The sequence below is a fragment of the Miscanthus floridulus genome, chromosome 16, assembly GCF_019320115.1.
Source record: "Miscanthus floridulus cultivar M001 chromosome 16, ASM1932011v1, whole genome shotgun sequence".
NCBI classification, from domain to species: domain Eukaryota; kingdom Viridiplantae; phylum Streptophyta; class Magnoliopsida; order Poales; family Poaceae; genus Miscanthus; species Miscanthus floridulus.
In genome coordinates this window covers 25,781,017-25,853,105 of record NC_089595.1, presented here as the reverse complement: position 1 = coordinate 25,853,105, position 72,089 = coordinate 25,781,017, and the positions used below count along the sequence as shown (strand labels likewise).

The 72,089-nt window shown below is 44.9% G+C and overlaps 1 protein-coding gene and 6 pseudogenes across 1 annotated transcript; 6 read left to right on the top strand and 1 right to left on the bottom strand.

Moving 5' to 3' along the window:
• The first annotated feature begins 15,988 nt into the window (after positions 1–15,988).
• LOC136510443 (uncharacterized) lies at positions 15,989–17,499 on the top strand (annotated as a pseudogene).
• Positions 17,500–31,746: 14,247 nt separating this feature from the next.
• Positions 31,747–32,181, top strand: LOC136510442 (uncharacterized mitochondrial protein AtMg00810-like). Its single transcript, XM_066504884.1, has one exon. It carries the CDS (start codon positions 31,747–31,749, stop codon positions 32,179–32,181), a length of 435 nt encoding a protein of 144 aa, XP_066360981.1.
• A 6,433-nt stretch (positions 32,182–38,614) lies between these two features.
• On the top strand, positions 38,615–39,835 carry LOC136510441 (transcription factor DIVARICATA-like; annotated as a pseudogene).
• Positions 39,836–46,866: 7,031 nt separating this feature from the next.
• On the top strand, positions 46,867–48,136 carry LOC136514349 (uncharacterized; annotated as a pseudogene).
• Positions 47,915–52,642, top strand: LOC136514351 (uncharacterized; annotated as a pseudogene).
• A 3,436-nt stretch (positions 52,643–56,078) lies between these two features.
• Positions 56,079–57,159, top strand: LOC136511908 (transcription factor SRM1-like; annotated as a pseudogene).
• Positions 57,160–63,048: 5,889 nt separating this feature from the next.
• On the bottom strand, positions 63,049–68,639 carry LOC136510115 (mitogen-activated protein kinase 14-like; annotated as a pseudogene).
• Between the last annotated feature and the right edge of the window lie 3,450 nt (positions 68,640–72,089).

The following is a 72,089-nucleotide window of genomic DNA, read 5'->3' as shown; positions in this document are numbered from 1 at the left end:
GAATTAAATATAGTCACATAATTTAAGGCTTATGGCATGAATTTATCTAGATCTATTAGCTCTATGATATCAACAGTGAGGTATGTTAGCTGGACTACCACTAGAAAAGATTAGGTTAGGGGCACTTAATCAATGTCTCGCTAGCGTCAGGTTAGCTGGCAATAACCGTTGGCGACGTATTTGATAGCTAGATGGGATTAATAGAAGAGCGAGTGGGGCAGGGAGTCTTACCGAAATTAACCAGAGTGTATAGAAGCTGGCTTATGATATGGATTTACCTAGATTTGATAGCTTTAAGATATCAATATGGAGGCATGTTAACTGGATTGCCACAAGGAAATGTCAGGTTGGGACGCTTAATAATTGATTTCCAGCCAGCGTCAGGTAGGCTGACAATGACCGTTGGGACGAGTGGGGCATGGAGTATTACTAAAATTAACAAGATTGTATAGAAGCGGGCTTATAGCGTGGATTTACATAGACCTGCTAGCTTTAGGATATCAACAAGCAGGCATGTTCGCTTGACTATCACTAGGAACGATCGGGTTGGGACAATAATCAATGTCCCACCAGCGTCAACAGGTATATTACAGAGTTGTATGTATCTCATGTTTCTGGGTAGCATATTATAAAAAACAATTTGATTGATATGCTTGTAATTGCAAAAAATTCTTTAGAAATGCAAAGAAGATAGGTGTGTACGTGTCCATATTGCAACTACAGATCCTTTATATCTGAATATACAAACTTCAACATGTATATTACAGAGTTGTACCCGTAATTTTATCCTATGGCTTATCTTAATCTATGGAAAAAAAATATATTCCATGCTCTACTACTCACATACATAAAGCGTGCATTGCAGCAGCAATGCCTAGAGAATATCCTGTGTCTCCACAGTTAACAAAAGGCATTTGGTACAAAGTGAAGATTGACATACCGCGCGCCACCGAATGAAAAGGACCGAGAAACGGCGCTTATCACGGTGGCACTCATGCAAACAATGTGCTTGATTTATCGAACACACAGAGAGAGTTTCCATCGTGTCCACCGGCCCTGCCCATCTTCCAGCCCACTCTGCTACTCGGCCCGCCAGCGGCAACCATCGCCCGCGTCGGCCGAACGAACAATGGGCATAGTGCATCGGGAAATCGAGGTGGGCTCTCTGGCCCATTGACTCCGGCGGCCGTGCCGGGGAAGGGAGCAGTGTGGGCTCTCCTGGACGCCGATGGTGTTGCTGACCTCGCGCGCCAGGCGTGCTCCCGTCCTGCAGCTCGGCCTCCACGTGCCCCACGCGTTGTGGGCTGTGGCAGCAGCTTCCGCAACGGTGCTGCTGTTTAGGCCCGAATTGCCCAATGGACATTTGTTCCAACGTGTTCTTCTAAAAAAAAAACCTGTTCCAATGACGTGTGAAGTGTGATCGGCAAGGGCAAGGCGACAAGCACGTAGCACGCCAGCCATGCGCCCCGCAGCCTCATCCGCGCTGCTTGACTGTGTCCCTGCGCCGGTCGGTCGCTCTAGCTGCTCGACGGAGCCGCTCTCCGACGGCCGACGGCCGACGCCGGTACTCGCTATGGGCGGACGGGAACGAGGGAGGACACAGGACGAGTTCAACAAACTCTCTATGCCTGGCAGCAACATCAAGCACGCGCCTCACCAACGAGCTAGAAACTGTTAGGTCCCTTTCCTCTACGCCACTGCCTACTGAAGATGTGCCGGACGAGCTACAGGGAGTCGAGGAACCCACAAGGTCGAAGAGAGCCCAAGTCAGGAGCCGTCAGGTGTTTGGGCCTGAATGGGTTAACGAGTGAGCCCAGTTGGCAAGTGTTGTGTAAGCCCAGCTGGCGAGTGTGTGCGTGTGTCTTTACTGTATAGGCTGGCACCTTCTTGGATGAGGGGTCAGACCGTCTCCAACAACTCATGCAAAGAGCCACGCATATCTAAATTCGGTCATGCACAGTATTTTAGCCGGCTCCAACAGAAGACACAGTCAGAGCATGAATTTTGGGGACGAGGTCGACCGGGAGGCATATTTGCGTCGTCCTTCTCCAAGACGCAAAGTCTTCCGCGGCAGCCACCGCCTTCGTCCTCTCCCCGCAGCTCCTCGCCCTCGCCAAGCTCAACTCCGGAGCCGGCATGGGGGCCGCCACCGCCTTCGTCACAGACAGTGGTGGATCCTGCGCCGCCGCCGTAGTGGTGGAGACCACGCCACAACCGTGGGAGCCCTGCGCAGCGCAGGAGATCCGCACCGCCCGCCCGGCCGCGGCGGCCCCCGCGCTGGATCCACGGCGGAGGCATGCGCCACTGATACCTGGAGCCGCGTGGGAGATGGCCGCCGCCGCCAGGCGCGCGTGGGCCCTCGCCGCCGGGCACGTGGCCAACAACTGGGCGGGCACATCTCCAGCAGGGGCCGCGCGGGCGCATCTCTGTCGAGCCCTCGCCGCCACCGGGCCCTGCGCCGGCGGGCGCATCTCCACCGGGAGAGGTGGACGGAGCACGAGAGAGAGAGTGGAGGAAGAGAGAGAGTGGAGGGAGATGGGAGCCGCCGCCGCCTTCTTCTGAGAGAAAAGGGAGGTGGGCTGTTAGAGAAGGAAGGATTTCGGTAGGTGATCTATTTACTCTGCAGAACTTAAATTCGGGTATAGGTCGCTGATTTAGGTATCGATGGTTGGAGATAGTCTTACGAGAATGATTGTATCCTGGTAACGAAGAAGAACTCCTCTGTTCCTGCCTCTGATTTGCTCTTCGTCCCCAATTCCGACTCCTCTGTTCCTCTCCCTCCCTGCTGCTAACAGAAACTCTCCATGTCCGCGCCCGCCTCGCCTTCGCGGACCACGGCGCGCTCCTCCGCGCCCGCCTCGCCTTCGCGGACCACGGCGTGCTCCTCCGCGCCCGCCTCGCCTTCGCGGACCACGGCGTGCTCCTCCGCGCGCCCGCCTCAGGTTCGCCTGCGTCGTTCCGTTCGGCCACTACCTGGCCGCAGGGCTCGCTGCCTCCGGCCGCTGGTCCACCGTCGTCCTCCTCGCAGAAGCACTCGACCCAGGGTGCTCGACGATGGATTGCAGCCAAGACATGCTCGTCGTCACGCGGGTGCCGCGGAGGGTCGTCACCAGCGAACGCGACCGCACCACCGTGGACCGGCTCGAGCGCGCCTATGCGGTCGGCCCCAGCACCGGCAAGCTCTGCCTCTTCTCCGACCTCCTCGGCGCACCGCTCTGCCGCGTCCGCCACTCCCTCGGCCCCACCTACCGGCCGCTCTCAAGGCTCGTGCCGCCGCCGACTCGCCCTACGGGGTCTACTCTGAGCACCGTACATGCACAGCATATCCATTTGTTACACCAGTTTGGGTTGCTGCTGGTGCTAAGTGGGAAGAACCTGATACAATGGCAAAATGCACTGTTGATGACCCTCTCATCACTGCAGCGACTTATGATTCTCATCCTGAATTCATCAGCCTAATTGTCAACGCATTTGGAGACTCAGTGGCAGGCTCAGACAATAAAACGTTGTTCCTATGTGGGGAGCACACCTGGGTTTCTACCGATGAGCATGAATTGGAGGTCCGGATTTTTCAGTTGCAGCAACCATGGCCTCCGCCTGCTGTTCTTCCACTCTGGCCACTTACTTGGCCTTCCTTCTCTAGTTACACAGCCTCTGTGCACACCTCCTTATCAGTGGTTCTGTGCTATCACCCGCCTCTATCAGTCTCTTTTGGTCGTACTGATTGTTTTAATGGTGCTCATCTAGCTGCTGTGGTGGTTCTGCTGGTTACAGCAAGGATTGTAAGGGGTTAGGTTTTGCTCAGTTTGACCTTCATGTGCTCCGCTGTATCAGTCTTGGTCGCACATATGGTTTAGTTCCACTAGTCAGGCTGTTCCACTTGCTGTTCCAAGGGCCTCTTAATTTTCTATTGCTCCGGCAACTTCGGAGTGTGGAAGATGCTCCCTTATTGTCTGTTGGCAATATGCTTGATGCTGAGTTTGGTGACATCTGGCCGAAACTCCCGTGGCCACCACCCCTTAGCAAATGGGTATGGTTTCAACTCTCTGCAAATTGTGTGCTTAGCTGTTCAGTGATCAAATTGAGGTTGATCATCATTGTGTGAGCTGTTGGGAATGTTGGAAGCACTGGCTCAAGTTACTTCAAAGTGCAGTGCAAGTTGCTGAACTCAATGTTAGGGATGCAGTTCAGTGGTTCCAGTCCTATCATGATTTTATCGTAATTGCCTATGCAGATTTCAAGTTGGCCTGCACATGGTTAAGGTTACACATATTTCAGTTGTTCCATGGGCGCTTCAGGGTATAATTGTATTTCTTGTGCATCTCATCATTGATAGAAGAACTGGGTAGCTACTTGGTGTGGGAAAATTCTCAGATGCAGAGGGACAACATCAGCAGTTGCTGTGTAATTCTGGTTCAAGCCCTATACTGTCTCTCAAAGGTGGCCGTGTGAATGATTCCAATGGCAGCTCTGTGGTCACAATCAACACATCTCAGTTCAAAGTAAACCCAGATTTGCCTGTTGCTGAAGAGCTGCAGCAGTGGGACATAACTGAAGGACAAAATACCGCTTTCATTTCTTTGTCTCCAGAACTATCAAACATGAGCAGGAATTATGTGCTGGAAACAATTGCACAGATCAAGGATGAGAAAGTGGGGCGATCAGATAAGCCTGACTTCATCACTGTCAGGGTTGTACTCTCTCATGTGAGGGCTGATATATTCTGCTATCTAGCTTGTTCCTTGGAGCTTACTGGGAAACGATGCTACATTGAGGTGACTAGAAATGGTGATGGGACATGGTACTGTGATAGCTGCAATCAGCGCACTAAAAATTGGGAGTCCAGGTGCCTGCTTTTGTTTCAGATCAAGGATCACACTGGTTCTACTTCCTTTACTGCTGGTGCTTCCACAGACAATATCTACATTCTAAGAGCTCTATGCACTGATCATGGCCTGTATTCCGACAAACAGCCGCAACAGTTTCCTTGGGATACCGGAGGTTCCATCCTTCTCCATCGGCTTGGGGGCAAGCCGAAGCTTAAGAAGGAGGGAATGTTAGGGATCAGCTATGGTTGGGCCTTCACATGGGCCATGGGTCTGCGCCAGTCCAGTCACGCTTGGATGGGAGACTACAAATCCCAAAGGCCAGGAGTGGGACAAGCCATCGAACAATTATCAGACAAACCAACAGGTTATTCCCTCCTCTAGAATTCCTCTTCTCCTTCTACTGTTCATCTTCTTCCTCTTGAACCCTAGCTTCCACTGCTGATTCTCGACCTCTCTCTATCAATCCAGATACCAGGTTGCTAACAGACGAGTTCAACAAACTCTCTATGCTTGGCAACAACATCAAGCACGCGCCTCACCAACGAGCTAGAAACTCTCCATGGCTGGCACACGCTAGGATTTTTCATTGTAGAACGATCCGACGACGGCTGGGAATTTGAAGAGACGTGGCCCAATAATGACACGCCAGGGTTTTTTCGCCCCCGCGTCGCTCCCACGTGAGCGGCTCGGGCGGCTCCTCCTCCCAAACCCTAGCAGCCCCTCCCCTCCCCTCCCCCCGCCGCGCGGTCGCCGGAGCTGGCCGCCGGCATGGCCGCCCGGCAGGCAGGGATGGCGGCGGCGGGGCCTTTCTCCTTTCTCTTGGCGGCGCGTGCGGCAGCAGGCCGACGGCCCCTCCCCTCGCGTGAGCTGCGTGGAGCTCAGCGGGGAGGGCCGTCACGGCTATGGTGGCGCCGGCTGGTGCCCGAGCTAGCGCAGGGCACGGCGGCGGGCTCTCCTTCTCCGCGCGTTCCCCTCCTCCTCTCTTGACAGCGAGGTCAGATCCGGTGCCCGGGAGGCCGGATTTGGACTCTAGGTGGCCAGTTCGGCTTCGGGGCCGGCGACGGGCGGTGCCTGCGGTTGTGGTCAAGACGGTGGCGGCGGCGGCATGGGGCGCCGGGTTCGGGGCCTGGTGTCCGGATCCGGCGGTCCCAGGGCAGGGGGTGGTGCCCGAGATGGTGGGGCACACGCCCTGTAGCGGCTGGCGGCGAGGTCGGCTACGACATCGACAGGTGCCTGGGCCGACGAAGATGGTCAGTGGCGGCCTCGTCATGCGGCACTGGGACGCGAGCGGCGGAGCCAGGTCCGGCTATGCGTGGCCCGGACGGAGGGGGTGATGGCCGACGCAGCTGTGCGGCTACTGCGTGCAGCCGGTGCGTCGATGCCCCTCTGAAGGGGCTTCCGTGGGGCGGCGGGACAACAACGATGGCGGTGATAGCTGGCAGGGGGTCCGGCTTCACGACCCGGCGTTCGTGCTAGAGGGTTCTTGGGCGAAAGCCTTGGCGACGGCGACGCCATTGGGCGCCGCTTCCCTGTTGGGGGCGTCGTGTTTCCCCTCTAGCATGTCAAAGGTGAAAACCTGGTTCACTTTGGACGTGTGACGGTGGCGGCATCGGCGTCGCTCCCTTCCTGAAGGCGTCGCATCTGGATTATCGCCGCGGCCTCGATTCGAGGAATAGGTTTGCGACCGGAAGTCGGAGTTGCTCTTTGATGGTTGAGCTTGGCAACGATGACCGGTGGCAGTCGTTCCTTTGGACCCATCGGGAGGTGACCAGTGGGTGGCCTGCTAAGAGAAGTCCAAGCTGCTGGCAGCTTTGCTTCCATGCTCGGCAACGATGATCCATGGCAGTGTGTCGTGTTTGTGCTCAAGCGCGTCGCGTGGGGTGGTTAGCCCCTTGGGTGCCATTTTGGTTACTCGGTTGGCTAACCTTCTTGTACATTATTATATTCTTTCGTCTTAATTGAACGGCATAGCTCCTGGCTTTTGTTTCAAAAAAAAAAAAAATGACACGCCAGAGATTGAACTGCAAATTCGTGTTACAGAGATCAGTAGATTCTCTAGCGCAGATTAACTAGCGCACGAGAAACCCAGATGCTCGGCGGCGTGTAGATTATTTGCAGCCGGAAGCTATAAGCCGAGCACGGCTGAGTTCGCCGGCTTCGCACATGAGAACACGTGACGACCAGCGGACGGCCGTGGCCACCTCCCTCCGGCCTCCTCAGCTCACAAATGACGAGACAAGCTGGGTGTTCGGCCACGGTGCTGGACATGACATGGAGTTCTCTGACGTCAACGACAACCATCTTGGCGTCAACGTTTCCAGCTTCATGTCAGTTGCGTCGAAGCTGGCGGAGTACGTCGATGTCACCCTAGCCAGCGGGAAGCTCATGCAGGAGGGTGTTCGATGAAATGAACACAGATTACTGCAAGCATAGCCTATGCTACATGACCTACATAACTCTTGATGCAATGTAAATCTTGTACAAGTAACCAATCAACCCTTATTGCTGAGTCAACATAGGGAGCCAGGGCATTGTTGTACCAGTATATAACGGGGCTGCTCAGCGCCTCCTCCGTACCTCCGGCATTTCCTTGCTGCTATGTAGTTTGTTGGGGCGTGTTTGGTGCCTTGCATCTAGGCTAGGCTTCCCTGGCCTGGCCGGTGGTGTGCTGAACCTGCTGTTTGGTTCCCTGAATGGCCACCAGAGCCATTGGCCGTCTGGATGCAAAATGCCTCGCCGAGCCTAGCTCCTGAAAAACGTGAGTCACTTCTGTTTCTCACAGGTTTGGCTTTGGCGGACACACACCATGGCTTGTGCAAGAGAGAGAAGGTGCAGCAGCAATTAGGGAGGAAAACGAACGGAAACGGCAAGAAAACCCCTCTTCTGTTTTTGTTTTTATATTTTTTTTGCGGAAATAGGACTACATTTAAAAAAAACTGGATTCAGAAACAGAGTTGGATATGCGGGCATAAAAAACAAACCAATACAGACGGAACGGTTAAGACAGAATACCACACAGTTACTCAGTGCTTGTATACTCGGTCTGTTCGCTGGTTGGTTTCTGGGCTGATAAGTCCGGCTGACGCTGGTTCGTTGTGAGAGAAAAACATTATTGGCTGGCTGATAAGCCCTGACCGAAACATGGAATACCACACTGTTACTCAGCGCTTGTACACTAGCTGTTGGTCTGTTGCACCTCCGGCTGCACTTCCACGCAGGCGCAGCACGCCTACAGTGGCTGCAGGCTTGTAGCACAGCACCAGCAACACAGGAAGAGGAAGGACTAGCCGGACATGCCATGGCCATATGCCTGCCGCCTAAAAGCACATGCACAAGAGCAATATACACAAGAATTTTTGACTCCAAGTTTAGAAACAACAGAATATCATATAAGTCTGAATATTTTCACAATTCCTACACTCTGATTTTTTAGTCCGCTTCAGGCGATGTAGCTCTGCCGCTTGCTCCTTCGGCGAGCGGGCACGTGTCCTGCGGTGGTGCAGGCGTGCGCATGGAGCCTCACCTCGCTGGATTTGACTGCCCCGTCGGTGGTCAATGGCCGTGCATCCATGTCTATAACATATCAAATGCACATGTTAATTAGTTAAAAAAATACACGGAAGAGTATGGGATTTATCTGTGATTTGTTAATTGTTTTTGTGTCATAACATATCAAACTTTTGTCTTTATATAATTGTAAATTTTTAATTGTCTTTGTACCAACACAAATCATATTTTGTCCGATTTTTAGTTTCATCTAACGGGGTTTTTTATTCTTGAATTCAAAAAAATTGCGGATTATGCCAATAGAAATTGCAACAAACTAACTGTCGTCTGAAAACAAATTAGCAAATCCCTAATATTTTAAATGAGAAAAGAACAACATTTTGCAGAACTCCTTTATTCTTTAGTTTTGACTCAATTAGACAATCACCGCACACAAATAAACATTTTTTCATGACACCCTCGTATCATTCACAGCTCACTTGAGCTTGAGATTACTAGACTACTAGTAGACGATAGTCACTTGGCAGAGAAACCTTCACTACCTATGAAGATGAGAATCAAGTCTGCTAGTCACTAGTAATTTTGAAACTCTGAATCCACAATACAAAAATGTGTAATCGGGCACCGCTACTGGCAGAGTAACGCCAAACTTCTGTCTGGCAGAGCACCGCACAGGGCCGCAGGGGCTGGATCACGGCAGTGGGCAAGCACACAGCAGCCGCCAGCGGTGGATCTCGCTTTCTTGAGCTCTAGGCCGACGGCGAGCAGATGCTAGGGGCCTTGAGCGACGGGCGACGGCGATGACAGGGGTTACAGCAGGTGCGGAGCGAGCGATAGAATGCGGCGCCTGGCGTCAGGGGGGCAGTGCTTATAGGTTAGGGCGGGCGACAGTGCTGGGCTAGTTGGGCTGCCTGTTGGGCCTTGGATGATGGGGTACATTGTTTGTTGGGCTAACCCAGAAATAAGAAAAAAGGTAACATATAGGACATTTTCACATAATGTAAATCGGAGATTTTTGCAATTACGCCATTATGGAAAATTGGATTCGCTAGATTGCCATTCCTCAACTTGGATTCGCTACTTTGCAATTGTGAAGGATGTAAGCCGTCGGAATGCATTTTGTAGAGTTTGGAAGTCATTTAATTCCTGGGGAAAAAAAGCTAACCCCGCTTTCCACTTGTGCCTGCCTCTTTTTTCTTCCATCTGCAGGTTTGACCACAGGAACAGAACGCTTTAAAACCGATCGGCCTGGGGTCTCCTTCCTCCTCTCGTCATTAATTCCCTCCTCCCTCCCAACGCATCCGACAGCAGCCTTGCCCCTTCCCCGCGCTTGCCCATGGCACCGCCCCCACGCCTCGCCCTCTTCCATGCCAGCGCGACACCACGCCTCACCCAGGCATCACGGGTACACGCCGCCGCCACCTAAGCACCTGCCCCCGGCCACCGAGGTGCCCGCCGCACCATCGCACACCGTTGTGGAGGTCTGCTCCTTGTGCAAGCCGTCAATGGAGGGAGGCAACAGTTCGATGGTGGCCATCTAGAGGACCGGTATGGTAAGTCCTTCTCCCTCTTGTTCTTTGTGACAAATGCAAATGCCGGCTTGGGCTACGACGGGGTGGGGCTATGGGGCGGCGCCGGCCTAGGCATCGACAGAGTTCCTGAGTAGTCGGGCACCTAGCCAACGCACAATCTTCGCTTCTGATGTGGCGGTGAGAACTAGGTCGAGTTTGGCCCCCATCAGTGGGATCTCTTCTTGTTCCTCCTCCATATCAGAGTGGATAGCATAAGTCTTGAGACCACAGTCTGGTAGACAGAGGCGGTGTTCCTGAGCCCAAGAGGGAGTTGAGCTAGGCTTGGACCATGGTTGTCCGATGGCTTAGAAGACGGCTCAAAAAACCTGGTCGTGTCCAAGTAGGACTCAAACTGCTTGAGGTGTTTCCACGCCCGAGTAGGACTAGAAATCGAAAATTTGCCAAATTTCTCAGTAAGATCCTCTAGCACGTCTTGTTGAGGAGCCAGAGGAGCTTGATCCGCGGATGTCTCCATGAGGCGACCTTGGAGTATGCTGGAGTCGTCTACCGTGAAGGTCTAGGTACCGAAGGTGAACATTGATCCTGCCAAGAACGTGTTGTTGATCTAGAGGTCTATCGAGCTTTCGATCATCTTTTTGTCGAGAGCCCCTACCTAGCGCGCCAACTGTCGATGTCTGATGACCAGCCACTACTACATTTAGACCTATCACAAGCAATTCGTAAAGCCCATCACAAATGTTTTTTGGTCTCGGTAGTAAGCTATCGATAGTGATGACATTCTCATCATAGGCGGTTTGCAACTGGCGGTGATACTTGCTTATCACAGTCGGTTCGTATTACCAGCTGGCGGTGATTTGAATTTTCAAAAATCCCAAAAATGGATAAAAAAAATAGCAAAATTTTTTGTTTCAATCCTGTAAGCCTCCCCACTAGCTCTAGCTTCATGGTACCAGGAAGCTGCCCTAGCTCCAGCTCCACACTATTTTTCATGGTATGCGGTGGTGCTGGGATTCGAACTGAGACCTTTGTCCTTAGCTCCTCTAACCACTCCACCCATAAGTCACTTGTGTCTATATAACATATCAATTCCCCTAGTATTTAGGACCCTAAACGGCTTCAAATGAAAAGTCATAAACTACAAATTTGTTGTTCTTATCGAGATCTACAACTTTGATTTTGGTTGTTTTGCCATCCAAGGTCGTTTGACAAATTTGAATTTCAAAACATCAAAACTTCAGTCAAACTTTTGGGACCTCAAATGATTTCAAATGAAAAACTCATCAACTCAAAGTTGTTGTTCTCATTGAGATCTACAACTTTAGTTTTGGTCAATTTTCCATCCGAGGTTGTTTGAAAATTTTGGGTTTTTAAAATTTTAAAACTTCAGATACAAAATTGAGACTATAAATGATTTATATTGAAATAGTTGTCAACTACAAAGTTGTATATCTCATCAAGATCTACAACTTTGGTTTTGGTCGTTTTTCCATCTAGGGTCGTTTGTACAATTCAAAAAAATTGAATTTCAAAATTTGAGCGCTTCAAACATAATTCTAGGACCGTAAATGGTTTCAAATGAAAAAGTCATCAACTGCAAAGTTGTCGATTGCGTCGAGATCTACAACTTTGATGTAAAGTTTGTTTTCATCTAACATTCTTTGAAAATATTATAAATTTATTTATACTGCAACATGGTTATCACCGCCGTATCATACAACGAGCTGGCGGTGAGAATATCTTCACTACTAGTTCATATGGCGAGGCGGTAGTGATGAGGAGCACATCATCACCGCCAGCTGGTGGGGCAAACTGACTGTGATGATGGACTATCACCGTCGGTTGGTAAGATGAAGTGGCGGTGATAGTTATCGACCCAGACGTTCTTATGAACCGGCGGTGATACTCTCTTCACCAATTGTTCATAATACGAACCATTGGTGATAGCTATCACCATCATTTTTAATGATACTGGCAGTGATAGTGGCGTTGGTGATAGGTCAATCTGTAGTAGTGGGCAACCTTGTTACAGGGTTACGACATAAGCTAAACTTGATTGTGAATGCGAGATAATGATTTATACTGGTTCAGGCTGCTAAATAGCGCAATACCCTACATCTAGTTCGGCATGTTGCCTTGCGTTGGATTGCTATGTATGATGATGTTACAAGGGGGTGTTCGTGCCTCTCTTTACTTAGTCTAGAGGGCAGGTGTATAATCTAGTCCTAGTCGGTTACAACAGAAGAGTTCTAATCCTATTATAGAGATAGACTTTCCTATAATATGGCTAGGTCAGTCATTCATGCCTTGGAAGACACGCCACCTTGTTTCGTGCCTTCCTGGTAGACTGTGGGCCGATCCATCTCCTTGCCTAGTAGTCGACCCTATGGGGAACCATTAGGATCTTGGTCCATCACCGAGGAGGTTTTGTGAAAATGATAGGTCAACAAACCTAGCACCTCCACATACCCACCATCCATTTTTTGTTAGTGCCTTGATCTATGGTCCTAATGAATGTGGGTGAAGTATCGGTCGAATTAGACTTCATTTGGTTCAGTTGGATGGGCCCATGGATCCATGTGATATCCACTTAGCTTCATTCTATCCCTTGATGTGAACCATCATTCAACCGACAAACGAAATGACTCCTGAGTGTATTTCTTCTGCATGTGGATGAAGTAGACTCTAGTTGGGCCCATGGTTGGTTCGCCTGACTATCGCAGGGTCGAAACTGTGGCAAGCATGTTGTTCGAGTCGGTGTCAGAGTACGAGGTCTCTGGTGGCTCGGGTGGACTAAAAAACATAAGAATCACATAGAGAAGACGCAATGATTTATCCTGGTTCGGACCAAGTCAGTCCCTACATCTAGCAGCTAATGATCCTTCTACTCAAGAGCACCCAAAATCTAGGGGGTTACAACAGAGTGTAAAGGAAGAAGAGGTTTGGTAGGGGGTTAGCTCGGTGCTAATCCTATGGATTGCCTCGCTGCTGGTGGAGTCTTCCCCTTATCAGAGAGGAAGGAGATGATGGGATGGCAGAGGAGCTCTCGGTGATCCTCGGTGAGTTGCCTTCCTCTTGGTGCAGAGCAGAGGCAAATGGAAACAAAGTTTGGTGATCAATCTTCGATCCTCTCCCCTCTAGGTCCAACCTTATCTCTTATATAATGAGATAGGTTGGGTACAAGGTGGTTTGAGGGTTCTAGTCTATGGTCTACGTGCGTCGGAGTCTAGGAGGGTCTTGTAGTGGTGCGGCATGGATCGTCGAGGTGTCTTGGAGCTAAAGAAGCCTAGATGCCATCTGGCTGCTCTATTCTAATACTCTGTGTGTCAGGCTTTGTCTGCTTGGACCAGCCTCCCTCGGGTGAGACCTTCTGGAGTCTTCTTAGTGGTGAAGGAGGTCGGCTCCAGGGGCTGACGCGTAGGCCTAGAAGCCCTCGAGCCCCCAGAGGTTGTGGGAAGCTTTGTCTTCTTATGTCATGCCCTAGACATGACCCTATCAGAGGAGCAGTTGGTAGGGCCGCACCTAGGGGGCGACGCCAGGGAGCCCCCAGGTATCGATAGCCTGAGGCCTTGTCTTCTTATGCCTGGGCCTTGGTTGGCATCGGTAGCTAGGTAGGAGCCAAGGGCCAGGCACGGAGATGCCATAGATTAGGAGCCCAAGGCTCGGGGGAGCCCCCGAGCCCTAGACGGAAACTATGGTCGAGTCAGGCTCGGCTGGGTCCCTTTACCAGAGGGTGCGCACGAGCATGCCAGATGGGCATAGCCCCGAGCCCCCAGGCAATCTTGGAGGGATCAGTTAGGTGGTCTTCTTCGATCAGGAACCATTGGACCCAAGGCTTAGCATACCCATATATTAGGATCTCAACACCGACCTTGGGCTAGGTGGCCCAAAGTTCAATTCTAGCTTCTAGGGTCTACACTACTTCCCTTGGGCTTCTTGTTGAGTAGAGAGGCTCTGGACCAAGTTTGAGGGCCATTGGGCTTAGCTCTGGGTCACTCGACCCATAGTTAGGTCGCTTGACCCTCTCAGTGCCCATTTCCAGCCTGACTCATGTTTTGATCTTTCGAACGGCGTAACTTTCTCATCAGGACTCAAAATTGGTGATCCAAAACTTGATTTCATGTATCTCCACAAGCTCTTTTTGACATGGTGTTGTCAAATTGGGAATTTGATCATGTGTTTTACCATGTCCCATGCCCCCCTTGTTTCAACATTCACATAGTCACCAAAACTTGTGGAATTGATTAGAATTAATCCCTATGACTATGGTGGATGTCATTTATATTCCCATTTAGGCATACTTGATGGTATGAAATAAGTAGTTCTCATGACCATCAACAAACATTTAAGTATCACACTCTCTTTAAAATAATTGTATAAAGAATATACTCCAAGAACAGATGAATGTAATTATTTAGTTCAAAAGCATTTTATCTGCTAGGCAAAATAAAAGCAATAATATACAAATATTGAACACACTATTGATTAATTTGGTTTCTTCCTCAAACGTGTCAACCTATAGCCATTTGAATACAAGATGTATGGAACAATGTGGGTGTCTCTCATGATGAGTGTAGGATAAAACATACATTCATGGAAACCTTTTTTTCTAACTTAGTTTTCACATTAACATCATTTATGTGGTACAATGCACTATATGGACTTGTATGCATACATGTAAAATATCATGGAGTTAAATGCACCTAGTTTGTACACTGTGTAATCACCTAGAAGGATAGAATGTCATAGAAATGAGAAAAAAACTCAATCCATGTAGATATAGATATAGATATAGATATAGATATAGATATAGATATAGATATAGATATAGATATAGATATAGATATAGATATAGATATAGATATATAGATGGAGAAAGAGGGAGATGGAGAGAGAAAGAGGCTTGTACCTAAAGTCAAAAGTTGACTTCTAGTCTCAAGCTTCTAGTATATTTGGACATTAGATAGAAACAAAACTAATAAATGTCAATCACAAGGAAAGATATGCATATATGATTTGATCAATTTGCATTCATTTATTTATTAGAAACACATTAATAAGGCATTTGGTTGGACATAAAGTAATGTGATTAAAAACTGTAGACACAACGCTTTATAACCACTAAAGATGGAGTCAACTAATAGTAGCAAATTGGGACATTAGTGTCCTTTCAACCTGTGTGCCCGAGAATAGTGGTATGGCCTATGCACATCCTAGGTGTTGCATTTGTTTTATTAAACATGAGAGAAGAAATGTGTAATGCACAAACATTGTCTGATAGATATAGATATAGATATATAGATGGAGATAGAGCGAGAGGGAGAGAGAAAGAGGCTTGTATCTAAAGTCAAAAGTTGACTTCCAGTCTCAAGCTCCTAGTATATTTGAACATCAAATAGAAGCAAAACTAATAAAATATCAATCACAAGGAAAGATATGCATATATGATTTGATCAATTCACATTCATTTATTAGAAACACATTAATAAGGTATTCGGTTAGACATAAAGTAATGTGATTAAAAATTGCAGACACAATGCTTTATAACCACTAAAGATGGAGTCAACTGATAGTAGCAAATTGAGACATTAGTGTCCTTCCAACCTGTGTGCTCGAGAATAGTGGTATGACCTATGCACATCCTAGGTGTTGCATTTGTTTTATCAAACATGAGAGAAAAATGTGTGATGCGCCAACATTGTCTGCTTATGAACAAGAGTTACTGCCTCGAGATCAATTTGGTTTTTTTAAAAATAAGTAGCTAACCAACCAGCCTAAATTGTGGACCCAATATTGATTTGCGTCGAAAGACCTTTTATTGTCAAATCAGATTTCTTTAGTGAAACTAGTCATTATGTTACTATGAGTTAGTTTTACATGTCATGTGTCCTTGGTCATTGATCTGGGCAATTGAAGTATGTCAACTACAAAATTAGTGTATCACTGAGAAATGATTATAGATGCTAAATATCTTTAGTATTATGATTAAAAAATCTTGTTTGACTATATATAAATTTTTATTGTACAATAAATTGAAACCAATACTAAAAGATTCACCATAAGGCCTATAAATACTTGGCCTTGTGCTTGCCATTTTCTCCATTCAAGCATCGTGTTTCATACATTAACTTGTTGTGTGGTACTCAACCCTCAATACCCATGGATCCCAACTTCAATGGTGTGTGGAGCGCTTCTGAAATTGATATGGTGAAGTCATTCATAGCTAGTCACAACACCAACAACACCTACACAAATGACACAAACAAAATGCACAATGACATTGTTGATGAGCTCCAAGCAAGGTTCCCATGCAAAGAGAGGAATCAGGTAATTCAATTGTATGTTCATCTAGTAGTTGAGATGAATACAATGCAGAGCAACAACCAACAAGTTGTGGTGAGCAATGCTCTTGTGAATGATAACTTTGGAGTGCCAATGGAGGATACAGATATGGACATGTTTCATGGTTATATACTGGATGATGTGGAGGCCATGAAGATGGTAGAGGAACCACTGCACAAGCTAAATACTGTTCCTAAGAAAAAGAGGCAACACCCAGTTGCTTGGACTCATGAAGAGCACAAGTAATTCATTTATGTTGTGTTTTTGAAATGTTAATTACATATTTAATGTTAATTTTTTGTACAAGTAATAAGCTAGTGGTGTATATTATTTCATATACCAGGAGGCATTGAGTTTTTTATTTTAGTAATATTGAGTGTATGACCAAGACATGTTATCATCTGACTTAATTCTAAACCATATATATATATATATCTACAGGAATTTCCTCCATGGACTAGAAGTGTATGGCCGTGGTAACTGGAAGAACATATCTAGGTACTTCGTCCCCACAAGGACGCCAATCTAGATCTGTAGCCATGCGCAGAAGTATTTCCATAGGAAGGAGTGCACCACTAAGAAACAACGCTTCAGCATCAATGATGTCGGCCTCTATGACACAGAGCCATGGGTGCAGAAGAACTCTTCTAGTTCAAAGTCTCTCGCCTTTGGCCGCAGTGCTTACAACACACATTATTATGACATTGAGGGACAACAAGCTATCTTGAACAAACTGGCACATGCTAGCCAAGCGAGCAGTAGACATGCGGCCACCTGGACTAGAGGTCAGCACATAATAGCTAGTTCATCCATAGATCCAACGATGGTGCAGAGTAACTCTCTTGGATGGGAGGCGCTCGCCTTCACTAGAGGTGTTGACGACACAAATTACTATGACTTTGATGGACAACACAATGCCATGAACAACCTCGCATGTGCTAACCTGGTGAGCAACAACCAAGTAGCCACTTGGACTAGAGGTCAACCGACAACAACTAGTTCTTCTGTAGCTGCAACGACAATGCAGAATACTTCTCCGAGCTGGGAGGTGCTTTCCTTCACTGGCAGTGCTTACAACACAAACTACTATGACTTTGATGGACAACAAGTTGCCTTGAACAACATCACAAGGGGGCAACCATGGTGAGCAACAACCAAGTAGTTACCTAGATAAGGCGTCAGCTGGCAACAACCAGTTCTTCTGTAGTTTTAGTGATGGAGAGGTCTGGGAGCCACTAGACAACTTGTATTGGCCATCAATAGGGGAGGCTTCCTTCATAATCAGTGGATGAAAATGGACTATATGTTTACTAGTTATTTATGATTTAGTATCAACAGGTGCAAGTAAAACTAGCTAGTTGAAGACAATATATGGTGTTAAGTGCTAGTACTATTTCTATATGGGCTACAAACAATTTCACTACTAGAACATTGCAATGAAATACTATTATGTGTTCTTGCCATATCTATGTGTTTGTTTGTACGTGCTAACTATATTTTGGATGTCCTCTTGCTCTTTATTCTGAATATCAACTATATCTAAATGGACAGTACAATAATAAGTTTGATTTCTTCATCAGAGATAAGGTTTGTTATATATTTTTTTGTAACAGTTTGATCTCTTCATCAGAGGTAAGGTTTCCAAAGAAATTCACAAAGATAAGTAGTTATCATGATTTCCATTATGGAGGTTATATATATGTAACACCCTAGAAATTTGACCATAGACTTTTGTGTTTTTCTATAAAATATGTGGTTTCATATTTTTAATTTGATTTTTCACGTGTTTTAATGGAATGAATTTGTAGCAAATATGTTTTGCTTTTTGGAAAGCGCAAAGGGTTAAATAACTTGGAGTTCTAATGAGTGGCAAAAATAGTTTCTACTCCATTGCTAGGATGGACGATCGAAAACCATAGATGTGTAGATCTCATTGAGTGCATTACGTTTGACTAATATGTTGTATTCGTAGTTTGGATCATGGTGATTCATAGGATCAAAGAAAGAATGGACGAGATGAATAGATATGGAATTGCAATCAATCGTGACTCTTCTTCTTCCTCCCGTTTACCCCCTTCCCTCATGGTTCAGCCTACGCTGGCCAGCCCTCTTTGCCTTGTAAGCTTCCTCTCTTCCAGACTCTCTCTCCTTCATGGCCCCTCTCAGTTGCTTGAAGAATCAAGAAAGGATGATGCAAAACGAAAGGGGCATGTGGAGAGATGATTAACAAGGGGTGATAGATCCACTTTCCCCCTCTATTTTTCCTAGCTGTTGGTCCAGAGGAAACCCTAGTTGAGTATTCCCACACTTTTCCCCTCTTGGTCCAAGGTTTTTAGAAAGTTTAAATTTGGATAATCGAATATCTAAGTCACCTTTAAACCAGATCAATCATTGCATAAAAATCTGGATTTTCAGACTCAGCAGTACAGATAGGTCATGGATTTTGGCTTTGTTAGAGGCTGAATTGGTGAAACACTTGAATACCAAAGTTATAGATATATCCTTCATCCTTCTGCTAATGAAATTTCATGATTTTAGGCTCTGTAGTTTAGGAGTTATGTTTTTTAGTGTGGCTGTTGCTATTTCAACGATGATCTGAATAGTAGTGGATTGATTAAGTTTTTGACAATGTTACTGGTCAAACTAGTTTTTGGAATGAATACCCAAGTTGTAGACTTTTTTAGTATGTTTCCAACGGTGTATAATGCATTGTTATAACTGAAACACAACTTCAGATATATGCTTTTGAAGTGAGTTGTTAGTTTCGGCTGTCAGATTCTGTGTTCAACATTACTACCTTGATTAGGACATCTATATGACTTTTACTGAAAGTGTCTATGGAACAAAAGTTTCATAATTATTGGATAAGTGTTTTAGTAGGTATCAATATTTTACCCTTGACTATCAGAATTCAAGGCAGATTTCATTGTCTCAATTCAACTGAAGTTTAGGCATCTTAAGTTCAGAATAAAATAGTGTGTCTTCATGAAAGTTGTAGGCCTTGTTTTGTAGTTTCTGAATATGTGTTTGTTTACTATCATTGCTTTTGTATATTTAAAGATACATAAATGTCAAGAAGCTATGCTGTTGTTAGCTGAACATAGTGCTCGTTGTTTGTTTTGCTCCATGGGTTGGAGTGTAGTGATGCTTGTCAGGACGGCGCTTTGCAATCGAAGGATTCACTAAAACACTGATAAGTTTTCTGCGTGGGCCAAAATCGCCGGTGAAGGACTGATCGGGGTAAAGAGCCTTTGAGCTAAGGCCACGGGCGCCTTAGGGGCCAAGCTCATCTGCGTCAAACCTCAGCCTCGAAGGGGAACTGTCAGGATAGCTCCTTGCGATAGAAGGATTTGCTAACACACTAATAAGTTTTCTACGTGTCTTGGCTAGAATCGCGGACAAAGGACTGATCGGGGGTAAAGACCCTTCGAGTGAAGGACCGATAGGGGGTAAAGAGCCTTCGAGCGAAGGCCGTGGGCGTCTCAATGAAACAACCAACATCGTCCTAGCGTGATGGTCGAAGGCCGCAAGCGTCACAATGGAATAGTCAACCTAGTCCCTCGTTCTGTAGGTAGGGCGGCCTGAACGGACATAGCCCCATGGCGCATAGGGCAACAACAAGCGAGGGCATAGTAGCGCCGATGGCTAAGGAACTCGCTAGGCTGGGAGTTGGCTCGACAAAGGCCCATCAGTAATGGTGGCTGAAAATGTAAAAGACGCTAGGGTCCTGGGAGATGGCTTACCAAAGGGCAGAATATGCCTTGGCCGTCGCAGGGGTATTATTATACATGCGATTATTTGTAACTGTACCCTATAAAAAGGGGAGGTCAACTCCCAAAAGGAGAGAGAAATGTACTGTGGTTTGAAACCCTAAGCGTTGTCTTGATAATTGTGCTTTTAGTAACCAAAGGCCTTCGCTCTCGAGGGAGACCTTAGCGATCGGGTGGCTAGCAGGCGCGCGCTCCCCCCATCTAGTCTTGTCAGGACCCCTCTATCCCAACATTGGCTCCCACCGTGGGGCCAAGCACAAACCCACGATGGCAGCAAAGAGAAAGACCTTTGCCCAGAGCCAAGTGGAAGCCCCCTCTTGGGGGAAGGCTAAGGCGCAATACCTACACCAACCCAGAACCTCAAGAAAATGCGGAGGTCGAAGAAGAAGAGGTACCCGCAACAGAACAATCAGTAGGTGATGGAGGGCAACTAGTCCAAAACCCAATGCTAGAACAACTGCTTCAGTAGTTACAAGCCCAGCTCTAGCAGGCTCAGCAGGAAAGAGATAGGCTAGCAGCAGCCTTCACCGAAAATCAAAGAGCAACCCTCATGTCTCAGCAAGCAACAAAAGCAAGGCAGCAGTGTTGGCTGTCCTACAAGCAAAAATCCAAAGCCTACTGCCAAACCTCCACCATCAAACAACTCCAACCATCCCTTACCAGACCTACAAAGCCAACACAACCTCCTACCAAGTCCACAACTTCAGCAAACCTTCAGCACACCAATCAGTCTCATACCATCCCCAAAACCCATAGACAACAAATCCCCATTATCCTAAGGACTGCAAACCTCGTCCTAGCCACCTACCTACAAACCCATATCCCTACCAAAATTCAAAGGGCAGACAAACCCTTGATAGTTCATAATGAGTTTTGAGGCGACCGTGGCCTCAGTAGGAGGAAATGACATAGTGCTTGCCATGTCCTTCATCATTGTAGCAGAGGGGGATGCCCTAGCTAGGTATTCCATGCTTAGACCCAAGTCAGCATACTCCTGGGAAGACCTACAAGACAAGATAATGGTGAACTTCAAAGGATTTTCAAGTGAATCCTTGATAGCCTCTGATCTTTTCCAATGCATACAACAACAGGGCGAGTCCCTCAAAACATACTACCAAAGGTTCTTACACCTTAGAGCAAGGGCACCCAATGTTCCCAAAAAAGTAGCAATCGAGGCTGCCATCAAGGTCCTTCGCATAGGACCCTTCGTAGGCCACCTAGCTAGAGACAAGCCTTCCTCCATAGAGGACATATACAACGAATTTCCACCTAGCTAGGAGCTGAACATGCAATGTTGTGAACTTGATTTCTTAACTTAATATAGGAGCTGTCATGTTGTTATTCCTAGGAGCTTCTTTTGCGTAGTTAGTAGGAGTATGATGTAGACAGACTCCTTTTGTCAAGCTGCCAAAAAACTAGGAGCTGAACATGCAGTGTTGTGAACTTGCATTCTTAACTCAGTATAGGAACTGTCTTGTTGTTATTCCTAGTGTGGGGAACAATGAATCTGTACTGAGTAGTAAGGGCCATTGGATTTGGTTGACATGTGAATTTCATTTGTGTTATTAAATTTAATTTCTAATGTGACTTGTGAGTTGATGTATAAATTGCACACAAATATGGATGATGTTGGTGGTATTATGAGAGAGTCCTGGTACAAATTATGACCTGATGACAGTCTGGTTGTCCTTTTGGTCGGCCTCAAATGTCCGGAATAAGGCCTTGTTTAGTTGGGCGAAATTTGGGAATTTGGCTACTGTATCACTTTCGTTTTTATTTGGCAATTAGTATTCAATCATGGACTAATTAGGCTCAAAACGTTCGTCTCGTGATTTCCAACCAAACTGTACAATTAGTTTTTTTTGTCTACATTTAATGCTCCATGCACGTATCGCAAGATTCGATGTGATGGCCACTGTAGTACTTTTTGGAAAAAAATTTTGGAACTAAACAAGGCCTAACGCAAAGTATCTTGCCCGGGTGGAATTCCTGATGACCGTACTAACATGATCTGATTTTGACTGGTCAACACAAACCGACAGGAATTGCTTCCTGTAGACCGACCATCAGGAGAAGTTGATTTCACCTCGAGAGCTGGTCCTATCGGCCATCCCTGATGGCCAGCTGTTAGGAGTGTAACTTAGGCAAAATGGTGCCCTGGTAGTGTGCTGCCATTACCTTCTATCATGTCCAGTTTATGATTTACAATATTTGATATTGCCGTTTCAGTTTGTAGCTTGATGTTTTGGATCCCCCATTGTTCATAGAAATATCCATTTTTTGATAGAGTGGGACATGCTTTATACCTACTTTGCTAATGGAATTGGACTCAACCATTTGTGCTACCTTAGCCCTTGGGTGAAAACTTGCTGACTGAAATTGAGATATTGTGTTGTTCAGCTGAAACCAGTTTCTGTATTTTTACAATAATAGTTACGTTTAGTCCTTGCCCCCAAGAATAGAAAAACAACTTCAATTCTGTCTTCCTGTCATTTATTGTGCTATACTTTAGCTTACTGCTGATCTGTTCCTCAGATATTAAAATTCTTTACCTCATTGCTATAGATAATTTGTCCATGAATAAACAGCTTGGTGAACATCAGTCTTATCCTGGATACATGCTCATGATTACCAATGTTGTCATTCATTTGTTCTTGGTCACTGTCAAGTAAATTTATCAAGTGATGTAAATCAGTGTATCATTGAAGCCTCACAGTTCTGTATCTATGCACAGGCGAGACTAGAAGTAATGGGGAAGAAAGCAAAAAACACAACTTATATATCTGGAAATGAAGCTGAGTGGATATCTAGAGAAGTTTCTAAAGTGGAAATGCGAAGAACTGTGAAGATCACACTTTGTAACGAGAGAAGTTCACGAAGCCATTGCATGCTTTGTTGCATTCAGCCGCCAGCACTTTGAGCATTAATTTTTTTTAAACCAAGCTTTTTACGAGCTATGCTTGCATCTTTAGATTATCCTGGATCTCCCATATGTGGGAGGAAGGTTAATGCTTGTGGACATGGCTGGATCTAAAAACATAAAAGCAGCAGGACAAACAGGATTTGAAGCCAAAATGCAGGTGTGTTAGGCAACCGATTCTTGTGTGTTTGTAGCATCTATGTGTTCTAAACTTCCAATTGCACTCTGAACAATGGCTTTCAATGAGTTGCTCTGTGTATATGTTTGTAGCATCTATCTGTTCCAAACTTCCAATTGTACTCTGAACAATGGCTTTCAATGAGTTGCTCTGTATATTTAATAGATAGTCAGTTTGGCACTGATCTTGCCACATGTGTTATACCACTGTTTAAAAGCCTATAATATTTTATTACATGTGCGACTATAATGTTCTCAATTTTTCCGGACAGCAAAAATTAACCAAGGGAACACTGCACTTTGAAGCGAGTCGTTGAATCTATTGCTAATGGTGATTCCCATGTTCCATTTAGGAACAACTAAGCTCACAATGCTACTACAGGTACACTACTCCAAAAATCTACATTTATTGATACATCCTCTCCTCCTCTCTACACTGATCTAAATATTTCCTTTATTGTATTTTAGGATTCATTCGAGGATGACAAATCCAAAATCCTGATGATTCATTTTGGAATTGGCCACAATGTAAGTCTTTAAGAAATTGTAATTAGGCCTTTCTTTTGTTTCATTTTGGAATCGGCAGCAACCCTAGTTGATGTAGTTGTGTCCATTGTGATGATCAGATGGCTTCGGGGAACAAGGAAAACCAGCTTCTGGAGATGAAGCAGCAGTGCCCCCAAATGCTATGCTGCATATAGATCTCGAGCTGATCTCTTGGAAGACTATATATGATGCTTATCTTTGTAGATAAAAATGCTACTTTGTGTTAGCACGGGCAATATACTAGCTAGTTCTGTTAAATAAAGACATTTTAACTGCCATATACTGCTAGGGTACTAGACAGGCATGGTTAGAGCTCAGTATTTAATACAAACAACAGCCTGTATAGCAGCTCAAACGCCAATGGAAATAAGATATTACAACATGCATTTTTATCCCATGATAATTTTGAGTCTACTCAGGTTGAATATTGTAACTCTTTTTTTCGCGATCAGGCCATTCACCCACTCCTTGTAGCCTTGTAGGTAACTTGATTGTCCCATGCTGGAATCAAGTTTCTGCTTCTTATGCGTAGTTAGTAGGTGTATGATGTAGAGAGTGAAAAAGACTCCTTTTCTCATATAGCTATGAGCTGAACATGCAGTGTTTTCAAATTGAGTGAGATATTGTGTTGTCCAGCTGAAACCAGTTTCTATATTTTACAATAATAGTTACATTTAGTCTTTGCCCCAGGAATGGAAAAACAACTTCCATTTTGTCTTCCTTTCATTTATTGGTTTAGAAAATGTTATCAGAGATACTCCATCTGTCCGTGAATAAACAGATTCCTAGAGTTGTCTTAAGTCAAGTTTTTTAAACTTTGACCGAACTTCTTGAAAAAATATTAAGACTTATGGTATCAAACTAATATAATTAGATTTACTATAGAATGTATTTTCATAAGGTTCTCATTTTATGATATAAGCCTACCCTAACTTGCTTGGAACTGAAAGGCTATGTTGTTGTCGTCGTCGTCGTTGTCTCATTTTATGACATAGATGTTGTTACTCTTTTTTATAAAGTTAGGAATTGATTTATTTGGAGACGGATGAAGTATATTGATTTAGCTGTAACTCGTGTTTAGTTTTGTAACTAGAAACACTAGTGCGGCGTTGACGTGCCCTTTTGATTGTCCCGTATGATCCTTCCCACGTCTCGTTCAATGGTTTGAAATGTACACGACGTTGAGCATCTTCTGTACGCTCTATGACTCATGTTTCTGGGTAGCATGTTATCAAAAACAATTTGATTAATATGCTTGTAATTGTAAAAATTCTTTAGAAATGCAAAGAAGATAGGTGTGTACGTGTCCATACGTGCCGCACACAATCAGTGCACCATGAGGAAATATACTAGCAACATGCATCACCATATACATTAATTAATATTAGAAGTGAAAAATCTTGCAAAGAATCCCGCACAGTGGTTTTTGTTTTGATTCGGAGATATCGTCCAAGTAGAATAATAATATTTAATATATGAGAGGATACGGTTTTGTGGTGACCATTGAATTATGTCTATATCCAATGGCTTTAACGGATAGATGGAGATGTAAGCTACTACGCGGTTTAACAGATAGATGGAGATGTAGGCCGTGTGGCTTCGAGTGAGGACCCTTGATCAATGTTCTATAGGCGATGGGCAGCTAGATCTAACTTTTAATTCTTGCAAAGCTTTCACGGAAGAATCAAAATTTGATTTGGGAATTAAATATAGTCACAGAATTTAAGGCTTATGGCATGGATTTACTTGGAACCGCTAGCTTTAGGATTCAACAGTGAGGCATGTTAGCTGGACTAGCACCAGGAAAGATCGGGCTGAGGCGCTTAATCAATGTCATGCCACCGTCATGTACGTTGGCAATGGCTACTGGCGATGTATGTGACAGCTAGTTAGGATTAATAGAAGAGCAAATGGGGTAGGGAGTCTTACTGAAATTAACAAGAGTGTATAAAAGCAGGTTTCTGTATTGATTTGGAGATATCGTTCAAGTAGAAAAATAATATATTGGAGGACACGGTCTTGCGATGATGATTGAATTACATCTCGATCCAATGGCTTTAACAGATAGATAAAGATGTAGGTTGGGCGACTTCGTGTGACCCTTGATCGAGTTTCCATAGGCTACGGATAGCGAAACTTAAGTAATTCTTGCAAAGCTTTCACGAGAGAATCAAAATTCGATTTGGGAATTAAATATAGTCACAGAATTTAAGGCTTATGGCATGAATTTATCTAGATCTGCTTGCTCTAGGATATCAACATGGAGCATGTTAACTGGACTGCTACTAGGAAAGATCGGGTTAGGATGCTTAATAATTAATTTCCCGCCAGCGTCAGCTGGCAATGACTGCTAGTGATGTATCTGACAGCTAGTTGGGACTAATAGAACAGATGAGTGGGGCATGATTGCTGAAATTAATAAGATTGTATAGAAGCTGGCTTATGGTGGATTTACCTAGACCTGCTAGCTTTAGGATATCAACAAGGAGACATGTTAGCTTGACTGCCACTAGCAATGATCGGGTTGGGATGCTTAATAATCATTGGCCTGCTAGCGTCAATAGGTATATTACAGAGTTGTGCCTATCTTATGTTTCTGGGTTGCATATTATCAAAAATAATTTGATTAGTATGCTTGTTTTTGCAAAAATTCTTTAGAAATGCAAACAAGGTAGGTTTGTACGTGTCCATATGGCAACTACAGCCTATAAGTTCTTTTGGTGTTTATTTGAGATTTTGCTGGTCACTTAAACCTTTATTACATCTGAATATACAAACTTCAACAGGTATATTACAGAGTTGTACCCGTAATTTTATCCTATGGCTTATCTTAATCTATGGAAAAAAGTTCCATGCTCTACTACTCTCGCATGCATAAAGCGTGTATTGCACTGCAGGACAGTAATAGGTAAATAGATTGTATAGATTGTATGTGCAATCACCAGCACCTGTGCCTTCATTAATCTTCTCAGAAGTCATTCATTTTAGATGTAAGACATCTGCCCTTTATGTTTGACATTTATAAAGATATGAGGTAGGTTTTCGGAGGCAGAGCAAGTTTTTTTTTTTTGGTAGATTAGCATAGATGGTGCAGGGAGCAGCAGCAATGCCTAGAGAATATCCTGTCTCCACTGTTAACAAAAGGCATTTGGTACAAAGTGCAGATTGGCATGCAGAAGAGTATGCCACGAATGAAAAGTACTGAGAAAGAAACGGCGCTTACCACGATGGCACTCTGCAAACAATGTGCATTTTATCCAAATCCATGTGAGCAACGGGCAATGGCGAGTGGCGACGGCGGGCAGATAGCTGTGGCGAGCAACAGTCAGAGAGATGGGAGACACAGAGTTTCCATCGTGTCCACCGGCCCTGCCCATCTTCCAGCAGTCGAGCCCACTCAACTCGGCGTCGAACGGCCCGCCAGGCGTGCTCCCGTCCTGCAGCTAGGCCTCCACGTGCCCCACGCGTTGTGGGCTGTGGCAGCGGCTTCCGCCACGATGCGGTTTGTTTGGATCCGAATTGCTCAATTGACATTGCGTAGCTGTTGGAACGTGTTCCCCTAAAAAGAAAAAACGCTGTTGGCACGTGTGATCGGCGAGGGCAAGGCGACGAGCACGTAACACGCCAGTCGTGCGCCCCGCAGCCTCATCGGCGCTGCTTGAGGTACTTTGTCCTGGTGGCCAAGCGTTTTCTGCTTCTACATTTGGATACAAGAACGAAAGCGAAAGCGGTAAAGCCAGACACAAAAACGAATGTGAACTTACGAAACATGGAGAACTTTGAAAACGAACTAAATCGAGCGGAATTATGTCGAACACGATCGGTATACGAAAAATCAAATACAGAATTCCGACCCATAGGACCAAGTTATAATCCCCTGTATTTTTTCTTATACTAAAATTCACTAAATTTTTTGAAATTTTTAAAATTTTACAACAAATTAAAACTTGGTTAGCTTATTTTCTGTAAATTTTTTAAAATATTTTTCCAAAACCTTGCATTAAAATTCATCATATGCATTTTCCTGTGTTGATGTGCTTTCTGGAATTTATTTGTGGCACCAAAAATATTTACCTTGAATCTCCAACCCAAACACCTCTCTAGAATTCAAATCAAATCACTTAAAATCCCCATTTTCTGGGAATCACAAGAGTCGTCATAGAAATACAAAATCTATTTTGGGCTAATTTCTCCTCCCTCCTCTCCCTACGCTTGGCCCAACAACCCACTTGGCCGATGGCAGGCTTGCAGCGACCAACTCGCACGCCTGGTGTCCTTCTCAATTTTATCCCACCTTGCTTAGACGAGAGTGAGAGAGACGATAGTCCCACCTCCGTTAATATTCTAGGTAAGTTTAGTCCCACCTCCCTCCCCTCCTTGCGTCTCCTACCTCGATTGGGCTGGGCTGGGCCGTGTCTAGAATGGCAGAATCCTAGCATGTGTAATTCTGTCAGAGACGACAGTGAGCGGTTGGCTCACCCGTGCCGGAGATCTTGGGACCAACAAGTGGTATCAGAGCCGTACAAGCGTCATCGCCGGACTAACGCGTGGGTGATGACAGACGGTTTGGAGATGGACGACAGTAGCGGCGCTGCTGTGGCTGCTCAGCCACGATAGGAGGTCGTCGTGCGCAGGGTGTAGGAGGTCAGCGGCACCAGTTGGCCGACGCTGACTCGCACCAACTATGGCAAGTGGGCGGTGACCATGAAGGTCAAGCTTAGAGCCCGACGGCTCTAGAATGCCATTGACAAGGGCACCGACAACGAAGAAGATGATATGCCAGCGTTAGAGGCTATCCTCGTTGATGTGTCAGCGGAGTACTGAGAGCCGTTGGGAGCGAAGAACTCTGCTAAGGAGGCATGGGAGGCCATTGCAACGATGCGCGTCGGCTCCGACCGCGCAAAGAAGGCGACGTCCCAGCTGCTGAAGCAGGAGTACGCCACCCTCAAGTTCAAGGATGGTGAGTCGGTGAAGGACTTCTCCCTCCGTCTGCCGTCGCTCATCAGCAAGCTGAGGAGCCACGGCGTCACCATCGACGAAGAAGAGGCGGTCTCCATGTACCTCCACTCCATGCCGGTGAAGTACATCTAGATCGCTCTCTCCATAGAGACGATGCTAGAGTTGTCCACCCTCACCATTGAGGATATGACAAGCCGTCTACGGACGATGGACGAACGCATGGAGCAGGCCACAGCAACGACGGACAGTGGCAAGCTGCTGCTGACAGAGGAGTGGGCTCCCCGAAAGAAATCCGAGGAAGCCTCCTCTAGCCGTGGTGGCGATGGCAAGCGCCGCGGTAAGGCTTCTTTGGAGAAGAAGAAGAAGAAGAAGGTCGACTCCAACGTCTACCAGCGCTGCAGGAAGATAGGCCATTGGGCAAAGGAGTACCCAAATCACAAGCATGAGAAGAAGATTGAGGCTCATTTAGCGCAAGCTGATGAGGATGATGAGGTCACTCTCTTGATGGCGACATTCTATGCACTGCACGACGTTGAGGCCAAGGAGAAGGGAGAGGTGATGGCAGTGAAAGGGCACGACAAGGCTCTAAAGACTGTCAACCTCAACGAACCACACGCCCAAGTCCACCTCGGATGTGTGGGCGGCGAACAGGAGTAGCGGTGGTACCTAGACTCCGGCGCCAGCAACCACATGATGGGCTCCAAGGAAGCCTTCTCCGAGCTCGACGGTAACATGACCAGCATGGTGAAGTTCAGTGACGGCTCAAGGGTGGCAATCCGAGGGTGCGACACCATCATCTTTAGGTGCTAGAACTGTGAGCACCGCGCGTTGACAGATGTGTACTACATCCCACAGTTGTGTTCAAGCATCGTCAGCATCGGGCAGCTGGATGAACGTGGATGCGAGGTACTGATCAAGAGCAGGATCCTGAAGATTTAGGATTGGGAGCGGCGTCTTCTCGTGAAGGTAAACGCTCACGTAATCAATTATACCTGCTCGACTTGAAGGTAGAGCAGCCGGTGTGCCTGGCAGCATGGCACACTGAGAAGCCGTGGTTGTGGCATGCCTGGTTCGGCCATCTCAGCTTTGACGTGCTCGGTCGGCTGGAGAAGATGGTCCAAGGGCTACCCCACATCAAGCACGGAGGCGTGTTGTGTGATAGCTGCTTGGCCGGGAAGCAGAGGAGGTTGTCGTTCCTAAAGGCGGCTAAGTATCACGTGGTGAACGCTCTCGAGCTCATCCACGGCGATCTCTATGGGCCAATCACGCCAGCCATAAACGGTGGTCGGTGGTACTTCCTCCTGCTCATTGATTATTGTAGTCGCTATATGTGGCTGCAACTCCTAAGGAGCAAGGACGAGGCGGCGGAGGCGATCAACAAGTTCAAGGCGTTCATGGAGGTAGAGAGCGGCAAGAAGCTACGCGTGTTGCGGACTGATCGCGATGGTGAATTCACTTCGGTCGAGTTCGCTGCGTACTGTGTGAATCAGGGTGTGGTGCGACACCACACCGTGCCATACTCGCCACAACAGAATGGTGTGGTGGAGCAGTGGAACCAGACAGTGGTCGGCATGGCTCGATCCATGATGAAGGCTAAGAGCATGCCGGCAAGGTTCTAGGGTGAGGCGGTGACCACGGTGGTGTTCATCCTCTACCGCGAGCCTAACAAGCCCCTGAAGGGCAAGACGCTGTTCGAAGCATGGTATGGGTGCAAGCCGAGCGTGTCCTTCCTCCGGACATTCGGCTGCATCGGCCACGTCATGAAGACGAAGCTGGTCCTCACCAAGCTGGAGGACAGGAGCACACCGATGGTGCTCCTAGGCTACGAGGAAGGTACCAAGGCGTACCGACTCTATGACCCATGTGGAGGCAAGGTGGTTGTCTCGTGCGACATCGTGTTCGACGAGAAGGCGGCCTAGGACTAGGACAGTCCGGGCATGGGGGAAGCTGAAGGCTTCACCAACACCTTCGTCGTCGAGCACTTGGTCATCCACGGTGGTGGAGATGCTAGAGAGGTGGTGCCGACCACTCCAGCAACAGAGCCGAGCACTCCTGGGGCGGTGCCGAGCACTCTAGGAGGGGTGCCGAGCACTCTAGGAGTGGTGCTGAGCGGTCCTACAGTGGTGCCAACCACTCCTAGACAGGTGCTAAACTCTCCCGTAGCAGAGCCAAGAGGTCTTGCAGTGGTGGCGACCACTCCAAGACTAGTGCCGAGCACTCTTGTAGTGGTGCCAACCACTCCAGGAGTGGTGATGAGCGGTCCAGGAGTAGTGCTAAGCACTGCAGCTAGGGTGCCGAGCACTCCAGGTGCTGTGCCGACCACTCCAGTGGAACAGGGGACTCCATCGACGTCGATCAAGTTCGCCTCACCTCCAAGCGACATCACTGAGTTTGTGGATGCCTTCCACGATGGTGAGGAGGTGCGGTTTCGTAGGCTAGACGACATCGTCGATGACACAGGGTCCTCAGGCCTGACGTGTCGGCTGCTTAATGACCTAGAGTTGCGTATTGTCAGTGCAGAGGAACCACCCACGTTTGCGCTGGCCGAGCGCGATGCAAATTTACGACGGGCGATGCTGGAGGAGATCAAGGCGATCGAAGAAAACGAGACTTGGGAGCTCATCGATCCACCTCCAGGATGCCATCCGATCGGCCTGAAGTGGATGCACAAGGTCAAGCGGGATGAGCGAGGCGCCATTGTCAAGCACAAGGCGCGCCTCGTCGCCCAAGGCTTTGTCCAGGGTGAGGGCATCGACTTCGAGGAAGTCTTTGCGCCGGTAGCGCGCATGGAGTCTATCCAACTGCTGCTGGCTTTGGCAGCAGCGAAGGACCGGCGCATCCGTCACCTGAATGTAAAATCGGCCTTCCTCAATGACAAGCTAACAGAGACAGTCTTCAACAGACAACCTCCGGGTTTTGCCATCAATGGAGCAGAGCATAGGGTGCTCCAACTGCTCAAGGCGCTCTACGGGCTGCGACAGGCCACATGAGCGTGGAACGCCAGGCTTGATGCCACGCTGGGCGAGCTTGGATTCACGCGGTGCGCAACCGAGCACGCGCTTTACACGCCGCGACGGGGAAAGGAGGAGCTCATCGTTAACGTGTATGTGGACAACTTGATCATCACTGGCGCACGTGCGGTGGACATCGACAGCTTCAAGCTCGAGATGGCGGCTCGTTTTCGAATGAGTGCTCTCGGCGCGCTCTCCTACTACCTCGGCATCGAGGTGAGACAGGGGAATGAGGTGCTTACTCTCGATCAGAGCGCGTACGCCTCAAAGCTATTGGAGCGGAGCGGCATGGCTGAGTGCAAGCCGTGCGTGACTCCGATGGAGGAGCGACTGAAGCTGATGAAGGTGAATACCACGGTGAAGGTAGATGCAACAATCTACCGGAGCATCGTCAGCGGTCTGTGCTACCTAGTCCACACCAGGCTAGATATTGCGTTCGCCGTGGGCTACATCAGCCGCTTCATGGAGAATCCTCGAGAGGATCACTGGACCGCGGTGAAGCGGCTGCTACGCTACGTCAAGGGGGCGGTGGATCAGGTGATTGTCTTTCCCCAGGACCGGTGGAAGTGGGCTGCAGCTCACTGTGTTTAGCGATACAGACATGGCGGGGGACATCGACGGACGGCGGAGCACCTCTGGCGTGCTTGTCTTCCTCCTATCGGCTGTAATCTCATGGTTGTCGCTGAAACAGAAGGTGGTGACTTTGTCCACGTGCGAGGCAGAGTACGTGGCGGCGGCCACAGCAGCGTGCCAAGCTGTGTGGCTGCGCCGGCTACTAGGCGAGCTGACCGGTATGGAAGCTCACCCACCAGCACTAATGGTGGACAACCAGCCCACCATCGCCCTCGTGAAGAATCCAGTTCTCCACGACCAGAGCAAGCACATCGACGTCAAGTTCCACTTTCTCAGGGACTGTGTCAATGGAGGACAGATCGTCATCGAGTTCGTCGAAACTGGTCGGCAACTCGTGTACGTCCTCACCAAGCCGCTCGGCTGTCTTCGGTTCATGGAGCTGAAGAAGATGATCGGCATGGTAGAGGTTTTAGGGTTAGCAGCAGGATTAAGAGAAGAATTATAAAGTAATCTGCTGCTCCCTCGCCTGTACGTGCGGTAGGGACAGACGTCGAAAGGGCTCCCCTGCTGCTGCACTGTAGCCACGGGCAGGGGCAGGTGTCGAAAGGCTCCCCTGCCGTACTGTAGCAACAGCAGGGACAGACACCATAGTCAGCCATGCTGTCACATCTAGTCACTGTAGCGGCATGACAGCGTAGCATGTCTGTGTACTAGGATTAGATGGGTAGAGTTGTATATATAGCTTCACACTGCAACTCAGTAATATTGAGCGAGTTCAGTTTTGCCGTCTCCTCTGTAGAGCTCCGGCCAACGTTGGTGCTTGTGCTGTGTGCTCGCGCGCTCTATTCTCCTTTCTTTCTTCTACCTCCAGCCGTAGTGTGTAGTCGGCAACGACGATAAACAGTCAGCTCATCCATGCCGGAGATCTCAGGACCAACAAACGTGACGACCAGCCAGCGGGCGGCCGTGCAGTGGCCACCTCTTCCGGCCTCCTGCAGGCTGCAGCAGCTCACAAATGACGAGACCAGCTGGGTGTTCGGCCACGGTGCTAGACATGGAGTTCTCTGACGTCAACGACAGCCATGTTGGCGTCAACGTTTCCAGCTTCATGTCTGTTGCGTCGCAGCTGGCGGAGTACGTTGATGTCGCACCCTAGCCAGTGGGAAGCTCGCAGGGAGGGTGTTCGATGAAACGAACACAGATTACTGCAAGCATAGCCTATGCTACGTAACTCTCAATGCAATGCAAGTCTTGTACAAGTAATTAACCAATCAGACCCTTATTGCTGAGCCAACACAGGGAGCCAGGGCATTGTGTACCAATATACAACGAGGTTGCTCAGCGCCTCCTTTGTACCTCCTGCATTTGCCAGCTACTATGTAGTTTGTTGGGGCGTGTTTGATGCCTTGCATCTAGGTTAGGCTGGCTTGGCCGGTGGTGTGTTGAACCTGCCGTTTGGTTCCTTGAATGGCCGCCAGAGTTTGGCCGTTCGGATGCAAAATAAAGTTTCATTAGAATGGTTCCTTTCATTTTTATAGCTGATGACGTAAGAGTTTTCTAGCCAAGGACCAGGGCTGCAGCATGGGAAGCCCTGCCCCTGGGTCCGCCACTGCCTGCCGCCTAAAAGCACTTGCACAAGAGCAATATACACAAGAAGTCTTGACTCCTAATTGAAGTCCAGAAACAACATAATATCATACAAGTCTTAATATTTTAAATGAAATAAAGACAACATAGTGCATAACTCCTTTATTCTTTAGTTTTGACTCAATCAGACAATCACCGCAGCAAATCAACATTTTTCATGACACCCACGTATCATTCACAGCTCACTTGAGCCTTGAGAGCACTAGTAGCAAGACTACTAGTAGACGATAGTCGCTTGGCAGAGAAACCTTCACTACCTATGAAGATGAAGTCTGTCGGACACTATTAATTTTGAAACTCTGAATCCACAATGCAAAAATGTGTAACTGGGCACCGCTAATGGCAGAGCAACGCCAAACTTCTGCCTGGCAGAGCACCGCGCAGGGCCGCAGGGTCTGGATGACGGCAGTGGGCAAGCACACAGCAGGCGCCAGCGGTGGATCTCGCTTTCTTGAGTTTGAGGCCGACGGCGAGCAGGGGCTAGGAGTCTTGAGCGATGGGCAACGGCGATGATAAGGGTTACAGGTGTGGAACGAGCGATAGAGTGCGGCGCCTGGTGTCTGGGCCCTGGGGGCAGCGCTAATAGGTTAGCTAGGGCGACAGTGCTGGGCTAGTTGGGTTACCTGTTGGGCCTTGGACGATGGGGTACATTGTTTGTTAGGCTAACCCGGAAATAAGAAAAACGGGTAACATATAGGATATTTCGGCATCATGTAAATACAGGCGGGATGGAGCACCTTCCGTTTCCATCCTGGTCCTGGCTACCCATATCCCGTCTTGTCTCATTTTTGGATTTTTTTTCTCGACATGGAAACAAACAGGTGAAATATAGAAAGCGGTGCAGGTCGGGACATGATTTAACACATCTGTTTTCAACTCTAGTAGTAGACTAAACGAGCTGGCAACCAAAAACAATTGTTATGTTCATCCTGCATGTATTCATTCAGTCAACCACACATTAAGGTACTACATGCAGTAAGGCCATGTTTGGCAGGGCTTCATTTCACTAGTGAAGCTATTTTTTTTTGCTTCAGCTCCACGAACAGTTCCACCGGTGGAGCTAAAGCGGTTTTGGTAAACCGTTGGCAAAATGGCTTCCCTGTGAGAGTATGTTTTTAGGGGCCTGTAGGAGGAGCCGGGAGAAGCCACTTTTTTTTGGCTCCATCCTACCCTAAATCACTGTGAGAGCATGTTTTTAGGGGCTTCACAAGTGAAGCTTTTTTACTTTACCCCGTTTGGTAGAAAACGGCTCCAAACGACTCCTGAAGCCGGTGGAGAAGCCCTGCCAAACGGGGCCTAAGTCTGCCCAGCTTGGTTTCATGGTTTGGCTTGTAGGAGCTAGGGGCCTTGAGCGACAGGTGACGGCGATGATAGGGGTTACAACAGGTGTGGAGCGAGCGATAGAGTGCGGCGCCTAGCGTCAGGGGGCAGCGCTAATAGGTTAGGGCAGGCTACAACACTGGGCTAGTTGGGCTGCCTATTGGGCCTTGGACGATGGGGGTACATTGTTTCTTGGGCTATACCGGAAATTAGAAAAACGGGTAACATATAGGACATTTCCGCATCATGTAAATCCGAGATTTTTGCAATTCCGCCATTATTTGGAAACTAGATTCGCTAGAGTGCCATCCCTCAAACTGGATTCGCTACTTGCCATTTTGAAATGGATGTAAGCCGCTGGAATGGATTTTGGGGAGTTTGCAAGTCATTTTATTCCCGGGAAAAAAAGCTAACCCCGGTTTCCACTTGTGCCCCTCCGCCTCTTGTTTTCTTCCATTGGTAGGTTCTACCAGAGGAACAGAACGCTCTTGAAAACAGATCGGCCTAGGGTCTTCTTTCTCATACTGCCATTCCCTCCTCCCTCCCAACACATCCGAGAGTAGCCTCATCCCCAGCGCCGGCAGCCTTGCCTTCCACGCCTTACCCTTCCCCGCACTCGCCGGTGGCACCGCCCCCATGCATCGCCCTCTCCCGCGCTGGCGAGGCACCAGTCCTCACCCAGGCATCATGGTACACGTCGTCGCCCAAGCACCTCCCCCTGGCTACCGAGGTGCCCGCCACACCGTCACACACCATCTACGGCATCGCTGTGAGGAGGTCCGCTGTTGGTGCAAGTCGTCAATGGAAGGAAGCAGTAGTTTGATGGCGGCCATCTAGAGAACTGGTAATGAAATCCTTCTCCCTCCTATTCTTTGTTACAAATGCAAATGTCGGCTTGGGCCACAGCGGTGTGGGGCTGTGGGGCAGCGTCGGCCTAGGGTGGCCCAAGCATCGGTAGAGTTCCTGAGTAGCCGTGCACCTAGCCAGTGCACAATCTTCCCTTCTGACATGCCAGTGAGAGCTAGGTCGAGTTGGGCGCTCGTTAGTTGGATTTCTTCTTGTTCTTCCTCCGTGATCAGAGTGGATAGCATAAGTCTTTAGACCACCATATGGTAGACACGGAGGCGGTGTTCCTGAGCCTGAGAGGGACTCAAGCTAGGCTTGGACAGTGGTTGAACCATGGCTTAGAAGCCAGCTCGGAAAAACCTGGTCGTGTCTGAGTAGGACTCAAATTGCTTGAGGTGTTTCCACGTCCAAGTAGGACTAGAAATCGAAAATTCACCTAATTCCTCGATAAGATCAAGCGCGTCTTGTCGAGGAGCTAGAGGAGCTTGATCCATGGAAGTCTCCACGAGGCAACCTAGGAGCATGCCAGGGTCAGCTACCATGAAGGTCTAGGAACCCAAGGTGAATGTTGATCCCGCCGAGAACGTGTTGTTGATCTTAAGGTAGATCGAGCTTTCGATCATCTTTTTGTCGAAAGCCCCTGCCTGACATGCCAGTTGTCAGTGTCTGATGAACGACAACCTTGTTACTGGGTTACTCGGAACAAGGATTGGTGGGCTTTGGCGTAAGCTAAACTCAATGGTGAATGCGAGACAACGATTTATACTAGTTCAGGCCGCTAAATAGCGTAATGTTGTCAAATTGGGAATTAGATCATATGTTTTACCATGTCCCATGTCACCCTTGTCAAATTGGGAATTAATTCCTATGATTATGGTGGATGCCATTTATATTGCCATTTAAGCATACTTGATGGTATGGAAAAAAGGACTTCTCGTGACCATCAACAACACATTTAAGTATCGCACTATCTTTAAAATAATTGTATGAAGAATATACTCAAAGCATAGATGAATGTAATTACTCAACTCAGAAGCATTTTATTTGCTAGGCAAAATATAAGCAATAATATGCAAATATCGAACACATTATAGATTAATTTAGTTTCTTCCTCAAATGTATCAACCTATAGCCATTTGAATACAAGATGTGTGGAATAATGTAGATGTCTATCATGATTCTAACTCACTTTTCACATTAACATTATTTATGTGGTACAATGCACCAGATAGACTTGTATGCATACATGTAAAATATCATGGGGTTAAATGCACATTGTAATCACCTAGAAGGATAGAATGGCATCTTAAGAAATGAGAAAAACTCAATCCATATATATATATATCGATATAGAGAGAAAGAGGCTTGTACCTAAAGTCAAAGTTGACTTCCAGTCTTAAGCTTGTAGTATATATTTGGACATTAGATAGAAACAAAACTAATAAATGTCAATCACAAGGAAAGATATGCATATAGCATTTGATCAATTCACATTAGTTTATGTATTAGAAACACATTAGTAAGGCATTTGGTTATACATAAAGTAACACGATTAAAGATTGCAGACACAACGCTTTATAACCACTAAAAATGGAGTCAACTGCTAGTAGCAAATTGAGACATTAGTGTCTTTTCAACATGTGTGCTCAAGAATAATGGTATGGCCTATGCACATATTAGGTGTTGCATTCATTTTATTAAACATGAGAGAAAAATGTGTGATGCACAAACATTGTCTGGTAGATATAGATATATAGATATATAGATGGAGATAGAGGGAGAGGGAGGGAGAGAGAAAGAGACTTGTACCTAAAGTCAAAAGTTGACTTCCAGTCTCAAGCTTCAAGTATATTTGGACATCAGATAGAAATAAAACTAATAAATGTCAATCACAAGGAAAGATATGCATAGATTTGATCAATTCACATTTGTTATTTATTAGAAACACATTAGGCATTTGGTTAGACATAAAGTAATGTGATTAAAAATTGCACACAACACTTTATAACCACTAAAGATGGAGTCAATTGATAGTAGCAAATTGAGACATTAGTGTCCTTCCAACCTATGTGCTCAAAAATAGTGGTATGGCCTATGCACATCCTAGGTGTTGCATTCATTTTATCAAACATGAGAGAAAAATGTGTGATGTGCAAACATTGTCTGCTTATGAACAAGAGTTACTCTTTGAAGCATGGCCTCGAGATCAAGATGTTTTTTTTTTCAAAAAATAAGCAGCTAACCAACCAGCCTAAATTGCACACTCAATATTGATTTGCGCCGAAAGACCTTTTATTATCAAATCAGATTTCTTTAGTGAAACTAGTCATTATGTTACTATGAGTTAGTTTTACGTGTCATGTGTCCTTTGTCATTCATCTGAGCAATTGAAGTATGTCAACTATAAAATTAGTGTATCACCGAGAAATGGATACAGATGCTAAATATCTTTAGCATTATGATTAAAAAAAACTTGTTTGACTATATATAAAACTTTATTGTACAATAAATTGAAACCAATATTAAAAGATTCACCATAAGGCCTAGAAATACTTGGCCTTGTGCTTGCCATTTTCTCCATCCAAGCATCAGTGTTTCATACATTAACTTGTTGTGTACTACTCAACCCTCACTACCCATGGATCCCAACTTCAATGGTGTGTGGAGTGCTTCTGAAATAGATATGGTGAAGTTATTCATCGCTAGTCACAACACCAACAACACCTACACAAATGACACAAACAACAAGCACAATGACATTGTTGATGAGCTCCAAGCAAGGTTCCCAGGCAAAGAGAAGCATTAGGTAGTTCAATTATATGTTCATCTAGTAGTAGAGATGAATACAATGCAGAGCAACAACCAACAAGTTGTGGTGAGCAATGCACTTGTGAATGATAACTTTGGGATGCCAACGGAGGATACAAACATGGACATGTTTCATGGCTATATACTGGATGATGTGGAGGCCATGAAGATGGTAGAGGAACCACCGCACAGGCTGAATGTTGTTCCTAAGAAAAAGAGGCAAAACCCAGTGATAGCTTGGAGTCATGACGAACACAAGTAATTCATTTCTCCTCTATTTTTTTGAAATGTTTTGGTACATATTTAATGTTATTTTTTTGTATAAGTAATATGCTAGTGGTGTATAGTATTTCATACCATGAGGCATTAAGATTTTGTTTTCACCAATATTGAGTGTACGAACATGACATATGTTATCATCTGACTTGTTAATTCTAAACCATATATATGCAGGAATTTCCTTCGTGGCTTAGAAGTGTATGGCCGTGGTAGCTGGAAGAACATATCTAGGTACTTTGTCCCCACAAGGATGCCAATCCAGATCTACAGCCATGCGTAGAAGTATTTTCATAGGAAGGAGTACACCACTAGAAAACAACGCTTCAGCATCAATGATGTCAGCCTCTATGACACAGAGCCATGGGTGCAAAAGAACTCTTCTAGTTCGGAGGCTCTCGACTTCAGCCACAATGCTTACAACACAAATTATTATGACTTTGAGGGACAACACACTGTCTTGAACAAACTCACACATGCTAGCCAGGCGAGCAGTAGACAAGTTGCCACCTGGACTAGAGGTCAGCATATGATAGGCAGTTCATCCATAGATCCAACGATGGTGCAGAGTAACTCTCTTGGATGGGAGGCGCTCACCTTCACTAGCAATGCTAACAACACAAACTACTATGAGTTTGACAGACAATATGATGCCATGAACAACCTCGCTTATGCTAACCAGGTGAGCAATAACCAAGTAGCCTCTTGGACTAGAGGTCAACAAACAACAACTAGTGCGGTGGTTCCTAGTTGGGAGGTGCTTTCCTTCGCCTAGTTGGGAGGTGCTTTCCTTCGCCGGCAGGGCTTACAACACAAACTACTATGACTTTGATGGACAACAAGTTGCCTTGAACAACATCACCAGAGGGCAACCATGGTGAGCAACAACCAAGTAGCTACCTAGACAAGAGATCAGTTGACAACAACCAGTTCTTCTGTAGTTTTAGTGATGGAGTTATCTATGATTTAGTATCGAAAGGTGGATGTAAAACCAGCTGGTTGAAGACAATATATGGTGTTAAGTGCTAGTACTATTTCTATATGGGCTACAAACAATTTCACTACTAGAAAATTGCAATGAAATACTATCATATGTTCTCGCCATATCTTTGTTTGTTTGTTTGTATGCATTAACTATATTTTGGATGTCTTCGTGTTCTTTATTCTGTATATCAGCTATATCTACAATAAGTTTGATTTCTTTGTTAGAGATAAGGTTTGTTGTATTTTTTCGTAAAAGTTTGATCGCTTCATCAGATATAAGGTTTTCAAAGAAATCTTCTATAACTAAATAGGAGATCCCAATTAGCTTATTTTCCTGACTTCTGCTTAAGCCACGCTATCCTTTTTCGTTGCATCCGACGTCCAACCAAGGCACAAAAACTATTGTGCATGCACCATCCCTTCCTCTACCACAACACACTATCACCGCGTTCGGCTGGTCCGTGCTACAGTAAAAACGGATGGTTTTGGATGAATAAATAGTATTCTGTGAGAGAGAATAAGCTGGAACAAGTGGGAACATGACCAACCGAACGGCATGTATCAATTCCTCTACCACAACAAATGCACCTAAAAGTAACGCATTTGGAAGAAAATGAACGAGTTGCTGCAATCGACTTTAAATAAGGGGAAAATTGGTTTCATAGCATTCAAAAATCATGACATTTGAAAAATACCATCAAAAGACGTCTGCCACGTAAAATATCACCGAAAGAATGAACTGTTACCTTCAAATAGCATTCTGTCACAGTGGCTGCTGTTGCCGTGAATTCCTCCGTCGAGACACCTTTCTTCCTCAACCCAGCTGCCTGGTTGGGCATGGACACGCTGATAGGCAGCGACACATGCCCTACGCCGTGTGGCTACCTCGCACGGCCTAGCCATGCTGGGTCCGCACGACGGCGGCCGCAGCTGCCTCACGCCCTCACCTCCGTGGACACTCCTAGGAGACCAGTGCCCTGTGTGCGACTGTGCGTACGTGCATGGATCATCTATCAATGACCTCAAGGCGCATGTAAGAGTAATCGAGTTTGCGTGCATGCATATAGGAACTCACGATGGCCGGGACCTAGGACGATGGCTGCCCGTGCCTGGTCCACTCGCCTGTGCCTGTGCTTGGACGTCAAGCTCAGAGCCGCCGATCTGCTCTCAGCTCTCACCACCACCGTTCCCCTCTATTGGCACCACCGTACCACTACCGAGCCGTGTGCCCCACCATCTCCGCCAGCATGTTCTCACCCCTACGCACGATAGCAAACAACTCCGGGCCATAGCCACGCCATGTCGCCAAAACTACTACTATCCGGCGCCATGGCGGGCTCTCGGTCCGCCATCACTGTTCCCATGGGTGCAGACCACCAGCGCCTCGGCCGAGTGTACCATCACGTCCGTCCGGACTTCTTCCGACTGCGGCTCACCTAAACTGGGCAAATACGCTCTGAGATGCTGGATCCTGCCGCCACCAGGTGCGTTGTTCCTGCTGCTAGCCATGGCCGCCGCGTGGGGAACTCCCGCGGACAGCTCCAATTGGAGGTGCCTCCACCAAGCCAGCTACATTGTCGCGTCCACCACCACCGCGTGCACCTCCTTCGGCTGAAACTCCGCCGGCAGCACTGCTTCATGGGCCGCCTTCGTCCTGCTCGACGCCGACCATAGATGCTTGTTTTTTCTGCATGGTGAGCCGCCCCATCGCTCTTAGTCAACCCCGCACAAGCCATGCCTAGAACAACCCCTTTAGCACCCCCACGCACCTGATGTGTACCTGCGCCGACCTTGTAGTCGTTGGGTTCACCATTGCTGCATGCCGCCGCCGTCTCCCGTGTTGCATGCCGCACGTGCACGGGGCCATGCTCCTATGAGCCATATCAAGCCACACCACTGACATCCATAGGTGAGGCCGACCACCGCGAAGGTCGCTGGCTGGTCAGTCACGACCGGTGTGCCCTCTCCAAGGCAAATCGGGATGTGCCCGTACGTCGGCCTGTGTGCTCTGTTTTTCTGAAATGGGGGAACAAATGTGCCTCAACAGAGGAATTCATGGCAAAAGCGGCCACCATGACAGAATGCTATTTGAACGTAACAGTCCATTCTTTCGGTGGCATTTTAAGTAACGGATGTCTTTCGATGGTATTTTTCGAATGTCGTGATCTTTCGTTGCTATCAAACCAATTTTCCCTTAAATAAGTCAGCTCCGCCTCAGCCATGCCCTGCTCGCCAGTGTCGCACGGCTTTGCTCCGCCTCCACCAAGCTTCTCCTACCCACCCTGCACCGACACTGATGCGGGTCCTTGCCGTCCGATCCTCGGACGCCCCGAGATCGATGACCGTGATGCGGTGTGCCCTCCCCCACGGTCGTGCGTCGAGCCAACGGCTGCCTCCGATGACCCAAGGTGGCATTGTAGGTAACTTCCTCTCACCTGCTATCAGAGAGTCAGTCGAGCGGCGAGCAGGCGTAGGATGGGCCATAGCCGGGGCGTCAACTACGAGGGCAGGTAGAGCTCGCTTAGGTACGTTTTCGGAGGCAACTAGGCCACTGCGGCGCCCGCCAAGCCAGCCATGGCGGAGCAGAGGCCCACATGAAGGAGCTCCACTGCAGACGCAGCCTACCCAGGGTCATCTCTATAGTTTTAGAGGCCCTTGGGCCCAAGCACGATCGTAAGGGCCCACTAAACTACACTTTTAATACGACGATTAAAGTATATAGTACTAAAAGTAAATTTGTAGCGTATGTTTAGTTCATAAAAAGATAACGATACATCTAAGAACTAAAAGAACAATGAAATAACTATTATGATTCTTTCAAATAAAACAATAATACTTCAGTGCTTTGTAAAAAACAACCTTCGGGTATTTCTTGATGAAAAAAATCTTTATGAACAGTATCAAATAGGAAAAGACGCTGACCACCAAGGCTCTCATGGATTGTCGTGCTAAGTATATAGACCTCCAATACTTTATTATAATAGCTATATATATCTACTACATATATATATACACATGGGCCCCTAGCGGCTTGGGGCCCGGTGGTCGCACCTCCTACCGTTCCCCAAGAGACGGCCCTCAGCCTACCCTGGTTGTGGTCGGCCTCCTGTGGCGAGTGTGGCCGGTGTATGATGAAGCACGAAGGTTATTTATATGACCTATGTCTGTGTTTAATATGCTTGTAATTGCAAACATTCATTAGAAATGCAAAGAAGATAGGTGTGTACGTGTCCATATTTCAACTACAGTCTATAGGTTCTTTTGGTGTTTATTTGAATGCAGATTGATTGAGATAGAAATGATAAAACTGAGATTTTGCTGGTCACTTAAACCTTTACATCTGAATATACAAACTTCAACAGGTATATTACAGAGTTATTATATCCGTAACTTTATCCTATGGCTTATCTTAATGTATGGAAAAAAAATATTCCATGCTCTACTACTCTTATACATACATAAAGCGTGTATTGCACTGCAGGACAATCATAAGTAAATCTATATCTCTTAGGCCTACTTTGGACGCAGCTTTCCCCGCGGGGTCCCGTGGTTTTCCCGGGGCTCGAAACCCACGCGGTAATTTCCCACGCGTCGCGGCTTGAGTCCATTTGGAAGCTCTCCGCACGGGTGTTTCAGCCCCACGGGAGCCGGGTTTTGACGGGGAAACCTGCCTGGCCTCCAGACACGGGGCGTCGTTCCCTTCTCTTTCCCTCTCGCGACCCTCCGCCTCGACTCGACTCTCCGTCGTCGCCTCGGCTCCTCCGGCCTCGCCTCGACTCTCCGGCCTCGCCTCGACTCTCCGTCGTCGCCTCGGCTCCTCCAGCCTCGCCTCAACTCTCCGTCGTCGCCTCGGCTCCTCCGGCCCTGACTTCTCCTCCGTCGCCATCACCTTGCGGCACCAGCATCTACGTCTCCGCAGGTGAGCTCGCTTCCACTTGCATCTCCCTGCACCACATCTAGGGTTCCTGATCCTATCCTCACACGTTTCCTGTGGATCTTGGGACTGTGGATGGCCACATCTTCCTCCCCACTCCGCCCTATGCATCCGCTCGCGAATCGCGACCGCTCGCACAGCTCTTCATCCGCCGCCCGCCGACCCGACCACGACGGCTCCACCACTACTCCGTGACTGACCGGCCTCGTTGCAAGATCTGGTGAGCCATTGTGTCATCCGCGAGCAACACCGACGTCGCCAGCAACACGACACAACCTCTGCCTCTACAAGTTAGTCTTCTATCCGCATCTCACACCCCTTCTTGTAGATCTATGGTTTCTTGTTTGTGATTCTATGGTTTCTTGTTTGTGATGTGAAAATAGATGTGAAAATAGAACTCAATTGCTTCATGTAGCTTAAAGATCCAACTGGTGAGCTGGTTTCTGTGTTCAGAACACCATTGCAATAGAATAGGATGGCATGTCGTGATGGATTTTTTCTAGCATTGCACAACAACTATATGCATGCTTATAACGGTCCAGACATACACTGGTTGGGACGTTTGGTAGTCTTGCTATTTTCTAGCATGCAGACTAGTATAGTAACCGATCACTGCAGTAGCAATTTTCTGCATGGTGACTGATGCATTTCTTTTATCCCATTGCAGTAGAGAAAATAGAATGCAGTTTATTTAGGAGCTGAGCACCTAGTTTTTCAAGTTTATGGGGGCTTAGCTGTGGCAATCATGCAAGTTTAGAGGAGCAAACCCAGGAGTCACAACTAACTGGGGACACATCCCAACCCAAACAATCTCTCAGGAAAGTCCAGAGAACACAGCTATGGGGCATCGGAATAGGATATGGTCAGAAGTTTCCAATTTGCCGCACATGAAACATTCTTCGGGCCCTATCCACTTTTTCTTCTTCAGTTGAACTCCACATTGTATACGGTCATGTACTGCCATCCACAGAAAGATCTTCACCTTCAAAGGAATATTGCATTGCCATACTGTCATCATACAACGGTCCACAACGCCTCCATATGTCATTAATCTATACAACGATCTAGAAGTATATTTCTTGGTTCTTTCCAGGCACCAGAAAACCTCATCTTTGCCTTCATACAGTTGAATATCATTCAAGAGATCTAGAAGGGAACCCATTCCTCAACCAAGATGTCATTCAGCTGTCACCTGAACTCTATATGCCACTGACCATTCACACAAGCCTTGGCCACCTCTAAATCTAGATGTGACGCAATTATGAAAAGATTAGGAAAAGGTCTGGTCAAGAACTCATTGTCAGTTTCCTAGATCTACTGGCTGGTGGGCCATAAATCTGCATCTAGATGCATATCTGCCACCTCAACACTTCCAAACAACATTTTATAATAATCTGTGATGTGGGTTCTCAGACATTGGGGATCCACTGTTTCCTGCCCATCCACTTCCAGCATAGTAATCTGCATCTTCCTTCTTCTGCCATTAGCACATTTGTGAAAGTAACTGAAATTAGAGTCCCCTGCCAGAATCCATTTCTCACCTCCCCTTCTTTGCCACTGTATCTCCTCATCAGCCAAGATTTGTTGTAATGATTTCTCTAATTCATACCTCTCAGTCCATTCTATTCGTGCCAAAGTTCTTGAGTTACTCTATTCATCTAATGTAGTTATTCTCTTCATAATATCTTTCTTGAGTTTCTTTTGATAACTATCATAGTTCTGCCCCCAACCCTTGATAGCTCTTCTAAGTTTGCTTGAGGTAGGTTGCTACAATGTCGTTCTGTCCAGCAAAACGATCTAACCATCAGATTTCATTTTATAACACAATTGGTATAATAGATATGTGTCCCTATCTAGATATGATAAACTTATCAATTACATATCTATATATTTTTCTATTCACATCACATATAGTTTTGTTCTTTGCATGGCATCTCTGTGATTCTTCATTATGCATTTAGTTGAAACCTTGGCTTAAACTATAGTAGCTCTTCTTGCAGCCATATCTTATGACACAATGAATCTAAGTTCTGACTTTGAAATTTTAATCTTACTGGTTGCTATAATTTTATCCCTAAGTTAAATTGAAAATCTTGTGCTTACTATATCTCAACTCATGCAAAACCTCTTGCAAAATCACCACACCTTCTAAGATGTTCCTTCCTGGTATAAATGCTGTTTGGAAAGGACTAATCACTTTGTCAATTACAACAGTCAACCTTAGGGTCAGAGTCTTCGACTAATGAGGGCATGATGCTTTTGCAGGAGTGATTTTCTGTTGCGTCTTGGGACGGGGTGACACTGGTGTCAGGTTAGTTCCCCCCACTGTTGTTTTTCCTAATTTGGCTGTCGTTTTTGTTGTCAGTCATGTTCTAAAAAAAATTGAATGCATGCATGCCTGGATGAGTAGGTGCTGCCTGGATGATTAGGTGCTGTTGTCTGATTAGATGTTTTCTCCACTTTTTTAGACTTTTAATACTTCTTGATGCTACTATGTGAGTTGTTGTTGATTTTGTACAGAGAACTTTGTGGTATGGATGAGATGATGCATGTAGCCTTGTGATTAGTTATCCAAAGGTACAGTAATTAGCTAGCTGCTAGGCAAAGTTAGTTAGGGTCCATGTAGACTTGAGATGCTGCATGTAGCCTTGTAAATGTTTTTTGCCCACTAGTTAATCATGGAGCTGCTGAAGGGACTGGCTTCTGGTTCTGGGTTTCAGACTTGAGCAGCTCGTCACTCAGCTGGGGCAGTGATAGTTGAAGTTTATTTTCTGTGATGTGCTTGAGTTTATTACATATGACACTTGTGACTTGCTGTGCTTGAGTATTGGCCTTGTGCCTTTATTTTATATATATGTAATAATATAATTTCATATATGTAACACTAGATGGCTTCTTGGGAAGAGCTTGCTAGAAATTTTTTGTTGGAAGAGGAAGAAGATGAGGAGCTATTCTTTATTCTTCTCCCTGCTGTAATGCCCTTTCTCGACGAAGAGAAAACACCTGAGCATACCTCTTCTCTTCCTAGTGCTAAAAAGGTTAAAGAGATTCTCGAAGGACACGAGAATTGGTGCAAGGAAGAATTTAGGATGGAGGCTGAAATATTTAGAGCTATAGCAAACTTTCTCAGGGCCGAGAACTTGCTGCGTGACACACGTGGTATGAAGATTGAGGAGCAACTTGGTCTTTTTATGTTCATGCTCTCTCATAATGCAAGCACAGAGAGGCTAAAGAAGGAGTTTCAACATAGTGGTGAGACAGTGCATAGGAAAATATATTATGTCTTCAATATCATTCCAACATTAACCCAAAAATTCATCAGACTTCTGAATCCAAGCCACACACACATGAAGATTACATGTGACCCTAGATTTATGCCATTCTTTCAGGTCGGTTAATACATACAGTACACTTTCCTTAATACCATTCCTAAATACAATCCAAATTTTTAGTAAATTTTCTTACCTGCAGAACTGCATCGGCACTATCGATGGTACACATGTCCCAATCACAATTGGACAAGACAAGGCCAGTCCCTATAGAAATAGGAAGGGGACACTGTCGTAGAATGTTATGTTTGCCTGTGACTTCGACTTGAAGTTCACTTTCATCTCATCTGGTTGGGAAGGATCCGCATCTGATGCAGGAGTGTTGCGGTCTGCTCTTGGCAAGGGATTTACTGTGCCAGCAGGCAAATTCTATCTTGTAGACGGTGGATATGCAAACACACCATCATTCCTTGCTCCCTACCAAGGAGTTAAGCATCATCTCAGTGAGTTCAGGAGACATGGCCAGAGGGGAAATGCATATGCCAACTACAAGGAATTGTTCAATCATTGGCATGCGATTCTTCAAAATCACATTGAGAGGGCCTTTGGGGTTCTCAAAAAGCGGTTTCCAATTCTGAAAGTGGGGACACATTACCCAATTGAATCTCAAGTTATGATTCCAGCAGCTGCTGCTGTGTTTCACAACATCATTAGAGGGTTGAATGTGAGTGAAGAGTGGCTAGACATCCTACCTGATAATATCAACCCATCAAATTATGTCGACATGCCAGAGGGAGACACTAACTACCCAAGTGAGATGGAATCAAACCATGGAAATACCCTACGAGACCAGATAGCCCATCAGATGTGGGCTGCCTACAATGTGTAGGATAGTAGTGTTTGGAATGTAATTTATGAGTTATGAGTTATGTATTTCTGTAATACATTATGTGATGCAACATTCTATAATAAATTCTCCAATATATTCTATAATATGTTATGAGTTATGTATTTCTATGTGATGCAATATTCTGTAATAAATTCTCCAATACATTCTATAATATTTTATGAGTTATGTATTTCTGTAATTATTTCTTGTAGCAATGTCGAAGGCAAGGGCTACATGGAACTCTAGATATGAGAAAGGGCTTGTTGACATTATGAGGGACAACGTGAACATCCCCTTGTTTAGGGGTCAGAATGGATGGAGTGGAGAGGGTTGGAGAAGTATCTCAGAGAAGTTTACCCAAATGTATCCTTTAGCATGCTTCACAAAGCAGCAGCTACAAGAGAAGGAAAAGGGGCTAAAGGGCAGCTGGAAGGCGATACATGTAGCGTTAAAGGATAGTGGTGTTGGTTGGAATGACTCATTGGCCATGGTCATTGCGGAACCAGAAAATGGAAGAAACTGATCAATGTAAGATTTTTTCATTGAACCAAAAAATTGTTGCCATATTCTGGTTGCAAGTACTAACTATGTGTTGTCTTGGTATTAAATAGGATAATGGAAAAATGGCTAGGTTCCAGAAGAAGCCGTTTCCTTTATATGAAGACTGTACGTCATTGTATGTTGGTATGTTATTTGAAACTTCTCTCTAAGGTTATATCAGCATTTGCATAACCAGTATATCAGAAACAACCAACTCATTTCCTTGAACCAAATCATCACTTTACTGTCCTGAGTGTGCTACTGCTAGAACTACTTTTGATAATCTGTATATGCGACTGCAGCAAAATGAATAGAATTGCTACTGTCGTACTAGGAGCTGCAGCTGGCTAGGCTTTTTACAGTAATGCTTCAATCAGAGAGTGTTCAAGCAACACTTACAGTAATATTTGTCTTTTTTATTAAAAAACATAGATTGTGCTTTTTAGTGTATTCTAGTCCTAAAGGATTTGAAGAAAATGTATCTCTTCGTTAATATCCACCCCTTATTACAAAACCCTATCTTAACTGTTTTTTCTTATTAATCATGAGGAGGGCTTTCTCTCTTTCCATCATTCTTCATCTCACGTTGAGCTCTTCACAATGTCTATTTCCGTCAATCCTTGATCTCACGTTTACTGTGCATTGAGCTATTCGCAATGTCTGTTCCCATCAGTCCTTTATTTCCCGTTTACTGTACATTGAGCTATTCACAATGTATACATGGGGTTGGAGCAAAGAATTATGATGCCTTGCAGTAAACCTGGTGAAATATGAAAGTATACCATTTAGTGGTTAAAGTGTAACGACACTTCTTAAAAAAAAGAGTGATGGTCTACTTATGATATTATGTTCAGACTGGAGAACCATGCAGCCTGTCCTTACTGAGTTGAACCTGGACATGTACATAGAAGGTGGTTGTAGTAGCTCTAGAAATGAAGCTACATACATATAATCATAATGCAAGGACACCGCCACACGGTGCCACGTGTCATCAGTCAACGTCGACACTATATTTAATTTAATTTGTTCATCACTTCCTTTGCTCGCACTCCTCGTCTGAAACTGAAAGTTACTGCTAAGACGAAACTAAAGCGGGATCCTAAAAGGAATGGCCATCCATGCATATAAGCATATGTTATACACGTCTTAGAAGAGAGTTAGAGATATGTTTGGCCGGCCCAGTTGCTGGCTACATTAACGTGCAGGGGACAAGGCAGTTCTAATCTTAGTAAAGAAGGAAATACCGAACAACTTTTCGTTCGGTGCGTTGTTTGTTTAATCGATCAAGTTGATCCCATTGGTAATGCTAGTCCATCTCATCAAAGCTTTTGTTTGAGCCAGTATGCATGGACGATCTAATAAGTGACTGCTCATCTTTCCACTGATGATAGCCTGTTTTGGTGTGTTTTTTTTCCTTTTACAAAAAGAGTAAATAAACTTTTTAACTTGTTGGTAATTACCACCCGGACCATATAGTGGCGGCATTGTGTATGGATTTTAGTCCTACTCACACCACTAGTCATAACTGACAGATATGCTGGACTGAATTGTTGAGATTAGCTAGTGTAGACAATCCAAGAAAATAGCATGTGGCCTACATACATAGACACAATTTGTTCTCACCTGTCACTCTGGATGAGGACCATACAAGAAGTTACTAGGAAATGAAGTGAAATGAAAAATAATTATGGACATATACTGTGATTTCTCATGGCAGGAGCAAGTTATCTTATTTCAAGAATGATAACCAATTGAAAAATTATCAAGACAGAATAGGAACAGGTTCATACCTGCAGTGACCACACATTGATAGTTTTATCATAAGAAGAGCTAAACAAGAATCCACCTGCAGTGAAATAAAGAATGAAAATAGGCAGTTCTTGAGCCAGCATTACAAAACCCTGTGAACAAAAGAAACCAACTAACAAAATAGCAAATGTTTTAAATATAGACATTAACAGTGTTGGATTTTTACCTCCAACGGCTAATCCTGTTACACAATCACGGTGGGCAAGCAGTGTTGATGATTTAAACACTCCGACAGACTGTGGGCCATCAATTCCTGACAAATCAATTCCCCTATTGTTTAAGAAACCATTATTACTTCCATGATCCCGATTCAAACTGTTGTCATCAGCTCCTCGAGACAGTTGTGTTTTATCAGAGTCAGCGAACATCAACGATAACTCCCCAAGGAGTAAACATCTAAAACTCCTATTTTTTTGCATAGGAAGTGTTGCTACAGGAGATCTAAATTTCACATCAACTGAGCACTTGCAGCCTGCTCCTCTTGTTCCTATTGCTGCTCCAGCTGCTCCGGCTACTCTGGCTGCTGCAGCTACTCCAATTGCTCCTATTGCAGTGTCTGATAGCACAAGTCTAGGTGCTACTTTTGATGGGCTAGACGTCTCAAGTGCACACAATGAAGCTCAGTCTGCACCTTCCAATCAAGATTCTGTGCAAGGAACGAGTGGTGGGAGAAAGCGTAAGCAAAGTCACATTGGTGCTGCTATTGATGGTTTTGTGCAGTTTAAGAAGATGCAAATAAGTAAAACAATGGAAGCACTCAATGAAAAGAAGAAACAAGACGAAGCATTTTCAGTCGACAAGTGTCTCGATGAAGTTGATGCAATGGAACTTACTGATGTGGAGAAGGCGTATGCTATGAATATCTTCAAATCTGAGATTGACAAGGAGGTATTCATGAAAATGAAAAACAAAAATGTTCGTTTGATTTGGCTCAAACAGCAGATTAGGTAATGCTTGGCTGCCACTGGATTAGTTTACTTTGGTATGACTTAGCTGCTAATGCTTTTCCTTGTGCTTACTTGCAGTGCTATCTGTGGAGGCAATGTTGGTGGAGGCAATGTTTGAATTGAGAAGAAAAACGCAGCTGCAGTCATTGTATGCAGGTATATTATTTGAACAACAGCTTGCACTTGCCAACAGCTATGACTGCCGATTGATCTTATTTTTTGTTAGCCTAGGAATTTGCATGTCTGTGAGATAGTAATCATATACATGGATTTTTTTTCATGGTTCTACACATGGTATAATAAGTCTCCCTGTTTGTTGGTGTTAGCTGTTGGGTGAAGGACTGAACCTACTGTGAGTCTGTGAGACTTGTCCTATTGCATTGCATTGTTCATTGCTAATGGATGGAGGAGCCAGTTTGTTGGTGTTAGCACACAGAGACCCACTGGCTATGGCTGGTGTCTACTTCTCTGAATTGTCTCTTGAAAGGGAGCAGTAGAATAATCTTCTGTTTTTGTTTTTTTTTTGTTTAGCCTTCAAGCATTGGCAGATCCTGATGTAGCTATGTCTTTCTGTTTCATGCAAGTTTGTCACGTTACACTTGTTTTTTTCCAAATCCAGCATGCATGTTTCATGTTTTTTTTTCTAAATCCAGCATGCATGTCTTCCTGTTCGAATGCTTTCTTGTCCTATACCAGTACGGTTGTGTATTTCATTTATCCTAGTCTGAACTGATAGATAGCCATAGGCATCATGAGAACAATCTCCTTTTTACCTATGTTATATGTATTTTGGCCATATACAATAGCATTTTTCAGAGCCAGACATGTCATGAGAGATCACCATTTTCATTATTGTGTTATTGCAGATGTCTCAGTGGAAGCAATGCATGATTTAAAATAAGTGAAGTCGTAACTTTTGATAGTACTTTGCTAGATGCCAGAAGACATTGGATGTAAGGATGGTCAATTTCGAGATGATTGAAGTATATGATTATGACTTCACCATTTTCTATTGGATTTAAGGATGTAGAACAATCTGTATGAATGCTACTAGTAGTTGATTAGATGTCAGATAATACTTTTGCGTTTACTAGATTTGGTTTAAGGTCTGAATTATGTCTGTATTTGTATGGTGAGACTTGTTCCTGAGATTTTTCATGATTTTGTGGCTCTGACATTGATATGTAGTGATTTTTTATATTATTCACCTCTTTTTGTTTTTTCTTTATTTTTTGCTATTTTTTCCTGATTTTTTAAGACATGGTTTCTCACAGACTCACAATAGCATTCCTAGGCTAATATGTTGGGTGCTATCTGTGAGAAACCATGTCTACTGTGAAAAACCACCGATTTCTTCCGTTCCCGACAGAAGCAGGGGAAAAAGGTTTCCAAAGAGCAGCAGGGGAATGATCCCGCACGTGAAATCTTCCCTGGAGAGGAGAAGGGGATTATGATGTCCAAAAAAATTCCTCCCTTGCCGTTTTCTTCCCTGGGTTAATCACCCTGTGTTGCCAAAGCAGCCCTTATAAAGAAAAACCCCACTAAAGGATTTATCTGATTCCACAGAGATCCCGTAAGCCGTCTGATTCGCACTATCAGTCAAATGCAACCGTCCATCTTACTATTCGTTCAAGTCCACCCTAGGGCTCACAAAGCCAAACCTGCCACCTGACCCCACTTCTCAGAAGCCCACGTCATTAAATTAAAATAAAAAAGATAGAAACAACACGCCGCTGAGCACCTCCACCCGCTTCCTCTTCCAGAAACGCATCCACCAAGAAAAGAAAATGACGTTGCACAGCGTCACCCTCCTCCCCTTCTCGCTTCTAGGCTGCCTGCTTGCCTGCTGCATGTCGCCGCACTCCTCCCACCCCTGCTCGGCGCCACACATGCAACAAGTTTAACTATTACTCATTAGGCACTAAAATATATGAATATGCTTGACATGGTATATATCTGCACAGGCATAACTTAATATTTAAATTTATATGTCTCATATTACAAGTAGTAAATAAACAACATTTATACTTAAGTATGTACGCGTTGTATTTAAGAAACTAGAGATATCATAGTGCAATGTCTTTGAAAACATGATGGATAACTCAAGGCAAGGTATAATGGTAGATTTTTCAATTCTGAACAGTCTCGAGGATATTAGAGGATGAGATATGATCGGGTTATTAGGCTAGATAGCGTTAAGAGGGCATTGTTATTTACTTGACGTTTCTTTAGTTCCACTTTGCTCAAATGATTGCATTGCATTGTATGCATATGAATGACTGGGGTCTAAAATTCAGAAATTATAATAAATCATTGTAAAATGTTTTAAAAAAAGGCTAACTCAGATTTAATTGGGGACTATCCACCCCTGCTGTTGGTTCTGGTGTGTGCTGTGAAAGTATCCACAAACGATCTAGCCAGGGGGCGCAGACGGTCCACAGGTATCTATATCCCATAAAGCAAAACCAAAAGTCTGGTTCTGCTAATTAGAGCTAACAATTGAGCCACAAATGGCAATCCCAAGGGAAATCAGTCGACGAGTATGAGTTGTGATATGTGCAAAATTGGGACAGGATTGATTCTGGATAGCGCCAAAGTTTGAACAACAGACTATCCACATCCCAGGGGTGGATGGTCCGCGTGGTGCATTGTCTATAAGTTTCAGGTTTCTATAGAATGTTAGAGTTGCTAAAGTGGCAACAATTTCTTGTACTACGGATGGTTCGAGCTCTGTACCACGAATGGTCCAACCAGTTAACTATCAACTCTAATAGACATTTAACATGAATATAGTTGTTGGTTTGAACGGCGGGCCAACTAGGTTTTGTATTGCGGATGGCCCAGTGAAATCATTGTTTTCACAAGAAAGGCTCTGCAAAGGATAGTAACCGAGTGGGCGATATATATACACCTCACTTGGCCATTCTTGTAGGTCTCTTCACACTTGGCAAGCTTCTATGACATATTTGAGCCTTCTTTCACCTCTCTCTCATACACATTGCATAGAGATCGCATTCTTGTGAGATTGAGAGCATCCTAGTGCATTCAAGTGTCTGAGCTTTGTGGCACTAGGGAGTCTTCACATAAGTGTCATTGCCTTGTTACTCTTGGAGATTGTTATCTCCTAAATAGCTTAGAGATTGTGGATCCATGGAGCACATCAAAAAGATTGTGAAGGTGCCCCAGTTGTTCTTGTGAGAGCCTTTGTGCTCTCCACGCGCAAGAGTGGTGAAGAGCAACTCTAGTGGAATCGAGGTGCGGAGTGGTCATTTGTTTCTAATGGCTCAATATCAAGTGGTGCCTCAAAAGAGGAGCGGTTTGAAGATTGGATCCACCTCAATGTGAACTACGATGACTGGCAAGTCATTGATATCGTAGAATAAAATCCTTGTCACATGTTCGGTTATTTCTTGAGCTCAATTTACATTGAGCACTTTACATCTTAGAAATTGAGTTGTTGCATATCAACCTAGGTTGCAAATCTACACCTAGTGATCATAGTGTATAAATAGGGGGCTCTCTTGTGTTATGAATCAACACTTTCTATTATTATGTTTTTTTTATTTGAAACCACCTATTCACCACCCCGCACACGCGCCCCCTCTAGTCAGTATCCTTGATCCCATAGTAGAGCAACCTCATGAGAAAATGAGAAATTACCAAAATAATCATCAGCTAGAATTATTAGACCATATTTGTATAAGTTGTAAATGTCCATTGCACCAGATGAATTTTAATTTTCTCATGCTCATACTATATTAGAAATTAGAAATAAAGGCAAAATAGGAAATACAATATCACAAGGAAAGATATGCATATATATAGGATTTGAATATCTCACAATTATTTATGTATAGCAACACACTAATTAAATGGTATAAACCATGTGTCTACTATCAGCATCGTAGTTATGGCACTTCATCACCACTGACAATGCATGGAGTCAACTGATAGTAGCGAAACCAGACATGCTTACCAACCTGTGTGCTCAAGAATATAATATCAATAAAAAATAAAGTATGACCATGCAAAAAATAAAGTATGACTATGCAAATCTCATTATTAGCATGCTAAGCACACGACACTATCTGGAAGCGCTGCACTAGGGTTTGTCCTCATGTGTACTCTAAGTCCACTCTTCATATCACTCTTAAAATGAGCAGGCGATCAACCACATAGAACTGCAGTCCTGGCCTTGGGTTGGGTGCAAATGATTATTAATTGTGACATCGGATCTTCTTAATTACAAAAGGTATATATTTATTTTGTTACTAGTAGACAACATTGATATTTGGTCTTGCGTATCCTAGGCCATCGGTATCTCACTCTCTTATGTGAGCCATTGAAGGATGCTGGACAATTACTATGAGATTATATTACAATATCCCTAGGATATTTTTTTCCGAGATCCAGTTACAAACGCAGACGCATCCGCATGACTCCGTATTTTTTATTTCATTATTTAAAATTCCAGGTTTGACTTCATGTCTAAGTCTGATATACACAATTAATTGAAACCAGGGCAAAAAGATTCACCACAAGGCCTATAAATATCCAGCCTTGGCTTGTCATTCTTCCCATCCGAATAGCCCACTTCACAGTTCATACTACCAACTGTGTTTTAGTATACTCAACCCTCAAAGCCCATGAATCCCAAGTTCAACGGCAACTGGAGTGCCAACGAGATCGAGATGGTGAGATCTATCATCGCTAATCACGACGCCAACAGCAGTTGCACCAACAACAGGAATGCTAAGCACTATGGCATTGTGGATGAGCTCCACGCAAGGTTCCCAAGGAAGGATAAGCGTCAGGTAATTGACTTGTATGTTGATCTTGTGGTGGAGATGCTAAATGAAATAGAGATGAGAAGCAACCAGCTGCCTATGATGGTGAGCAACGACCTTGTGGTCGACAATTTTGGAGTGATGGTGGAGAACCCAGGCGTGCACAGCATGGATGTGTTTCCTGGTTACTTAACAAATGAGATGAAGGACAAGAGGATGGTGGAGGAACAACGCCACAGGAAAGTTGTTGTTCCTCAACAGGACAAGCAACGTGCAAGGAGGTTTTGGACTCTGGAGGAGCACAGGTACGTCATTGATCTTTGCACTATTTTGGAAATTCTTGTTTCTTTCATCTTAACTATTAGTACAATTATTAGAAATGTGGTGAGGAGTATTAATTGATTAGCCCAAGGCACTAAGATATCATTTTTCACTTATCATGAGATCTCTATTGTTATTTCACTAGTTTATGCTGAACCCTATGTATCTCACTACAGGAATTTCCTGCTTGGCCTGCGCGCGTATGGACGCGGTGATTGGAAGAACATCTCTAAGGACTTCATCACCACTAAAACGCCAGTGCAAGTCTCCAGCCATGCACAGAAGTTCTTTCGTAGGCAGGAGAGCACCACAAAGAAGCAGCGCTACAGCATCAACGACGTCAGCCTCTATGACGCTAAGCCATGGGCGCAGGACAACTCCTCTAGCTGGGAGGCTTTCACTAGCAATGCTTACAACCCATACTCTTATGGCTTTGGTGGCCAGCTCGCTTCCATGGACAACCTCACACAGGTTTATTCTCCCTTCCAATGCCCTGCCAGTCAGGCGAGCAGCAGCCAGACAATCACCTGGACTGGAGGTCAGCAGGACACCGAGTCCTTCTGCAGCTCCAATGATGGAGGAGGATGGGACCCAAATGGAATGGACCAGTTATTATTAGGTTGGAGATTTTGTTCTTAAGTGGTGAATGGACATGAACAACATAATGTAGTAGTTGTTACATATGGTTCAGTATATCCTATGATGCATGGACACCTATCTCGTTGAAGACAATATGTATGGTAGTTTTAAGTGTTTGTACCTTCAAATAGTTTCATTGTCATGCACTTTGCAATGAACTAGTATCAATGTGGTCCCATTATATGTATGTGTTCGCTGGTCTGTGTTAATTATATATATCCTTGTTTGTCCCCATGTTCTTTGATTCCTATCTCAACTATGTTTCCCTCATTTGTGTATGTTTTACTATGACATGTTTGGTTAATTCATCAGACAACAAGATTGCCAAAGAATTTAACGAAGGGAGACATAGAACGTACACCATGATTCCATTGTGTTTTTTGTCTATATGTAATCACAAAATCTCTTTATGATAGGAGTATGAACCAGTTAAATACCATTTCTAATTGAATCCACTTCTAGAAGGAAGATTTGAGATCCCATGAATATGAGATAACTCACTGAGATTAAAGGAGTGGACCTAGATGCATCCCGTCATAATAGTCAAGCATATATAGGAGGGAATCCCTAAACTATAAATCCTCGTGTTTCTTCTTCAATACCCACAATCGGTGTGTATGCATTTATTAGTTAGTATTTTAACAATCTACTTTCCATTTTTTTTTGGCAAATTCATGATATCCCCTATTTGAACTCAACCTTACTTTCATGTTGTTATCCTACATGCCAGTGTGAAAGCTAGAAGAGATTGGGTTGTTTCCTTACAATTTCATAAAATATTTGTAGTACATATGATGTAATGACCTAGTGTGCACTTGACACATAACCATGATCATCATGGGCATTGCATCATAAAAATCCATATTTGCAAATGGTATATATTATGCATTGCTAAAACTAGTAATTTTGAGCATTGGTGAAGTCGTCTAGAGCTGACTGATGGTCTGGCTGGTTGCTTTGTCATTCTATTAGCCAGAGCTTGTGCTCTGACAGATTGTCCAATCGAGACATTGGATATTCACCTGAACATGGTGGCGGCTTGGTCATGTAGTTTGTGAGGTGTCTGTATCACCCTCTACTTGGACCCACATGTCAGTACGAGTGTTGTCACACCCCCATAGCAGAACCAACGATGCACCTCCACTCTTACTCTTCCCAAATACATCACACCTCTCTTTTTCTCTAAGCAAGGAAGGAGAAGGAACCAAGGTACAAGAAGGTGAAAGGAGGAGGAAAAAATAGGCCAAAGGAGATCCCCAAGGGAAGCAGCCCTATATATCCCTAAGCCTCTCCCTTATTTCTAGGGTGAAACTAGGAGAGCTCCCACCCTCTAGCTTGTGGGGAAGGAGCAAGAAGAGAAGGGGAAAGAGGAGCCAACCCAATCTCTCTACACCCACCTGTTGGTATTTCTAAACATTGTTACCAAGAATAGAGATAGAATCATTCCCCGGCAATGGCGCTAGAAATGCTTGTTGGTATTTCTTAGCGTAAGTAGAAGGAATCTGCAAGCGCACGGATATACCGTTGTTCGTTGTAGCACTTCACCTAGAAGTATTAAGGATATCGTATTTTCCCAAAGTAACGGATGTGTAAAGGTCTCTTAGCTAGTTCACCTAAGAAAAGAAGAGAAGGATAACTTGGGTAGTGGGGTTCTCCTAAGGATAGAGACCTTAAGCGAAGATAACTTTGTCACTACAAACTTGCTTCGGGCACCGAATCACACCTGGTCTGCCAAGTGATGCCGGCCTGTAGCTCTACGCCAAATCCGAACGTGGGGGATTACAAGGGAAAGACAAGGCTGTCACCACCTGCCGCCTACCCCTCAACCATGGGGAACGAGGCAAACGAAGGTAATTTCTAGCTCAGACACCACGTCTACGCTATCGGTTACTACTCTAGCGTTGGCCAGGAACTTCTGTCTTTATCAGGAGTCCTCTACTCTAGCATCCGCCATAGGGACGGACGACGAACCCACAAGTTTGTAATGATAAAAAATAACTTACTTAAGAACTAATACCAAAAGATATATGAACACGAACTTCTTACTCCAAATAGTAAGACGAACGTAGAGGTCCAAGTGTGGAGGAGTCGTCAGCTCCGACACTCCTACCACTAAGTGTACAAGTGCACCGAGTACACTAGTGGAGGTAGCCGATAACTTTGGTACTTCTCCAACTCTTCTCTCTCACTCCCTATGCTACTCTAGCTAGAAGCTAAAGATATGAATGAGGCTCTTCTTCTTATTCTCTTATGTATGCTTGATGATGAAATGATGAGGCTTCCCCATGCTTTTATAGCTTACCAAGGATGGTTTGGGGAATATTCCAGGGAGATACCCATGCAACCATCCTAAGGGGCATTGAATGCACCACCTCCCAAAATGTGGGCCCGAGAGGCGACAGGGGGGTGCGGCCGCACCCTGGGTGGCGCCTCCCCGCAACACCTTTGTGGGGGCAGTTGCTGAGTGGGCCTGGGCCTCTTCTTTGTTGGTTTGGGCCTTGGATTCTTTAGGTACGTGGCCCTTCTCTTGTTTTGCTTGATTACGCTTTCTTGATTGCGCATTTTGATGCATTTTCATGTATTGTTCTGCCAAACATATAAACACCAAAACTTGTGGAGAATGTGAGTTGAAATCCCTAATTCTATGTTTTGGCGGTAAGAATTATGAGTTAAGCACCGCCAACACAACCTAGGGCCCTAAACTCATTTTCTTGAAGAGAAAGGGTAAGCTCTAGCACCCAACCTAGATAGCATCACCTAGAAAACCATTCCAATCTCACAAAATGATAGGATAGCCATGGATGCCTTAGAGCTTCATATATATGCACAAACTCACCAATGCAGCTCCCTAGATTCACTATACTCTAGCAACTATATTTGGATTAAGACTTGCCCAAAGACATGGCCCGGTCCTCTCTTAGCAAGATCGATATTGGATCTCAACTTCTTCACTAGCACTAGTGGGCAGTCCGCCTACAGCACTAGACGGTCTGCCAGAGCAAAACCTAGGCCCTTGGACTTAGTTATTTCTATCTAAAACCCTCAAATAATCCAATGGCACACCCAAACGGTCCACATGCACCAAGTTGAGCAATAAGACTTGCAAGTGTCTAATCTCAACCCATGGTCAGTCCACAAGTACAAAACTTGACCACCAAAGGTAAGTGTGTTCTGCAATGATCACACGGATGATCCATGCATGTGTTCACACTGATGATCGGCCATGCATGCATGGACAGTCTATGGACACAAAAAATCCCATTACCACACACCATCTCTGTAACGATCGAGCGAATGGTTTGTCTACTCACGTGAATGATCCATGCATGAAGTCCCACCAAAGATGCATCACTTGTGGATACTCAAGACCTAATCACCCATGTGGTCTGATTGTTTGGGCATATGGTAGGAACCACATAGAGTCGAGTTCCCCTAAACTTGTGTCCCAAAGTTTAAGTGCTAGGATGGACAGTTCGACAGGTAGTGGTAGATGGTCCGACACCCTAGATGGATGGTCTGATAGTATTGACTAGCAACCAGTGTAGTTATGTGCTAATCCTCTACTATTAACCTATACTCCCTAATTATTTTTCAAGCTATGTCTAAGGTACATGTTCATGCATAAGCACTAGAAATCATAAGTATCATATGTACTTTTGCAGCATTGCACTCGTGTAAGGATGGAGACAACAATGGAGGCACTCATTGAGTAGGAGGTTGAGGCCAAACCCAATCCTACTTATGGTTGCTCCCCAAGGAAGACACCTACTCATCTTGAACTTGTTCATGGCATGAAGTTGACTATATGTTATGTATGTATGGCTTAAGTTAGATGCAACCCACTCATATCATTTATTCTTTGATTGTTCATGATCATACCTTGTAGTGTTGCTTGTTCACTTTAGTAAATGATATAATTCATGCTTAGCTTGTTTGGTAGAATGGTAGAAGTCGAGTATGTGATGAAGGTATCACTACTTGCAAACTATAGGAGTTGATGGTTTAATCCATAAACAACTAGAGGAAAGAGCTAAAAGATTGACCAAGGGTGGGGTCGATCACCGTGAGACAGTGTCTTGATAGCAAGCCAAGTATCATATTATAACAGTGTAATCCTGTGGATTCCGTGGGGCTAGAGACGAGGGCTAGCTAAATCAACCGTCCATTGGATGACTTGATCAAATATGGGAAAGGTTGAGGCATGAGTTACCTCCTATGGGATGAACGGGTTTATGAGAGGTGACATTGTTTTTGTGCGGGAAAAATTGTACACTTTTTGCAAGATGTTATTGACGAATTCAAATTGCCACGCTCTCAGGCATGAGCACGTTCATTATTGTTGACCTTAATATAGAGTTGTCGAGAATGAAATGAACTAGTATGGAAGATTGAACTCACCAGTACATGTTCATGATTATGCTGAGCATTTGCAATGCTCAGAATAGGTATTCACCTCATTTCAAATAAATGTATTTAGGCAAATCAACATGTTTACCTTATTAAAACCAAATGCATATGATAATCCTTGTTTATACTATTTTAGATATAATTCCTATGAAATATAGCTATGTTTTTTTGAGGGGAATGAAATATAGCTATGTGCCTATGTGATAGCAAAGAGATGAGGCTCCTCTGACTTTGGGTCCAGGCCCACCTACCAGTGACACGGGCTGCTGTAGGAGCCCAATTAGAGGATCTGCTTCCGGTAATCTGGTACTCAGGGTGCATCGCAAAAGTGAAAACGACAAAACGTCCTCCCGCACCACGCCTCTCCCTCGCTCCATGTCACTGACGCGCGGGTCCCGCCCCCCATCGTTGCCCCGGACCGGATCCCCACCGCCCGCCATGGACGCCGATTCGATCTTGAATCAAGGGGGATTCAAATCACACCCGCTACTCCCCCTCCCCTCCGGTTTCTACCCTTAATCGCACGCGGAGGTGGGAATCATTTGTCGTCTCCCGTGGGCCGTGGCCATCGGCGACAGCTGCAGAGATGCGAGACGACAAATACCGGATCAAATCCCGCGGCCGGCGGTCGGCGGCGAGCAGATGTTTCTTATGCAATAATGTCTTGCCGCCAGCTAAACCCACTTACCCACACGGAAATCCAGTTACTTTGGAGCAAAATGAACTGAGGTTTCGGCAGTAGTGCTTGCTTTTGTCATCTTTGTAAATCTCAGTACAAGTACAAGATAACTAGGAGCATCGAGCATTGGAGCAACTCTTTAGCACTGGCAGCAACAAGGTGCGGTTTTTCTTGCACATCCGCCGTTTATTGCTGGATGTAACAGCCTCTTTTATATATTGCTTGATCTGGCAAACAGCACGACCTCCCTTGTTTACTCAAAATCCACAGTTTCTTTAGGACAACACTAATACTGTAACTCGTTCAAAAACAGCAAGACATAATAACCACGCAAGAGTGATCTCCATCTGATCCATGCCATGAGCTGTACCGCTGTGATCAAAGGGCCAAGTATTTCTTCAAGACAGTGAATGGGACATCTTTCAGATTGCCTGTGCAGATTTGCCCCAATGCCACCCTCAACCAATATAGCTTCAGGCTGCTTACTTTCTCCTTGACTAACAGCACCACACCTCCATGCTGGAGTTTCCTCAAATGCTAGCCTAATGACTTGAATGCACCTGCCAAGCACCACCAGCACCTTGCCTTCATATCATCAAAATATAAAAGGGATCACTTAATACACACTAGAACCCCAAAAGGTATAGATAGTCCATGTTCCAATAGATTCTCACATGACACATTGAACTCCTTTTACCTATTGTGCTGTAACAAACCATGTCAGGAATCTAGAGAAAGGTTCTAACTAGACATCCTCCATCACAGGTATGTAATAATACACACTTCCACATAATAGTTTCTTCGCATCGTGTTATAAATGTAAACAGAGTGTTGGATAGTACAGTTGATTAAATTACAAAGTACAGTAGTAGCATGCTCAGAAGTTAGGAGCTCAGAAACGTGCAGATTACAAGCAATGACTTGATATTCAGAACTAGCAGCTCCTAACTCCCAAAACATTCCGCACCTGACTGTAGATGATTAACAGAAACTACTAGCTATTCAGTTCCTCTTCAGAGCTACCAGATTGAAGAACAAGTCCATGACAACATCAGTCAAGAACTCTGCACTGAGATCCCACTGCTGCCAGTGAGTTTCCACTATACTTCAGTCTGGCAAATCCTCTCCACCAGGCACGTATCTTTTAGTGATTGAATAGCAACAAGGAGTAGAAATCAGCAACTTCGTGTACAGTTCTACAGTCTCTGGGTATTCAGGTATCCTGACAAAGAATATAAATCTGTACAGAACTACATTTCTGAATTTGTCAGAATAATGTAGCACTTAGCATAAGTAGTCGATACTGATAACATGTTATGATGTTAAGAAATGGTTTGCTGGCGCACTGCAGAAATTCTACCAGTGGCCACCACAACCATCACCGGTAGCTGGTAATTTGTTCGCTGCATATGGCTTTGGCTGCCCAGCTTGGTTCACATCCATCCTTTCAGCATCACCTGTCTCACTCTTGCAGGTCTGACTTCTTCTCGGGTATGAGCTTCCAGAAGGGATATTGTTTGGGGCAACTGCTGGGTGCCTAGCAATTCTTCGTTGCTCATATTGCTCAGCAGCAGATGCTAGATAGGGGTTGTACTGCATCACCGAACCAACCGCTTTACCAGGCCTTGCAACATCACCTGTTAGATGAAGTGATGCATAAAATAAGTCTAGGATTACCAGTTAAAATTATGCAGAACTAATAATGATGATTCAAATGTTTATTGTATATTCTAGATATGAGTTCTCCACAATAACAGAACATTAACGAACAAAAACAGATAAGTAATCCAAAAACTTGCTGCTTGGCTGGAACTCAAATATACATTAACAACACATCAGTTTATAAAACTAAGCACAACGACCTCTTCAGGGGTTGCAGATGTTTACCGTGAGGAACATGGGGTGGAAATTTACTTGCAACAGAAGCAGAATATTGATGTGTCTTCTGTGTATTTTCTCTGATTATACACTTGGAAAGATCCTCGGTGATGTTAGCTGTGGTTTGTGATCGGTTGTCTGAATAGGCAACAGACGGCCTGTCATAATATACACAAGTAGATAATCAGGAACCAGACAATCGTGTCTAAGATTGTTATCACTTAACTCAAGGCAGAGAGGAGTGATATCTCACCGTGGCAATGAATTATGTTGCCTCTCAGGTGGAGTTCCTGTAGATCCCTTGGCATAATGTTCTTCAAGGTATGCAAACTGCTTTTTAAAATGATCTACTGCACTGAAAAATGATACAGCAACTCATTTCAGTTCTACGAAAATGAGTCTCAAATTTATTTAGTGCCTGACTGGCTACACTAATCAGCCATTAATATTGTTCCACAAAATAAGTAATCACTACTCTACCAATCAAGCAAAATTTTATATCTCATGCCTTATGTACCACTTATTGGCAGTCACATAGCAGTGAAAATGGTTATTTCATTCATAAATCTGCACACGTAATAGAGCAAGAATGATGAACATACAAACATACAGAGTAGCCAGGTTACTACTATAGCAGCACAAAATTGTCTCAAGAACTAAATTAGGTACTTTTTAGTCAAATGTTAAAGAATAAAAGTGGCATTGGCTATGTAGACACCTTGGGTACATGAAACCACTTGACTCAGTTCCCTCAAGAAACTCCCTCAGCATCTTTGGATGATACTCAAGAATTTCCCTATATATGAGCTCCCTTATGTCTTCCTTTGTAACTCTCCGCCTCTCGAATTCAAATTCAAGCTTTGTGACAGCCTGTGCAGAAGGCTCTCTATCCACATTTGCTATATTCTTGAAATAAGGATCAGCAAGAGCCTGGCAAAGTGTATGAGACATTAGCTGATGATGTCGACACTTCAGGTTAAGTTGAACGCTCTATAATACAGTACTGAAAAAGGAGTGCCAATAAAATCACCTCTTCAGCACTTGGCCTGTCTTTTGGCTCAAAAGCTAGCATTCGCTCTAACAAACTTAGTGCAAGTGGATCTGCATTTGGGAACTTTTGCGTAAACGGTATAGGCTTTTTCCGCCTCATACTGCTCAAGTAGCGCCTGGCCTTTTCATTACGAATCTATAGGGCAATTATATAGAAGCATTAGACTAATTTTGTTGCAGTATAATAAACATATTGATGCTAAACTGTACCTACCCTCGATATTGCTTCTGGAGAAGGTGTTCCCAGGAGATCTGTAATTATATCAAGTTGATGCACCACATTTTTCCCCGGGAAAAGAGGTTTTCCAGTTAACAATTCTGCAAATATACAACCAATACTCCATATATCTATCGCCGGTGTATACTGCAAAAAAGCAAAAACACACAATGTTCAACAGTGCTCCAGATATTTCACAAACTATACAGGGCCATGGAACAAGTGAGAGAGAAATATGCAACAGTCCTTCCTATGAACAAAGAACATGCTATAGTGACAGATCTAAAACGACATGATATTACATCAAGCGATTAAAGCAGACGCTTATGAAAGCCATGTTTGTGAGATGCTCTGCATATAAACTCAGCATAAGCTATAAGAGTGCACTCAATAACTATGGACTCTGCAGAAACTTGTCTTCAGTTATCGGTCTAGTACCCATTGACCCCAAAGTATAACTAAATCTTTGGATGTCAATATATTATGATCAAAACAAAGGTTAAGATATTTGATTTCCTAGTCAGAATAGCAGCATTCTTGTGAAGTACTAAATACTAACCACATTAAATTAGAATATTGCAGCAATAAAGACAAAAAGGGATCATGACTATTATTGCCAGTGTCATGATTGACATCAAATCAAACATATGTTTAGAAGACCACTAACCTTGGAGAAGAAAGATCCGCACAGCTCCGGTGCTTGGTACCACCTAGTTGCAACATAATCCTAAAAAGAGAGTAAGAAATTAGGCACCACTAGAAAGCTAGACTAGCTACAAGAACTGAACAGCATAGTGGTCGAAAAGATGGCATACCGTCCAAAAGATGGCAGTTGGAGTATCATTGAAAGCTACTCTTGCTAGGCCAAAGTCGCATATTTTGAGCTTACAATCAGCATTTGCCAGAATATTTTTTGGTTTGAGATCTCGATGAAATACATTTGCTGCAATAAGCTATTGAAAGATGCATCAGTCATATCAGGCATGTTAGTGCCACTAAAAGGACTCAGTAGAAATAAAACAGATGAGGAGCCCCTAATGATGACCAACTATGAATCTTTAATGAGTATTACAATTTCGCCTGTGTATTACTGCTCACCCCTTACTTCCATATTTGTATTTTCAACATATAACAGACATTGCTATTATCTTGCTCAAATAGACTTGTCCATTTCTAGTTATTTCATACAAAATAATTTGAGATGTGACTGTTTATACAGCTGTAGATCACAATATGACAGCCATTCATATTATCACTGAAAAGAGTGTTATCATATTTATTACGTATTTTATATAAAAAAATATTACCATAAAAGAATAGGAGTTGTAAGAAATATTCTTGATCATAAACATATTATATATATGACCATCGTAAAAAGCAAAACTATTCCTTGACACATACAGCCAATCTACAAAAATAGTATGGCTATCAAGAGCAATGAATCTTATATAATATATCCAGGGCCTAGGCAGTATACATATATAATTTAGTATCTCACAAAGACAAGCAAAATAATGTTATGTCTGAATTGAGAATGGTTAAGAAGCAACTCTTAGTTTCATACAACCTATAGTGAACCTTGATTTGCACCAAAACAAGTGCAAAATACCATTACATTTGGTTAAGATTTCAGAAACTAAGCAATAAAGAACTTTGGATGGGATATATTTGACTACCGCAAAGAAAGGTCTTCCTTGAAGAAAGTAGACAGTAGACACCAAAATGAACAGTTTTGATGTATCTGAAAACAACCTACAATCTCATATGGTCCTCTTGTCTCTTGAGAGTATAGTTTCTGAAGACATTGTTAATTTTCAACTTTTTCCTCTCAAAAAAAAATGTTAACAGTGACTTAACGGCTACTACCACATAGTTTGGATTGCTGTCAAGTCTACATTTATACCACTCCAATGGTCATGCACAGTGGCAAGTTCATCACACTCGTTTTTCTGTAAATGTAGAATTCCACACCACAGGCTACAGCCTACTAGAATATATAGAAAGAACACTAATAATTCATGTGAAGCAAATCAATTACCTGTATGTATGTATTTCAATCCTCGAAGCAACTGATACAAGAAAAACTGATAATGCTCTGGTGTCAAGTCATCGTTAGCCTTTATAACTTGGTGCAAATCAGACTCCATGAGTTCAAAAACAACATATATATCCCTGAACTCCCTCCTCGACGGAGGAAGCAGGATATGCTTTATCTCCACAATATCTGGGTGCCGCAGGAGCCTGAGGAGCTTGATCTCCCGGAGTATCCGTGTCGCATCAGACACATGCTCGAAGATGTCGTTTATCTTCTTTATAGCCACCTTTTCACCAGTATGAGTGTCCATCGCAGAGCAAACCACGCCGTAGCTGCCTTTGCCTATGACCTCTTCTATCTTGTACCTGCCTCCCTCACCATACTCCGTGAAAAAATCCATCTCTGAAGGTGCCTGCATCGCCAGGAACAGTAAATGACTCAGGCTGGACAATGTATGGCAAGAACTGGCTGAGGGCTGAGGCTAAAAATCACAATTTCGTGGGGGGGCAAACAATATCCACAGATCAGACAAGAAAATGGCCACATCAGAGACACCAGACCTCATGGAGATTTGTAAATTGCAAGACCGTTGTGACCAATAAAGCAACGGAAAAACACAGCAAGGACAAAGCTGGCAACAAAAAACCAAATATTACACGAGACTAAAAGTCAACAGAGAGTCCTAAACGCCCAGATTTGGAGCCGAGAAAGCAAGGAGGACCACCAGTCCACCACCACGAGATGAGACAGAAGAAGAGACCGACCTTCTTCTTCTAGTCGTGCTGCATCCTCCCAGCAATCTTCAGGAACCACCACCCAAGCGAGGATCTTTGAGCAAAGGGGGCACGAAAGGTTGGATCTTGCGAGCCAGATCCAGCAGGAAGAGGGCAAACGAGGCTGAGGAAGACGGGGGGAGCTCACTGCTGCTCAGTGCCCACACGCGCGCGCAAGAAAGGCGCGGCGAGCGCGGCGACAGCGCAGATCTCCGTGTCCGGAGCTCTCGAGCTGAAAGGAGCCGACAAGGGGGGAGGGGCGGATCACCCAACCAACGAGCACAGCTGTGATCTAAGCAGAGCTCGAGGCCACCCACATGGAGTGGGGGGAAAGAGAGAGAGAGAGAGAAACAGAGAGTGGTAGCTGAGGCGTCAAGTGAGGGAGGCCACCACCAGGCAGCAGCACCAGTGGCCCCTGGCTTTCTCGCCCGGATATTTGCTTCACACTTTCTCGCCCGGGGGTTTGCTTGGCTGAACACACTTCGCTGGGTTTAGTTGCAGCGGCTTTGCAACAATCGGTGCAAATCGGTTACGGTGTTCGTCTCCTAGGCACATGGTGGCTGTCTAGTCTCAAGATTAATAGTTATTAGGGTGCTACACTCTCCTATTTTATGTGTTAGGCTATGTGCTATTGTAGAGACCGGAAGTGGGTTGGTTCATAATTGGCCACGTTCACCTCGCTGAAAAAATAAGCCAAAACATTGTTTCGGCTGATTTGTTGTGAGAGAAAAACACTATTTCGGCTGAAAAAAGAAGCTGAAAAATAAGGATTATAAAAGAAGCGAACATGGCCATTGTATCAACTCGATGTAACAATTATGAATCAATGAAATCCTTTCTTTATAAAAAATACCTGTGGTAACATATTAACCCCTATAATACCCGTAGGGCTCCTCCACAGAACACCACGTCATCCCAAAATCCTACTGCCGTCAGATCTCCAATCGTGTGGTTCTAAGTGTTTGGAGCGGATTCTGCGAACAACGGCTTCTCGTCGTTTCCTCTAGCTTCTACGGCTTCTCCACTGCTTACCTTTGACTTCTCCGGCTTTTCATTCGAATCTAATGAGACAAATATATATCGGGCTTCTGCTTCTCCTTCCCCAGCTTCTCCATCCCCTCCTCTCACCTCTCCGCTCTCTCTCTCCCTCACTCACGATGCGGCAAGGGCGACGGCCACCAGCGCGATCGGGGCGCCGCTACGGCCGCCCTGCTCCTCCTCCCCACCTAGGCGCGCCCATGCGACCAGGCCCCAACGATCGTCACCGGCGTGGCTTCACCCCGGCACAGCCTTCTCCCGCTGGTCCGCGTGCGCTACATGAAACCCTAGCTGCCTATGCTTGACGACTCCGGCCGTGTCACGAGCTGCCCCCGGCGGCGCGACCACACAGCATGGTGCGGCAACCCCGGCATGGGCGGCCCCTGCGAGCGCAGCTCGGCGCGGCTACCTGGCCACATCAGTCTGCGTTTGCTCCTCTAGGTACGCCCACCCTTTCTCTTCCCTTCCTGTTGTGCCCTTTCTCTTCCCTTCCTGTGTGCATACTAATCTAAGTGTTGTTTGAGTTCAGCTGTTATGTGTGCTATTGCCTAGGGATCAATATGCATGCAATTCACAGTATTGCCTAAGGATCAACTATACATGCAGTTCACAGTACGGGAAAAAACTGCAAATGATTGGAGAAAAAAAGATGAACAGATATAATATGTTTACAAAGGGCTCATTTGGAGACTAAAGCAAATACAAGATCTGTCTTTTGAAAACCAAGATGATAGTGGAGGTTTCCCAGTCGAGTAAAAATCCTAAATGAAAGGTGACCGGTTCTCACCATTTATTGCATTGGTAAGTTCGTCTTGTGCCTCTTGGTTAGTATACTTAATTAGCTCAATAATAGATTGTGAAAGGTGCTTTGTCCCTTGTGCATTGATAAGAATAGACTGTGATGACGCGTGGTGAAGGTGGTCACTAATACCTCACTAATGAAAAACATTATTGTGTCTTCTGATTGATTGCTCTTGAACCTTTTGAGTTTGGGGCTTAAGGTCAACTTTGAAACTACGTTGAGGTTCTCCTAGCAAGTGAGATCTTGATTGAGCTGTGTGCTTCTTCACTAAATATTTGATGCTGCTTCTACTTTACTTAATTAGGATGTAGAGTAATTGAAAAGGTGCTCCAAGTATGCATACACTGTATATATCTTTCAGCTTTTGTTCTTATCCATTTTTATTGCGCTTTCTGTACATCAGGTTTCTAGCTCAATGTCAACACCTTGAACATTCCAATATCTGAAATCTTGGAAATATGAGCAAAAGCATTAATAGATAACTCACATAAGTTGCGCTGACATTAGAAGTGGATCAAATGGCAGTATATATGCAATTTTGAGATATGAAGTCCTGTAATCTATCATAAAAAGTATTATCCGCTGAGAGAAATGTATGTACCCAGAGCATTTGTTGTCCACTCATTATAACCAATATGTTTGGGTTGGAGCTTCTTTTTAATGCTTTGCTTCCCACTCATACATTCTTGCCACTTAGTTCTGTTTGTGGCAATTTTATTTTGCTCATTACAAATGATCTGATGTTCCTCTACTTTCATACATCAAAGATCACAGCCATCCTGATATGTCCTGAATCAGTAAAGTTCTTTTCGGTTTGGTGGTGTCACATTCCAAGTTGGAAACACTGATTGCTTTCCTCCTCCAGGTGCCGTGTCCAGTTGGTGTTTAGTAGTGATACAGCCAAGAAATGGTCATTCTACAAGCCATTGCCTCTAGGTGAGTACATTGTTTTTTTCCTTTTTCTTTACCTTCCTATTCACATGTTTCCTGTCGTTTGGCATTCAAGCGATCATATTTTGCTTATTAACAAAGTTTATCGCCTTTGCCAACAAACTGATTGATGGTATATTGTAGTGGTTACCACACCTTTGACATGGAAATAGGAAATGCATAAAATTAATATGGAAAAAGCCTATAGGGTGATAGTAGTTGTGTCCGCTATGACATCAATTCGATACATGAGTTACTGTATAGCATTTGTAGCGATCATTTAGATGTGAGGTTATTTTCCTGGTTCATCGACACTTCTTTCTTTGAAAGGCCTTCTTATCCCTTGTTACAATGATAACACAATGATTCTCTATTATTTGTTCTAACAGGAACAATGAAATTTATGAATTGCACTAAGTTGTGCCTGCGGAGTGCAGCGGCTTGGCAGGCCTTACAAGCAATTTCTTTATGTTGTGGGTGCGCCCACGATCTGTATACTTCTCATGTGCTCAGGGAGTAACCAATTTCTCTGGTGTGTGCTCTCTTTGCCAGTGCCGGGGCCGGGTACGTGTGTGGATCTAGCTCGTCAGCCTTCATCGCTGGAGGAGCCCCACACTGGCACATCTGCCCTATTGCGCATGGCGGAGGGGCGCTCTCTCCCCTTCTCCCCCTTCCCTTCCCTTAGCTCCCTCTCCTCACTGCGAGGATCTTGGCCACCCTCCCCTAGGAGGTCGTTTGCTCCTGCGCTTCTCTTGTCTTTAAATACGCAGATCATGTGCAGAACTGATATCCTTCATTATACAATGATGATTAGTTGTTTCATTCTGCATTTTATTTACTGAGGTTTTGGGGTTGTGGGGTGATGAACTTTTTTAGACTGAGACAATGGAATTGTGCAATGATGGTTAGTTCTTTCATTCTTCCATGATTCTTGCTATTTTCATTAGTTCTGTGATGACTATGTCATTGTATCTTAGCAATTCGCTTTTGCATGTGTTATTTTGTTTTCATTAATTGCTACATTTTGTGCGCTCATTGCTGACCATAGGTCCATTGTCAGTGATGTCTTTACTTCACATAATTTGTTCATTGTTCTATTAC

Coding starts and splice junctions, on each gene's coding strand:
- LOC136510442 (XM_066504884.1), top strand. CDS start 31,747: ATGGCGGCTCGTTTTCGAATGAGTGCTCTCGGCGCGCTCTCCTACTAC.